Raw genomic sequence first — 72,089 nt, forward strand, 5'->3', positions numbered from 1 at the left:
TTTATAATATTCAATATCTTCTACATAGTGTATTAAACGTATACTAGAGTTTGAATACTTATAATTCTTTCTTAGTGGATTTTCAAATTATATGTTTTACAAATCTTCGAGATTTTGGTTGTACCACTAAATAATAAATTCAGTCTTGCATTTGGTATTTAGGTGATAATTCAATTGCCAAAGTCACCATTATTCTTATACCTTCTATGGTATTTTAAGGATATAAACACTTCACTGCTAGCTTTACAATATACACTTTCTGAGTGTTTGTATGACACCTTCATGGTGTTTATTATGATTCTTCAATGCTTTCTCTCGGGTTCATATTCACTTCAGGGATCAATGGTGTTTATTCAAGAATAGACTGGTAAATCCTTCATGGATTAATTCCTTCAAGAATATTCTTATTCTTATTGAATAACAATTCTCTTCTATGAGAAATATTATCTACTACATGAGAGATTATTATGTAATATACACAATAAGACACCGCTATTCACTACAAAGTCGTTCGATTACGCTTTTCCTTCTAGGACATGCTCTTCTTGAGACTTCAATATTCATACATGAATATATTCTACTTAGACCTCTTAATACTTGGTATGAGATTTAATTTCCATATGTTGCGATTTCTATTCTTCACGAACTATATGGATTTTCATAATCCACTTACTAACTGCATATTCATTCATTTCATTTGCTAGAGACATAGCAGAACATTTATTTTTTCTTAGTAGGAGATTCAACCTCAATTGCTTTCTTCATTGGCCTGATATAATCGCTACAAGCGACTTTGCCATGGACTTTGTTTTCCAGATCTGGGTTCTCGTAAGAGAAACATTTACAATTATAGAGGTAGCATTGTCCACAACTATTATTATCTCCTAATATTCTCACACCGTGAGATTTTTCTATCACTTTGTCATTTCCCAAACAAAAGATAATTTATTATTCTGCGTACCCAACACTATGATGCACGCGCTTAGTGTATTAGATTTAATCTTCATGATGATCCTCTTCATGAGGTGTTTAACCTTCTTTATGAGGTGTTCTCTTCATAAGAATGGAGGATTTTTATTTTATTTCTATTCGACAAGTATACACTAAACTAGAATCCACATGCGTCTCCGTAGATTTTAGCTTGATAGTATACAACATTTAGTTTACTACTAGTAAACACAACTTCTGGTTTATAACTTCAAGTTACTCCTCTCATTTTCAAAAATATCTGGCATATGTTCTACTTCATGCTTCACAAGAGCATTAGTCAAACTATTGTTTGATTTAGTGCGTGATACTATTCATACTTTAAGCTTTAAGGAATATTTAATATTTGGCATTCAAAATAGGCTTTCTCTCCCCCTAATGACAATATTAGATCTTTAATAGCATACTTCAAAAAATATCCCCTATCATGGGCTTAAAATAATTCAAATTAATTCATGTATCTTCAACTACAAGTGGAGGCCCATTCATGTATGCTATGATGATGAAATCTTATGGGCAATATTCACGCACATATTTAAATACGAGGGTTATTATACAATATATGCAGTGAGCTAGAATTCATAAAGTGCACTTAAGAATGTTCAGCATTCCTACAAACTCAGGGATGTTCTCCCCCTGATTTACACATATTATAGTTTAGAAAACTATTTTATTGTCTAGCTTCTTTATTGTTTAGCCAAAAAAAATTGATCCAATTACTCATACATAATTCAAAAAATGGATCACATAGTTCACATGTATAAAATACGCAACATTCAAAATTAAATGAAATTTCTTCTAGAAATTTTTAATTGCCATTAATACAAAATTTCCCAAATGTCTTTTCTTCAAAAAATCCTAAATCATCTAAGTGTGTTATCCACCATCTTAATTCCACAATTATTCATCCCATCAATTGGATCACTTCTCCATTTAGCTAATTTTAGATTAACTAACTCCCCCTAATCTTAGGCTACTTGGTCGTAGACCAATATATTGCTTATGCATACAACGCATTGAAAGCAAAATATTCCTTAGTTCAACGAGAACTAGCGTGCTAGCTAGCCAATTTAATTATGAGAGAAAATGGTAGTAGCTAGAAGCTACGAATATAGCTTCTATGCCAATATTCATGCAGGAGTGGAGATTGTTGCAGCTCGACGAGAGTGCACAACATAGTGATACACATTCATGTGTAATGTGGAATGTTGATATTCAATCCAATGTAATAGATAAGAACAAAATACAAAGGTACAAGCTTACTTACAATTAGTGCAATGTAGAGAGTTAACTCGGCCGGAAGAGATGCGGCTAGGACTTTAAGTCATAATACATGCACTTAATAAAGATAGATTTAGAAAGGCCTTGCCTTTTAAATATATATTACCCATATTTTCTTATGCATTTACCCGAAATTTCTCCCCCTTTTCATGCCATAATTACTTCAAGAAGTAATAATAAGCTTCATGCATCTATGAATAATCATTTCAAATGTTCCATAGAATTCAATCATATTTCTAGTCTTCAATGGTTCTGGCATGAAATTCACATATCTAGTATACTATTCAGTATACAACAATAGATTCAGGGTAGGACATAAACTTCTAGTTTTTGGGCTATAGTATTAAATACTTGGTTTATGGATTATACTATTTCTGGGCTAAATTGATCCTTCTAAGATCACTTTATATGAAAGTATAGTCCAATTGTTCATGTGCTTCTAGAAATTTCAATTTCTCTTCTACCTACATGGTAATAGTGCACAAAGAACGATAACCTTCATGGTTAACTGAGGCTTCTTTATGGATTAAATTTTTTAGATAGGCAAAAATATGCAATTGTTTATATGTGAAGCATATAAATCTATAATTCATTTCATGCAAGATTAACACATATTAATGAAAGTAAGAATTGCAACTAAAAATATAAATGCTTCAAAGTAGACTTCAAGCTAATAAAGTAACCATTAACTCTTCTATGAGTTTATATAATCCACTTAATTCAACGGGAACTAAAACTTAAAGCACCATTACCACTACTATCAATACTTCATGATATGATTTCAAAGACAACAAATCTATAAGCACATGATTTAAGTTCTTCTTCAAGAAAACCCTTAAATATGCTAAATAGTATACATTCTCGCATGTCTTAACTTCTATACATGACAGGAGGTAGCTTCATGCTTTATTCAATAGTTATGATATACAGTCAGAAGCCTTCAAGGGGTGTAACATATGCCAGCTACATATTCATAGTTAGTGCAACTAATAATAGACTGGTTTATATAGCTGTCTAAATATTCCAACTCAATTTCTATTTGAGTAATTTCTGATGGTAAATTCAAATACTTTATGTATTATATTGCTCTTTGATATTCTATACGCAACAGACATTTCTTCAAGAATATACATTGATAAAATCTTATTACCATCTTGTCTTATAGACATTCAATACAAAGCTTCGGGCCTATTGTTTATAGAGCAGCACTATATGCCAATGTATAGACATACAAGCTTGAAAATTTAACTTTAAGTGCAATGCAATATGATATTCTATAATCATAATTTGGGATTTTTCTCATGCAGTGAGTCCCACAATGCATTTGTTATTTCTCTCGGCCATATACTCAGTCTAGAGAGTAATCAAGAAATATATATCCAAATTCACTACACTTCAATGGTAGCAAAATATCCTACGTGGATTTAATAACGACCATAACAAATAATTCTACTATTCAGAGTAATTCCAGGATATTTCTCTTCCTTTAAGGCATGCATATTAACATAAATTGGACCATGTGCATATAAGTTTGCTACATGTAAACAAGTAGGAAGGTGCAAAAAGGCAGTGGACGGTTATTCAAAATAATCTTAGAAGCATCCTAGCATTTTTCAGGATTATGGTATATGCAAATTTTTAGAATTAAAACCAAGCATTCGTTCATCCAAAAATTCTTATGCTAGAAAAAAAACAAATATGATTCTCAAGGGTGATAAGTCTAAGGTCTACGGGATTTAGAGAGCTCGTATACCTTATACCATCTTTCTAGTGTAATCATCCAAGATTTTATTCTTACAATTACATGGCATACAATTCATAACATGGTTGCACTAGCATTTTTCAGAATTGAATTCAAAGCGTAGAAAATTTCAGAATTAATCTACTATTTGATTCAGAAAAATAAAGGTAGAAACAACACCCATTAAACTTCAAATTTAATGTGTACTAGAAAACATCGCGCGGCTTTGCCACGTGTAGCACCCGGTTTTAAAGAATAAAACCAGATACACACCATATGTGAGCCCAGGAAGTCAAATCTCACATATAGCTACAAATAAGGGTAACATCAAAAGACAATGTTTAAATACATAGCGTATTAGTATAGAGATTACAACCTCATAGTATAGACAGCGGAAAGACAACTTCGATCTTCAGGCGAAGACTCCAAATCCACAGAGACAACTAACTGGTTGATCACAAGCCTAATTCCTCCAAACTCTAGCAATCTGGTAAGCATTTGGGATTTCTATCCAAATATGTGAAAAATAAAGCAAGCGTAAGTACATGTCGTACTCAACAAATATAACATGGGGTTCATGAGGCTCAAAAGGCTGACACTGGTTTAACTGCAATTAGCTTTTAATTGTCACAATTTTAGCAATTGAGTAGCAACAAGTTTATCCATAAGCCCATAAACATATGATCAGGTAAACATGAATAATGAATAGCATAAATAGTAATAATTAGTGAGCATCATTATCATCGGTATCATCAGTGTTCATCATCATTAACCATTAGTGATCATCTATTCCGTAAGGGTTCCAAGGCCGCTCGTGACCGTGAGCGTGGCTGATATACCAGTTTTACACTCTACAGAGGATGTACACTTTCACTGTGAGTCATGATTTACCCTTTCGCCCGAGGTGATCAGCCTCTTGACCCACTACCAAGGAAGGTCGACAGAGTTCACTATGAAGCCTTTCAAAGGTTCGTCTAACAAGTTAGGGCCATTAGATTCACTCGGCAAACAGATATAGGAACCCCCTGTCGAATGGCACAATTCCATCACGGCTATACACATAAGAGTAGAGGTTGTCCTATACCCGATTCGGCAAGCCATTCTTACGCCAATAAAGGTAACCACTAACAAGCTAGAAAATGTCCTCATACTAAGCTAAAGCCAGAGCCATGTAGCCCTCACAGCTGTACTGTAAGTCCCGAATGATCACTTACAGATAAGTCCTTAGGGAGAGGAATCTAGAGCACCATAAATATAGCCCAATGCTCTAGCCCCCTTGTTCCATGTTGCTAAAAAGCATCTTTTAATGTTTATTGCATATTACATTAGTCAATTTACAAGATCATGGTTGTAGTTGAGCACTAGCAAAGCTACCCAATGCAATAACCCAAAGGCATCAAGGTACAAGTGCAAATTACTAGGAAATCCTTAGTAGCAGTCAAGGTAGACACATACAGTATGAATTAAATGATTAACGGTGAATAGGAAACAAGGAAGATCCCATGCTATACTTGCCTTAAAAACCGATCCTTCGGTAAGCTTTAATCTTCAACGTTCTTCTTCTTTTTCTTCTTAATCACCACGTATATCTCACCAACTGGACGAAATCATAAAGCACCACACAAGCATCCATGCAATCATACACGAAACAAGTAATAGATCTAAATTAGAACAATACACCAAACATCAAATTAAGATGAAAAGTTTGTAAAACGAATCTACGTCTCATTACGAACACATAGACGCGAGAAGCACTCTAATCGGAGCTACGGTTGAAAAGATACAACTACCGAGAAATCTACTCATGAAATAAAAATATAAACCCATTAGCTTCATGCGTTTTAATTATATAAAAACATATATAAGATATTTCATTGAGATTATAATTTAAGTCAAATTTAGATTTGATTTATAAAACTAAAGTGAAACAAATCATGTTCTATTTATAAAATCCAGTTGCATAATTGTTATTTAAGATATGATTCAAACCATGAAATTCCAGTATTAGTGACATGATAAACACTATTACTAACGCGTAGATCTTGACGCTATGAATCTAATGCAACTTGAATGGACTAAAACGGATCTAAGACGCAGAAGATATGATTTAAACATGCACCCATTAAACTTCAGATTTAATGTGTATATATGCACGCTCTTATACATACAGGTATAAGAAATACAATAAATATGCATAAACAAAGGGTCTAGGGTTTATTATTCAGAAAACTGCTGTAAAAACTGAAAAATCGGAACAGGCGACTTCTGCTTGCTGCAAAGGCCGTAGAAACTGAAAATTCGGTTTGCATGCTGTGAGCTTGCCAGCAAAACTCGTCCCAGGGTATTATTGGTACTGCAGGGATAGAAACATGGATCTCATCGTGCAAGTTGATAAGATCATAGATGCTGAGGACGCCATGCAGGCCGTAGACGGGGCCGAGCAGACGACGAGTGGTTTTCAAGGTCGAATAGTGCCACTATGTAGAAAAAGATTTTTAGGGGCGGCGGATAACTATCTGTAGGGGCGGTTTTGACAGCCGCTCCTGTAAAAAGGTGGCTAAAAATCACTGATTTGTAGGGGCGGTTTTCAGGCCGTCCCTACAAATCAATTTGTAGGGGTGGCTAGTGTTATCAGCCGCCCATACAAATCGATTTGTAGGGACGGCTGGATATTGAGCCGCCCCTACAAATCGATTTCCAGAAACTGAAACTATGAAAAAGGGGCAAAAAATAGCAAATTTTTTTTAACCGAGGAGGTCCTCACTGGCAGCCACACACCCTCACTCTATGGTTGCAGCATTTTTTTTACGATTTTTACACACTTTGCGTCGGCCGAGATTCGAACCGGCGACCTCTCTGTCGCGCGCTATCTCCTCTACCACTACACCTCACATTCACTTGTGTCTACAATCCATTTTGATTCCACATGTATTATACAAAACTGAGCATAAATTGATTGTTTGAGGCCATAACTAATTCAAATGAAAAAGTTGTCAACTACAAAGTTTTATAACTTTTTGTGATCTACAACTTTTATTTTGGTAGTTTCTCCATCCGAGGTCACTTATAAAATTTGAATTTCAAATAATAGAAATTCGAACGTAGTTTTCCATGACAAGATGGTTTCAAATGAGAAAGTTATCAAGTACAAAGTTTCATAACTTTTCAAGATCTACAACTTTCATTTTTACTGTTTGTCCATCCGAGGTCGTTTAAAAAATTCAAATTTCAAATTTTTGGAAATTCAAACGTAGTTTTTCTTGACAAGATGATTTCAAATCAAAAAGTTATCAACTACAAAGTTTCATAACTTATCGAGATCTACAACTTTTATTTTGGTTGTTTCTCCATCCGAGGTCGTTTACAAAATTTAAATTTCAAATTTTAGAAATTCAAACGTAATTTTCCTTGACAAGATGATTTCAAATTAAAAAGTTGTCAACTATAGAGTTTCATAACTTTCCGAGATCTACAACTTCTATTTTGATCATTTATTCATCCGACATAGTGGCAGTAACATTGTCACAAATGTTACATATCACTCTTATTGTTTATGAAACTATAAGAGAGATATGTAAATTTTGTGAACAGTATTATTACCACTTTATCGGATGAAAAAATGACCAAAATGAAACTTATAGATCTTGATAAGTTCTGCAACTTCTATGTTCATGATTTTTTCATTTGAAATCAATTAGTGTTCCAAAATAACGTTTGGCCTTCTCTATGTGCTCCTCTAAAAATTGTTCCTCCTTTGTCCCTCTCTTTTTTTCTATTTTTTTGGCCGTCGTTGTTTTTTTGGGAAATTTTGATTTTTTTTATTTTATTTTTTTGATATTTTTTCTATACTTAGGAGCACAAAAGAAGTAACCACAGAAAATATGAGCTGAAACAAGTGAAAGACGTGGCCTGTGGAATTTTTAGAAAACTTGCTCAAAATCGACAAAAACCTTGTGACCACGAAAAGAGGATCTTGTGACCACTTTTTGACCAATCTAAATTTTTCGAACCCCGACAAAACGGGGATGGACGGATCCGAAATTTTTTTCTAATCGATTTTGATATATGGAAAGTCGAAATCGGAGTTCATATGCGAAAACTAGACCAGTTTTAAGAATTGGCTCTGAATTAGAGGACAAAACGGGAACAATAATTTTAAACAGTGTTTTTCAAGTAGTAAATGATCTCAACTGAAAAAGTTGTCAACTACAAAGTTTCATAAATTTTCGAGATCTACAACTTTCATTTTGATTGTTTCTTCATCCGAGGTCGTTTACAAAATTTGAATTTTAGTGCTTACTTTTAAATATTCGACGTCCATTTGTAGAGGCGACTGGATATTGAGCCGCCCCTACAAATCAATTTATAGGGGCGGATCGGGCCATTTGTAGGGGCGGCTGATAACACCGACTGTCCCTACAAATTCATTTGTAAGGGCGACTCATTTGGCAACCATTTATAGGGGCGGCTCTATCACCAGCCGCCCCTAAAAAAAAATCATCCCGTTGCTAAAAAAAACGTTTTTTACGTAGTGTGCCTGAGCCAAGGTCGAGCGTTCTTCATGGCTGATTGTGCCGGCGTACAGGCCATGTATTAGCGTCCTCGTGGGGCACGGTGTCTTGGCCACTTCAAGTTGGCCGTATATGTATATGGCCCATGGGATCGACAGATCAGACGGCGTGCTGGCCGCAAGGCTACATACATCGAGATTGGCATATGACCCGCGTGGAGCAGCGATCAAGTGGCGTGGCGGCGGATGGCACCGGCACCATGCGTGCGGGCTGCTTTGGGAGGCAAGATGGTTTGCGGTGCGTCGGCCGGTGTCGTGCAGGTCTGCAGGCCGTGGACTTGACTACGGGGTCCTGCGCGTGCAAGCGCAATAGCTACTCGGGCTGGCCACGTGCAACGGTGCAAGTGCGACAGCTCGCCAATGACTCCATGAGACTGTACAAACGGTAAAGTGCAGCCAATGCGGTGGCCGACTAATTAATTAATAAAAGCTTCTCATTCTTGCATGACTTCAAACGTGAGCAATTTGAACGTGACCATGCGTGTACTCAGCCTTGGTGCTTTTCCTTCAAAACCGGCACCAGCCAGCCTGACACCTTCGATGTCCCTGCCTTTGCGCTCGGAGAGTAATCTAAGTTCAAGTTAAAAGTTGTACGTTGCTGGTGCTGCATGGCCGTGTGTATTTATCTCTTCTTTTGTAACCTAACATGTATGATGTATCGTGTGTGTGAGTCTGTACCGTGAAGCATTAGTCCACATAAAAACAAGAGAACATCGAATTTGATTTCCACAAGAGTGAAATAGTGCCCTTAAATCTGGTTCTAGATGACGCTCACAGGGTAGCACATGTGTTCTCTTGCCGTATAGGTTCATTCCCCATTAAGTACCTGCTCCATTATGACAATTTATCCAGAGAGGATATACAACCTCTTGTAGATAAGATTTTGAAAAGAATAGCAGGCTGGAGAGGTCAGCTTCTATCTTCAGCAGATAGAGTTATGTTGATTAAATCATGTTTAGCAAGTATCCCAGTTTACCTTTTGTCCTTTATAAAATTTCCTAAGTGGGCTATCAAGTTGATTAATACCCAAATGGTCAATTGCCTTTGGAATGACTCTGTAGAATGCCATAAATATCATCTGGCTAATTCGGAAAAAGTGGCTATGTGTAAGGAATATGGAGGGTTAGGTATCCCAAATTTGAGGGACCTTAATATTAGTCTTTTAGCTTCTTGGTTGAAAGGTATAAGACAGATAAAGAAAAGCTCTGGAAAGAGCTTATAGACTTCAAGTATGAGACTGAAAGGCCTAATATTTTTGTGTCTAATACCTCAGGTTCATCTAGTTTTTTCAAAAGCTTTATGTGGGCAGCCCAAGCTGCTAAGATGGGTTACAGATGGAAAATAAGTAATGGGAAAAAGTAAAGTTCTGGGAGGATAATTGGCTTGGGTCATCTAGCTTAGCTATACAATTTTGGCCCATTTATAGGATTGTCCATGAGAAAGGAAAGACAGTAGCTGATCTCTGGGATGGAGTGGAATTGAAATGTTCTTTTAGGAGAAATATGTCTGAACAGCTTTACCAGTCTTGGCTAGAAATCTTAGAACTTGCTGCTACCATCCAGTTTTCTAATGATGAGGATGAGATGGTTTGGCATTTTAGTTCATCTGGGTTATATTCCTCAGTCTCTGTACAAGGTTATCAATTTTAGAGGCATACAACCGGTACATGTGTCTGCTGTTTGGCACTTGAAAATACCACCCAGAGTTCATTTCTTCTTGTGGTTAGTAATTAATAACAGAGCCGTAACTAGAGATAACTTAGGCAAGAGGAGGAAAGTGGAAGATGGGAGCTGTCTTTTTTGCTCAGAAACAGAGACTATTAATCATGTTTTCTTTGAATGTGCTGTTGCTAAACAGTGTTGGAACATGCTTTCAGATATTCTAGGTTGTAGAGTCGGAGGAAAATATGGTAGATGTAGGGAAATTTTGGCTGTGTATTAAAAGACACTGTTTACTGAACATGATTACTTCTGCTACTATTTGGTCTATTTGTAAACTCAGAAATGATTTGTGTTTTCAGCGTCTTGGTTGGAAAACCATGGAAATACTGCTTTCCAGGATTGCTGGGCTTTTACAGAACTGGACAGTTCTGTGCCTGCACCCCCCTCCCCCCGGACAAGCGTGAAAGGATCAAGATGCCCAAGAGGGAGGTGAATTGGGCTAATTTTAAATTCTCTTGCAATAATCAAATCCTACGGATAGCCCAATTAACCCCTTGTGCCTAGAAAAGTGTTTCTATCAAACTAATGCACAAAGAACTCGCAACCTATGTTCCAAACTTACTCTAGCAAGCAATTCTATGGATGTAAAACAAATATTGAATTGCTCAAAGTAAATACTCAAAGTAAGTGCTCAAAGTAAATAGAGAGAGAAAGGAACGCGGCGATGTTTTGCCGAGGTATCGGAGAGTCGCCACTCCCCACTAGTCCTCGTTGGAGCACCCGCGCAAGGGTGTAGCTCCCCCTTGATCCGCGCAAGGATCAAGTGCTCTCTACGGGTTGATTCTTCGACACTCCGTCGCGGCGAATCACCCAAAGCCGCTCACAACTTGAGTTGGGTCACCCACAAGCTCCGCCGGGTGAACACCAAACTCTCAATTACCACCAAGCCGTCTAGGTGATGGCGATCACCAAGAGTAACAAGCACGAACTCTCATTTGACCACGCGAAGCCTAATGAGAAGATGGATGCACACTTTGCTACTCTTGATTTGCTAGTGAGGCTACTCTCTTGGATTCTCAAATCACAAACACCTCACTAGGACCTTGCTCTTCTTGGCACTCACAAACGTGTTTCTCAGCTGTTGGAATGAGCAAAAGTAACTCCACTCACGAGTGGAGCTTCTATTTATAAGGCAGCCTGAAAAACGAACCGTTATGAGCTTCTGCGGGGTGACCGGACGCTCCGATTGTTTTGACCAGACGCTCCGGTCAGTTCAACCCGCGCAACAGTTTTCACGTGATGACCGGACGCTGTCAGGGTCCGGTCAACAATGACCGGACACGTCCGGTCGCTCTTGGATGCTTACTGTACTCGACCGGACGCTGGATACTCAGGGTCCGGTCAGTATCGACCGGACGCGTCCGGTCGTACTTTCTTAAGTCTGGACCCTTACTGGAGTCGACCGGACGCTGGCCCTCAGCGTCCAGTCACATTGACCTTCCAGCGTCCGGTCACACCAGACTTGATCTCCTCGGTCAAATGAACTGACCGGACCCTGCGGCCAGCGTCCGGTCGCACCGGAGCCAGCGTCCGGTCAGTATTTGACCCTCCATTCACTTCCAACTTTCGAACATATGTGAATGAAGTTTGCTCCAAAGGATCTTGGGCATTCATAGGAGCTACCTAGAGCTATTTTTAACAAGTGTGCACCACACCTAACTTACTAGACTCAACTAGGTCAAGCTACCCATTCATACCCCCTTAATAGTACGGCCAAAGAAAAAACAAAGTCCTAAACTACTCTAAGTGTCTCTCCAACTTCAATTGACACTCAGAACTAGTTATCCTTAACCTTGTCGTCCATCCTTTGAAAACCGAAACGATTTCCATCGTAGGGGCATGACAACCTTGATTGCCCAATCGATCTCCATTACCATGACCTAACTTAATTGTCTCTACAAAACACACGTTAGTCATAGTAATCTTGTATTGACATTAATCATCGAAATCCAATTAGGGGCCTAGATGCTTTCAATCTCCCCCTTTTTGGTGATTGATGACAATACTACCTCGAGTATGTTATGGAGTGAGGTTTTTGACGGGCTTGGTTCATATAAGCTTTTGTCGATAAGAACAAAAGAGTTAGGCAAGCTTATATGACCCAAGCCAACACAATGTACTCAAAAGATATGAATTAAGCATGAGTACAAATCACAAAGCTCATTTGCTTCGAAGTTTAAACGCGGAAGCAAAAGCAAATGTGCATAACACAAGTGATATGACATATAGATAATGCAAAGTAGAAATCACACATGTCAAATATCACAATCACATAGATAGCACTTTCTCATATATATAATAGTATGTATGAAAGTAAACACACGAATACATAAGTAATAGTGTATCACACAAATAAAACTCCAAATGTATATATAATAAGCTAATACGAGATAACTAGCTCCCCCTAAAACTCGCTCCCCCTGAGTCTACATACTCAAACCCTCTCCCCCTTTGGCGTCAAACACCAAAACCTACGGGTCGGTCGGTGGGGCTGCAGCGGACGAGTCGGGCGCTGAAGTACGTGGAGCAAGATGGAACTGGGTGCCATCATCATCTGACCCTGAGCTCTGAACTGACTGACCCTCTGTAGCAGGAAGTGTCGCTGAAGCAGTCTGGGTCTGAGCTGGGGCTGGTGCTGCCTGTGAAGCTGCTAGTATGTCTGTCGTAGGATCTGACGAGGCGACAGACGAGGGGAGCCTCTGAGTAGTCATGATAGCTGGAGCTGCTGTAGATGGACCGGCGGTATGCATATGAGGTGGAGTAGGCATGCCGGTCAACTCGCTGAAGGATGCTCCAAGACTCCTGGAGACTAACGTCTCAGGCACGAATAGCGAGGAAGTCTGCTCTGGTGAGAAACCCGTGTGATAAGGAGTGAACTGCGGGGCTACCACAGGTGAGGCTAACCACTAGGACACCTGTACAAGAGGTGAAGTAAACTGAGCTGGAGGCAGTCCCTGACTCTGAAGCCCACTGGGCTGTACTGCTGGAGTCGTCGAAGTGGTAGCAGGCGGAGCAATCTGGGGCGAAGACTGTGGCAGTGGGGCCCCAATGGCTGTCACTACATGCTGCATGAATCCCATGAGCTGCTGCTGCTGCATAAGTAACTGCTGGTGCTGAAGGAGCTACTGCTGCCGCTGGAACTCGTCCTGACGAGCCTGAAACTGCGCGAAGTTGGCAGCTATCTCCTATGCCTGTCGTGTCTGGTCCTGCTGCATCCGCTCAAGAATAGCTATGAGAGCGGGGTCTGTCTGCGGAGCAGGTGGAGCAGAACTGGAGCTACCGGCCTCTGCATTGTGTCTGCGTGGAGGCATCTGAGGTATAGGCTGGTAGTCGTCGTCAGAGCTGTCACTATACTCGCTCACCTCCTGCTGTGCCTCTAGCTCCTCCTCCTCAGTGGCGGCAATCCCTCTGATAATCTCATCCTACTGAGCTGTGGACTCTGGCACATCGGGACGACGGCTAGGCTGTCTAGGTGCCTGAGGAGTGGTGTGTCTGATCCTCTGTGACAGGTTGTAAGCTGGGAACTCTGTGGTGGCACCTATATACTCATCCATCATGCCAGGGGGCTTATCAAGCACTACTCTGCGGATGAGGAACATGATCCAGTGAGCATAGGGAAGCTGCCTGCGACCCTTGAATCCCTCAGCTATTGTATCCTCCATCTCTGAAAGCAGGAGATCCCAGATATCAAATACTATCTGCTGCATGATGGCATTGAGAAGCCAGAGCTGTAAGCGAGTCAGGCCCTCCCTGTATCCCAACCTGGGAAGCAGTGTCCTCCTAATGATGGCCTCTAGCACTCTCGCTGTAGGAGTCAAGTCACTGGGGTTCCTGCTCGACCCCTCACCAAAGGGCTCCTTGAAGCAATGGCGCACTAAATCTGTAGGGGGCACCTGCCCTCCATGAGGACGCCTAGGAGGCCCCTGCTGTCCATAACAAACCTCATGCATCTTGACAGGCTGCTCCTGTAGCCTCAGTATCTCTCTGGCCCTGCCACTCGTCACTCTGTAGTCTTTGCCTCTGAAAGCAAAGTGAATAAATCTGTGATGTGGATCGATGTAGAGTGAAGCATAAAACTGACGGACCCAAGATGGTACATATATGCCCGTCCGTCCAATCAAATCTGTCAACCCTGGCAGATATGATAAGTAAGGCCGAATGTGCTCTCCGGTTGTGGCCACAATAGACTCTATGCGGCAGACTCTCTGCGATCTAAACACTGCCCCACTGTTGAGATAAGCATTGTAGAAATCCTCCTGCAGTGGCGTGTAGAAACCCTCAGCTGCTCTCTCATCCCTCCTCGGAGGAAACCAAACCTCAAACTCAACAAAACGCAGCTGCTGAACCTGCCTGGCTGTAGCGGCCCTCAAGTCAAGGTGTACCACTGGAGGCGGACCCTGTGGTCTGGGCGGAGGATGTGAACCTCTGCACTGTGTAGCTGGCCTCGGTGGAACTGCAGCACTGGTACGACTCGAGCGGCGTAGCTGAGGTGCCGGCTCGGTCTCCTCGGTCTGCTGACCCTCCTGAGTCTCCTGGGCTGGCTGAGGCTCTGCTGGTGGGGGCTGCTGCTGTGCTGACGGACCCACCTCAATGGCAACCCGTCGTCCTGCAAACGTGGCAGTCCTAGCTGGACTACCGTGACGACACTCAACCTCCTCAATCGCAGCTCTCAGTGCTGGTGAAACCGGCTGATCTGCAATGACAACTCCGCTGCGGGCACCACCTCTCTCGACACGCTCTGCGGCCTCTGCAACAGCTGCTGCTCTTGCTGTCTCTGCATCGGGATACTTCCGCTTCTTGGATGTCACCTGCTTGGTTGACTTGCCCTTAGATCCGACTGGCTGGCGAGGCGGGGGCCTCCGATCATCATCACCTGGGCCACCACCAACGTTCTTGGTGCGAGCCATCTGAACTGACAAGATGGTGAACTGCCGCTGATGAAGATCAACTATCAAACTGCCGCTTTCGAGGCTTGGCCTCGATCCTTACTCGTGAGCTTGGCTCCGAGTTGACTGCCAACTGCCAGAAGAACCACAACGGAACCGACTCGCTGCACGATAGAATAGATGGATATACAAATAAATACCATATGTCTAATAGATGCGAAACCCTAATGGAGAAAGCAATGTAGATGCGAACTTGAATCGAATGGCTTTCTACCTGACGATCAGCGATCCGAGAGAAGATAAGATGTTGCGCGGGGAACTCAGAACTGGCTAGGGTTAGGTCAAAAGCCCTGAATGCAATGGGGAATCAATGCATTGAAAATTTGATCTAGGTCACAATTGTATAGATCAAGATTGAAAAATAAATCTTGCCTTACCAATCAAGGAGGTGGTAGGGCTAGGGCACACGGCGTGAGATGACCAGCAGGCTCGGCAATGGCGCCGAAGATCTCAGCGGGCTCGGCTTGGGCGGCGAGAGGGTCGGGCGAGCGCGGTGGTGCGCGAGCTATGGCGGTGCGGGCTGTGCTGGCGTGGTGGCGCGCGGGAAAGCTCTGGCAGAGCTAGCTGGACGGCGGCGCGGCGAGCTTGGGCGCGAGGTGGCCGGCGCGGTGATGCAGTGGCGCGGCGAGGCAGTAGCACGTCGGTGCGCGGCTAGCGAGCAGTGGAGGCGCAGGAGGCGGCGGCGCTGGCTAGGGCAAAGGCGAGGTGAAGGGTGAAACAGGGTACGACTGCGGTTAAATAGTTCCCCACACGCGACGGATTTGGAAACGGAGAAAAGAGTCCTGAAGCCGCGCGAGATCCACTTACCGGACGCGTCCGGTGGTCCATGACCGGACGCAGGCAGGGTCCGGTCAGTACAACTTGGTCTTCCTTCGATCGACCGGACGCTGAACCCTTCCTGACCGGACGCACAGACGCAGCGTCCGGTCACTCCTTCACCAGCAGTTCACCTCCTGTGAACTGACCGGACGCTGGACAGCAGCGTCCGGTGCACCTTTTCCAGCAAATCTTCAAACTTCCTTCGCGCTGCCTGTTCCCAATCAAGTCCCAACTTGAATAAGATCCAAATAAACACCAATTGAGACTGATTTGAGTGACCTCTCTCAAACCCTCATATTTTTCAAAATATTTTGCCTTAGGCTATAATTCTTTTTAAGAAAGTAGGCAACAAGAGGGCAAATAGAACAAAACAACAAAACAACATTCATGCATATGCAATACTTGTAAGTAAATCTAGTTGCTTGTCAAGTTTGATCCAAGGTTAAGCTTCTTCACACGCTTTTCGGTGGTTATCTTAACCATGTTAGACAAGCCCTATATGCATTGCCACATTTTAAACATGTTGTATATTACAATGAATGCAAGGGACAACACAAGCTCAATTTTTAGTGAAGTTACTAAAATCAAGTACATTGAGCTCATTCCGCAATCTACAAAATGTAGCCTCATCTAGCGGTTTAGTGAAGATATCCGCTAATTGATCTTCGGATCTTACACCTTCTAGTGATATATCATTTTTAGCCACATGATCTCTTAGAAAGTGATGGCGGATATCTATATGCTTGGTGCGAGAGTGTTGAACCGGATTATTTGCAAGTTTTACCGCACTTTCATTGTCACACAAAAGAGGTACTTTCTCTAGAACTACTCCATAGTCTAGCAAAGTTTGTTTCATGTATAATATTTGTGCACAACAAGCACCCACGGCAATGTATTCTGCTTCGGCGGTGGACAAAGCCACACTATTTTGTTTCTTGGAGGACCAAGACACAAGTGATCTACCAAGCAAATGGCACCCTCCGGATGTGCTCTTTCTATCAACTTTGCATCCGGCGTAATCCGAATCGGAATAGCCAATTAATTCAAATAAGGCTCCTTTGGGATACCAAAGGCCAATGCTTGGTGTGTGCTTAAGAAACCTAAGGATTCTTTTTACGGCAATTAAATGTGTTTCCTTAGGACTAACTTGAAATCTAGCACACATACACACACTAAACATGATGTCGGGCCTAGATGCGATTAAATATAACAAGCTACCAATCATAGAACGGTAGAGAGTTTGATCAACCGGGTTACCTCCCTCATCTAGGTCGAGATGTCCATTTGTAGGCATTGGTGTCTTGATTGGCTTACATTCATCCATCTTGAATCTCTTGAGAAGATCTTTTGTGTATTTCTCTTGAGAGATGAAGATGCCTTCTTTCATTTGCTTGACTTGAAAGCCAAGAAAGAATGTAAGCTCACCAATCATTGACATCTCGAACTCCTTCGACATCAATTCACCAAATTCCTTGCATGAGTCTTCATTTGATGATCCGAAGATGATATCATCAACATATACTTGACAAATGAAGATATGCCCATCAAGCTTCTTGGTGAATAGTGTGGTGTCGACCTTCCCAATGGTGAAGCCCTTCTCAATGAGGAAGTCCCGAAGGTGCTCATACCAAGCTCTTGGGGCTTGCTTTAGCCCATATAGTGCCTTGGACAACCTATAAACATGATTAGGATATCTAGGGTCTTCAAACCCGGGAGGTTGATCAACATAGACTAGTTCATTAATAAAGCCATTTAAAAATGCACTTTTCACATCCATTTGATATAGTTTCATTTCATGATGTGATGCATATGCAAGAAGGATACGGATGGCTTCTAATCTTGCAACCGGTGCAAAGGTCTCTCCAAAATCCAAACCTTCAACTTGAGAGAACCCATTTGCAACTAGTCTTGCCTTGTTCCTCACAACAACACCTTGATCATCTTGCTTGTTGCGGAACACCCACTTCGTTCCAATGACTCTTGCACCTTTTGGTCGCTCTTCAAGAGTCCAAACTTCATTGCGAGTGAAGTTGTTCAACTCTTCATGCATGGCATTGATCCAATCTGGATCTTTAAGAGCTTCTTCTACCTTGGTAGGCTCATAGCAAGAGACAAAAGAGTGATGAGCAATAAATGAAGTAAGTTTTTGAGATCGAGTCATCACACCCTTTGTTGGACTCCCTATGATGAGATCTTGTGGATGATCTTGTAGGAGAGGTGTATTTCTTCTATTGACCACTTGAGGAGGAGGTTGTGGAGCATCAACATCTTGTGCTTGTACCACCATTTGCTCATGGGAGATATGAGTATCTTCATTTTCTACTCTCCCATCTTTTTCACCATCTTGTGGTACATTTGATGAAGAAGGTTGGTTAATGACTTGTACATCATCTTCATCATCTTTTGGCTTGATGTCTCCCACCGGAATATCCTTCGTAGCCTCCCTCAATGGTTCATCACCTACATCATCAAGATTCTCATGTGCTCCTTGGGAGCCGTTAGATTCATCAAATTCCACATCATATGTTTCTTTAACCAAGCCGGTGGCATGATTAAATACTCTATATGCTTTGGACTTCAATGAGTAACCAACAAGAAAACCTATATCACAACGTCTTTGAAACTTTCCTAGGTGTTGCCGCTTCTTGTAGATGTAGCACTTGCAACCAAACACCCTAAAGAAGGAGATGTCCGGCTTCTTCCCATTGAGCAACTCATACGGTGTCTTGACAAGGAACTTTTGAAGAAATAGGTGGTTGGATGCATAACATGCGGTGTTGATTGCTTCCGCCCATAGAGCTTCGGGGGTGTTGTACTCATCTAGCATTGTCCTTGCAAGAGTGATCAAAGTCCGGTTCTTCCTCTCAACTACACCATTTTGTTGAGGAGTATAGGTTGCGGAGACTTCATGTTTGATTCCAACTTCATCACAATATGATTCAATATTTGTGTTGTCAAACTCTTTGCCATTGTCACTTCTTATCTTCTTGAGCTTCACTTCAAATTCATTTTGAGCTCTCTTGGCAAGCTTCTTGAAACAAGATGCAACTTCGGATTTGTCATGAAGGAAGAACACCCATGTATACCTTGAATAGTCATCCACAATCACAAGACAATAGAGATTTCCTCCCAAACTCTTGTATGTTGTTGGTCCAAATAAATCCATATGTAGGAGTTCTAGCACTCTTGTGGTTGACATGAAAGCTTTGGTTGGATGAGTGTTTGCAACTTGCTTGCCGGCTTGACATGCACTACAAAGCTTGTCCTTCTCAAACTTCACATCCTTCAACCCTCTCACCAAATCATTCTTCATAAGCTTCTTGAGTGAGCTCATCCCAACATGAGCAAGTCTTCTATGCCATAGCCACCCAAGTGTTGTTTTGGTGAATAGGCAAGTCTTCAAGTTTGCATCTTCGGAGGTGAAGTCAACTAGATATAGGTTGTTGTATCTAAATCCATTGAATATCACTTGATTGTCATCTACCTTGGATACAACAACCTCCTTCTCGGTGAATAAGCATTGGAAGCCAAGATCACACAATTGCCCAACGGATAGCAAGTTGAAGCTCAATGAAGCAACATAGAGCACATTGGAGATGGAATGATCATTTGATATTGCCACTTTGCCCAATCCTTTAACCTTGCCCTTTGAATTATCTCCAAATGTTATTTTCTCTTGTCCATCTACCTCTTCATCTAGTGAGGTGAACATACGAGGATCACCGATCATATGTTGAGTGCAACCACTATCAATAACCCAATGACTTCCACCGGTCTTGTAGTTCACCTACACACATGAGATTCAAACTTTAGGAATCCAAACTTGTTGAGGGCCCTTCACCTTCTCAACAAGTGACTTAGCCACCCAAATCTTCTTAGGCCTACTCTTGTTGGGGGGTCCTAAGAACATGACTTTCATCTTTCCACTAGAATCTTGTCTAAGCATGTAGTGAGCATTGAAAGCAAAGGGTCTAGCATGCTTGAGCAAGGGTTGTGGTGGTGGAGTTTGACACTCATGAGCAAAGTGGCCTTCTTGTCCACACTCAAAACATCTCTTTGGCTTTAGCTTTGGCTTTAATTGTTGGTGTTGAGCTTGAGCCTTCTTCTTCTCTACACTTGCCATATATCCAATGCCACTTCTATCCATCTTCATGACGGTATTCATGAGTAGCTCACTTTGGAGATGCTTGCCTCTAGCAAACTTGCTCAATCCCACCTTGAGATGCTCTTTCTCCATCTTGAGCTTCTTGTTCTCTTCCTTGAGAATATCATTGTTCTTCTCTTCCTTGAGTTTCTTGTTTTCTTCTTTGAGCTTCTCATTCTCAAGGATCAACTCTTTGTCATGATCAAGAGTTTCTAGCACAATGGTGTTGTGACTTTTCATCTCTTCAAGATCTTTCATGAGCTTCTCATGGTCACTCTTGAGCTTGACATACTCATCATAGTCATTGCACTCAACCACTTGCTTGCCTTTGCTACTGGATCCATGCTCAATGCTCTCATCAATTAAATCATCACATGAGGTAGCTATATCAATCTTAACAACATGGTTAGTAGCAACATGTGGCTCATTTGGTAAGAACTCTTGTGCAATAACAAGTGTATCATAATTGATCTTTAGAGTTGTATATTCATCTTTTAGCTTGTTATGACTAGTGATAAGCTCATTGTGCACCCACTCAAGTTTATCATGTTTATCTTTAAGCTCTTTCTTAGAAGATTTGAGCTCCTTGAGTTTGAATGATATAGAATCATTTGTTTCTTTGAGCTCATCATTAGCCTTTTCTAATGTATCACACTTAGCTACAAGTGAATCATTTTTAGCATCAAGTTTTTCATTTGTATCTCTACTCTTTCTAATGATCTTAGTGTATTTTCTTAATATTTTGACAAGATCATCATATGTAGGTGAGTCATCATCGCTATCGCTATCATCATCACTACTATCATCACTCTTAGTTACCTTGCGTTCACCCTTGGCCATAAGGCATTGGTGTGTAGAGGATGATGGCGATGGTGGCAGTGAGGATGCACGATCAATAGCAATGGCGGCCACCTTCTCATTGTCACTCTCATCATCGGATGATCCACTTAATGAATCAATGTCCGTGAGCCAATCACCGACAATGTAGGCCTTGCCACTCTTCTTCTTCTTGTAGAAGTCCCTCTTTTTGCCATCTCTCTTCTTGTATGGCTTATTCTTTTTCTTTTCATCTTCATCACTTGAATCATCTTTCTTGCCCTTGTTCTTGAACTTGTCTTTCTTGGGCTTTGTGCATTGATGAGCTAGGTGGCCAAGTTCGCCACAATTGTAGCAATCCATCTCGGAGATTGGCTTTCTTCTTGAGCTAGTGAAGAACTTCTTCTTCTTGCCGTCAAACTTGATGCCACTCTTGTTTAGCCTTTTTAGCATCTTGGTGGTCTTCTTCACCATGAGAGCAAGGCTTTCTTCATCACTTTCATCACTTGAGCTCTCATACTCAAGTCTTGCTTTGCCCTTATCTTGGCTAGCTTTGAATGCTAAGTCCTTCTCTTTCTTCTTTGTAGAAGATGAGCCATCTTGTGGTGTGATGTGCATGTACATCTCATGAGCATTGATCTTTCCCAAGATTTGTGTCGGTGTAGCGGCGGAAAGATCACCTTGATGTAGCACGGTCACAATGTGCCCATATTTGTCAATGTGGAGGACACTCAAGATTTTTCTCACAACGTCGAATGGTGACATTTGAGTAAGTCCAAGCCCATTGACTTCCTCTACAAGAACATTTAAACGAGAATACATCTCATTAGCACTTTCTTTGGGAAACATCTCAAAAGGATTTAGCTTTTTAATTACAAGATGATAGCGTTCCTCACGCTCACTCTTGGTTCCCTCATGGAGCGCACAAACGTCCGACCATAGTGCATGGGCGTCTTTGTGGTTCCTTACACGATTGAACACATCTTTGCAAAGGCCTCTAAAGATGGTGTTGCGAGCCTTTGCATTCCATTTTTCATAATTTACTTCATCGCCTTGAAGTTGTGTGGCATTCTTAGGTGCTGGGAACCCTTGAGAGGCGGCTCTAAGAATTCCAACGTCTAGAGCTTCTAAGTACGCCTCCATGCGGATTTTCCAATATGGAAAATCATCTCCCTCAAAGATAGGAGGAGGTCCATCCCCGTGAGACATCTTGCTCTAAGCGATTAAGCTTAAAAACGTGAGCACGAGGCTCTGATACCAATTGAAAGGATCAATATGCCCAAGAGGGGGGGTGAATTGGGCTAATTTTAAATTATCTTGCAATAATCAAATCCTACGGATAGCCCAATTAACCCCTTGTGCCTAGAAAAGTGTTTCTATCAAACTAATGCACAAAGAACTCGCAACCTGTGTTCCAAACTTACTCTAGCAAGCAATTCTATGGATGTAAAACAAATATTGAATTGCTCAAAGTAAATACTCAAAGTAAGTGCTCAAAGTAAATAGAGAGAGAAAGGAACGCGGCGATGTTTTGCCGAGGTATCGGAGAGTCGCCACTCCCCACTAGTCCTCGTTGGAGCACCCGCGTAAGGGTGTAGCTCCCCCTTGATCCGCGCAAGGATCAAGTGCTCTCTACGGGTTGATTCTTCGACACTCCGTCGCGGCGAATCACCCAAAGCCGCTCACAACTTGAGTTGGGTCACTCACAAGCTCCGCCGGGTGAACACCAAACTCCCAATCACCACCAAGCCGTCTAGGTGATGGCGATCACCAAGAGTAACAAGCACGAACTCTCACTTGACCACGTGAAGCCTAATGAGAAGATGGATGCACACTTTGCTACTCTTGATTTGCTAGTGAGGCTACTCTCTTGGATTATCAAATCACAAACACTTCACTAGGACCTTGCTCTTCTTAGCACTCACAAACGTGTTTCTCAGCTGTTGGAATGAGCAAAAGTAACTCCACTCACGAGTGGAGCTTCTATTTATAAGGCAGCCTAAAAAACGAACCGTTATGAGCTTCTGCGGGGTGACCGGATGCTCCGATCGTTTTGACCGGACGCTCCGGTCAGTTCAACCCGCGCAACAGTTTTCACGTGATGACCGGACGCTGTCAGGGTCCGGTCAACCATGACCGGACGCGTCCGATTGCTCTTGGATGCTTACTGTACTCGACCGGACGCTGGATACTCGGGTCCGATCAGTATCGTCCGGACGCGTCCGGTCGCACTTTCTCAAGTCTGGACCCTTACTGGAGTCGACCGGACGCTGGCCCTCAGTGTCCGGTCACATTGACCTTCCAGCGTCCGGTCACACCAGACTTGATCTCCTCGGTCAAATGAACTGACCGGACCATGCGGCCAGCATCCGGTCGCACCGGAGCCAGCGTCCGGTCAGTATTTGACCCTCCATTCACTTCCAACTTTCGAACATATGTGAATGAAGTTTGCTCCAAAGGATCTTGGGCATTCATAGGAGCTACCTAGAGCTAGTTTTAACAAGTGTGCACCACACCTAACTTACTAGACTCAACTAGGTCAAGCTACCCATTCATACCCCCTTAATAGTACGGCCAAAGGAAAAACAAAGTCCTAAACTACTCTAAGTGTCTCTCCAACTTCAATTGACACTCAGAACTAGTTATCCTTAACCTTGTCGTCCATCCTTTGAAAACCAAAACGATTTCCATCGTAGGGGCATGACAACCTCGATTGCCCAATCGATATCCATTACCATGACCTAACTTAATTGCCTCTGCAAAACACACTTTAGTCATAGTAATCTTGTATTGACATTAATCACCAAAATCCAATTAGGGGCCTAGATGCTTTCAAAGCGGATGGAGTTGGAGGATATTATCAGCAAGATCAAGACCGCTTCTGGGGAAATTCTCTGGCTACCGTATACCCCACAAAGCATTCCCTGAAGTTTCATAGAAGTGAAGCTGAAGACAGTGGTGATGTGAGTTTCCTTCCAGATCCGGTGCTTGTTACAAGCCTGATGCCATGGTGGAGGACGCTGAACACTTCTTTTGCTCAAGACTAGTTGAAGGGGAGGACAAGGAGAAGTTTGTTAGCTGCCTTTCAGTTTTCGCTTATGGGAAGTGTTTTGTTATAAGGTTGTAAGATCGTCTTTGAGTCCAGGTGGACATTCTGGTGCTGGAGTTTGACTCTGAACTATAAACGCATATTGGGTCTTTTGATTTTAATTGAAAGTGAAAGGATCAAGATGCCCAAGAGGGGGGTGAATTGGGCTAATTACAAATTTCTTTGCAATAATCCAATCATATGGTTAGCCCATTTAACCCCTTGTGCCTAGAAAGTGATTCTATTGATCTAACGCACAAAAGTTTAGCACCCTAAGTTCCAATCCTACTCTAGCATGGCAATTCTAGGAACATAAAAGACAAGTAATGAATTGCTCAAAGTAAATGCTTAAAGTAAAAAGAGGAGAGGAATGCGGTGATGTTTTACCGAGGTATCGGAGAGTCGCCACTCCCCACTAGTCCTCGTTGGAGCACCCGCGCAAGGGTGTAGCTCCCCCTTGATCCGCGCAAGGATCAAGTGCTCTCTACGGGTTGATTCTTTGACACTCCGTCGCGGTGAATCACCCACAACCGCTCACAACTTGAGTTGAGTCACCCGCAAGCTCCGCCGGATAATCACCAAACTCCCAATCACCACCAAGCCGTCTAGGTGATGGCGATCACCAAGAGTAACAAGCACGAACTCTCACTTGACCACGACAAGCCTAATGAGAAGGGTGGACGCACACTTTGCTACTCTTGCTTCACTAATGAGGGCTCTCTTTGGGATTCTCAAATCTCAATCACCTCACTAGGACCTTGCTCTTCTTGACACTCTCAAACGTGTTTCTCCCCACACACGAATGGAGATGGTATTTATAACATGGGCTGAAAAACGAACCGTTATGTGCCTCTGCGGGGTGACCGGACGCTCCGGTCATGTTGACCGGACGCGCCGGTCAGTTCACCCCGAAACCCAGTGTTTATAGTGTGACCGGACGCTGGCCAGCGTTCGGTCAGCACTGACTGGACGCGTCCAGTCGCAATTTACCCTCACTGGAACCTTACTGATGTCGACCGGATGCTGGCCTTTAGCGTCCGGTCACTTCTAGACGACTTCACCTTGATCAAATGAACTGACCAGACTCTGAGCCAGCATCCGATCACACCAAAGCCAGCGTCCGGTCAGTATTTGACTCTCCATTCACTTCCAACTCTCGATCATATGTGAATGAAGTATGCTCCATTGGATCTAAGGACTATTTTGGAGCTACCTAGCGCTAGTTTTAGCAAGTGTGCACCACACCTAACCCACTAGACTCACGTAGGTCAAGCTACCCGTCCGTACCAAACTCTTTGCAAGAATCTTCATTTGATGATCCAAAGATAATATCATCAACATACACTTGACAAATGAAGATATGCCCATCAAGCTTCTTGGTGAATAGTGTGGTGTCGACCTTCCCAATGGTGAAGCCCTTCTCAATGAGGAAGTCCCAAAGGCGCTCATACCAAGCTCTTGGGGCTTGCTTAAGCCCATATAAAGCCTTGGACAACCTATAAACATAATTAGGATATCTAGGGTCTTCAAACCCAGGAGGTTGATCAACATAGACTAGTTCATTAATAAAGCCATTTAAAAATGCACTTTTCATATCCAATTGATAAAGTTTCATTTCATGATATGATGCATATGCAAGGAGGATACGGATGGCTTCTAATCTTGCAACCAGTGCAAAGGTCTCTCCAAAATCCAAACCTTCAACTTGAGAGAACCCCTTTGCCACTAGTCTTGCCTTGTTCCTCACAACAACACCTTGATCATCTTGCTTGTTTCGCAACACCCACTTTGTTCCAATGACTTTTGCACCTTTAGGCCGCTCTTCAAGAGTCCAAACTTCATTGCGGGTGAAGTTGTTTAACTCTTCATGCATTGCATTTATCCAATCCGGATTTTGAAGAGTTTTTTCTACCTTAGTAGGCTCAAAGCAAGAAACAAAAGAGTGATGAGCAATAAATGAAGCAAGTTTTTGTGAGCGAGTCATTACACCCTTTGAAGGACTCCCTATGATGAGATCTTGTGGATGATCTTGTAGTAGAGGTGTATTTCTTCTATTGACCACTTGAGGAGGAGGTTGTGGAGCATTAACATCTTGTGCTTGTACCACCATTTGATGATGAGAGACATGAGTGTCTTCATTTTCCACTCTCTCATCTTTATCACCATCTTGTGGCACACTTGATGAAGAAGGTGGTTCAATCACTTGTACATCATCTTCATCATCTTTAGGCTTGATGTCTCCAACCGGAATGTTCTTCATAGCCTCCCACAATGGTTCATCACCTACATCATCAAGATTCTCATGTGCTCCTTGGGAGCCGTTAGATTCATCAAATTCCACATCATATGTTTCTTCAACCAAGCCGGTGGCATGATTAAATACTCTATATGCTTTGGACTTTGATGAGTAACCAACAAGAAAACCAATATCACAACGTCTTTAAAACTTCCCTAGGTGTTGGCGCTTCTTGTAGATGTAGCATTTGCAACCAAACACCCTAAAGAAGGAGACGTCCGGCTTCTTCCCATTGAGCAACTCATAAGGTGTCTTGCCAAGGAACTTTTGAAGGAATAGGCGGTTTGATGCATAGCATACGGTGTTGATAGCTTCCGCCCATAGAGCTTCGGGGGTGTTGTACTCATCAAGCTTTGTTCTTGCAAGAGTGATCAATGTCTGGTTCTTCCTCTCAACTACACCATTTTGTTGAGGAGTATATGTTGCAGAGACCTCATGCTTGATCCCAACTTCATCACAATAGGCTTCTATGTTTGTGTTGTCAAATTCCTTCCCATTGTCACTTCTTATCTTCTTAAGCTTCACTTCAAATTCATTTTGTGCTCTCTTGGCAAACTTCTTAAAGCAAGATGCAACTTCGGATTTGTCATGAAGGAAGAATACCCATGTATACCTTGAATAGTCATCAACAATCACAAGACAATAAAGATTTCCTCCCAAACTCTTGTATGTTGTTGGTCCAAATAAATCCATATGAAGGAGTTCTAGCACTCTTGCAGTTGACATGAAAGCTTTTGTTGGATGCGTATTTGCAACTTGCTTGCCGGCTTGACATGCACTACAAAGCTTGTCCTTCTCAAACTTCACATCCTTCAACCCTCTCACCAAAGCATTCTTCATTAGCTTCTTGAGTGAGCTCATCCCAACATGAGCAAGTCTTCTATGCCATAGCCACCCAAGTGTTGTTTTGGTGAATAGGCATGTCTTCAAGTTTGCATCTTCGGAGGTGAAGTCCACTACATATAGGTTGTTGTATCTAAATCCTTTGAATATCACATGATCATCATCCTTCTTGGATACAACAACCTCCTTCTCGGTAAACAAGCATTGGAAGCCAAGATCACACAATTGTCCAATGGATAGTAAGTTGAAATTCAATGAAGCAATATATAGCACATTGGAGATGGAATGATCATTTGATATAGCCACTTTGCCCAATCCTTTGACCTTGCCCTTTGAGTTATCTCCAAATGTGATTCTTTCTTGTCCATCTACTTCTTCATCTAGTGAGGTGAACATACGAGGATAACCGGTCATATGTTGTGTGCAACCACTATCAATGACCCAATGACTTCCACCGGCCTTGTAGTTCACCTACACACAAGAGATCAAGCTTTAGGAACCCAAACTTGTTGAGGGCCCTTCACCTTCTCAACAAGTGACTTTGCAACCCAAATTTTCTTAGGCCTATTCTTGTTGGGAGGACCTAAGAACATGACTTTCATCTTTCCACTAGAATCCTTTCTAAGCATGTAGTGAGCATTGAAAGCAAAAGGTCTAGCATGCTTGGGCAAGGGTTGTGGTGGTGGAGTTTGGCACTCATGAGCAAAGTGGCCTTCTTGTCCATACTCAAAACATCTCTTTGGCTTTGGCTTAGACTTATGTTGTTGTTGAGCTTGAGCCTTCTTCTCTTGGTTTGCCAAGTACCCAATGCCACTTCTATCCATCTTCATGACGGTGTTCATTAGTAGCTCACTTTGAAGATGCTTGCCTCTAGTGAACTTGCTCGATCCAATCCTAAGATGCTCTTTCTCCAACTTGAGCTTCTTGTTTTCTTCCTTGAGAGCATCATTGTTTTTCTCTTCCTTGAGCTTCTTGTTCTCATCTTTGAGCTTCTCATTCTCAAGGATCAAACCATCATCATGAACAATAGTTTTTAGCACAATAGGCTTGGTGGTTTTGAGTTCTTCAAGACCTTTCTTGAGTTTTTCATTGTCATTCTTGAGCTTGACAAATTCATCATAATCATCGGCTTCAACCACTTGCTTGCCCTTGCTACTAGAACTTTGCTCAATGCTCTCAATAATCAAGTCATCACATGATGTAGCTATATCAATCTTAACAACATCGTTAGTAGCATCATGTGGCTCATTGGATAAGAATTCTTGAGCAATAACAAGATTATCATGATTAACCTTAAGAGTAGTATATTCTTCTCTTAGCTTGTTGTGGCTAGTGATGAGCTCATTATGTGTCCTCTCAAGTTTATCATGTTTTTCTTTAAGCTCTTTCTTAGAAGATTTGAGCTCCTTGAGTTTGGATGATATAGCATCATTTGCTTCTTTAAGCTCAACACTAGCCTTTTCCGCTATATCACATTTGGCTAAAAGAGAATCATTTTTAGCTTCTAGCTTTTCATTTTTAGCTCTAGTTTTTATAATGATCATAGTGTATTGTTTTAGCAATCTAGCAAGATCATCATAAGAAGGTGATTCATATTCATCATTATCACTATCGCTATCATCATCACTAGCATGCTCATCATCACTACTATCATCATTGTTAGATACCTTGCGGTCACCCTTGGCCATAAGACATAGGTGTGTAGAGGATGATGGCGGTGGTGGCGATGAAGATGATGAAGAGTTGATAACAATTGCGGCCACCTTCTCGTTGTCACTATCATCATCGGATGAGGCACTAGATGAATCAATGTCCGTGAGCCAATCACCGACAATGTATGCCTTTCCACTCTTCTTCTTCTTGTGGAAGTCCTTCTTCTTGCCATCTCTCTTCGTGTATGGCTTGTTCTTCTTCTTCTCTTCTTCTTCTTCATTGTTTGAGTCATCTTTCTTGCCCTTGTATTTGTTCTTCAACTTGTCTTTCTTGGGCTTAGTGCATTGGTGTGCTAGATGACCAAGTTCTCCACAATTGAAGCAATCCATCTCGGAGATTGGCTTCCTTCTAGAGCTAGTGAAGAACTTCTTCTTCTTACCATCAAACTTGATGCCACTCTTGTTGAGCTTCTTTAGCATCTTGGCAGTCTTTTTCACCATGAGAGCAAGACTTTCATCATCAACTTCATCATCACTTGAGCTCTCATACTCAAGTCTTGCTTTACCCTTCTCTTGGCTAGCTTTGAATGCTAAGTCCTTATCTTTCTTCTTGATAGAGGTTGAGCCATCTTGTGGCGTGATGTGCATGTACATCTCATGAGCATTGATCTTTCCCAAGATTTGTGTCGGTGTAGCGGTGGAAAGATCACCTTGATGAAGCACGGTCACAATATGCCCATATTTATCAATGGGGAGGATACTCAAAATCTTTCTTACAACATCGGATGGTTGCATTTGAGTGAGTCCTAGCCCATTGACTTCCTCTACAAGAACATTCAAACGTGAATACATCTCATTAGCACATTCTTTAGGAAGCATTTCAAAAGAGTTGAGCTTTTTCATGACAAGATGATAGCGTTCCTCACGCTCACTCTTAGTTTCCTCATGGAGCGCACAAACGTCCGACCATAGTGCATGGGCGTCTTTGTGGTTCCTCACCCGATTGAATACATCTTTGCAAATGCCTCTAAAGATGGTGTTTTGAGCCTTTGCATTCCACTTCTCGTAGTTCACCTCATCGCCTTGTAGGTGAGTAGCATCCTGAGGTTTTGGGAAGCCATGTGAGGCGGCTCTAAGAATACCAACATCTAAAGCTTCTAGATACGTCTCCATGCGAATTTTCCAATAAGGAAAATCATCTCTCTCAAAGATAAGAGGAGGTCCATCCCTGTGAGACATCTTGCTCTAGGCGGTTAAGCCTAAATACGTGAGCACGAGGCTCTGATACCAAATGAAAGGATCAAGATGCCCAAGAGGGGGTGAATTGGGCTAATTACAAATTTCTTTGCAATAATCAAATCCTATGGTTAGCCCAATTAACCTCTTGTGCCTAGAAAGTGATTTTATTGATCTAATGCATAAAAGTTTAGCACCCTAAGTTCCAATCCTACTCTAGCATGGCAATTCTAGGAATGTAAAAGACAAGTAATGAATTGCTCAAAGTAAATGCTTAAAGTAAAGAGAGGAGAAGGAACACGACAATGTTTTGCCGAGGTATCGGAGAGTCACCACTCCGCACTAGTCCTTGTTGGAGCAGCCGCACAAGGGTGTAGCTCCCCTTGATCCGCGCAAGGATTAAGTGCTCTCTACGGGTTGATTCTTTGACACTCCGTCACGGTGAATCACCCACAACCGCTCACAACTTGAGTTGGGTCACCCACAAGCTCCGCCAGATGATCACCAAACTCCCAATCACCACCAAGCCGTCTAGGTGATGGCGATCACCAAGAGTAACAAGCATGAACTGTCACTTGACCACGACAAGTCTAATGAGAAGGGTGGATGCACACTTTGCTACTCGTGCTTCACTAATGAGGGCTCTCTTTGGGATTCTCAAATCTCAATCACCTCACTAGGACCTTGCTCTTCTTGGCACTCTCAAACGTGTTTCTCAGCTGTTGGAATGAACAAAAGTACCCCCACACACGAATGAAGGTGGTATTTATAACATGGGCTGAAAAACGAACCGTTATGTGCCTCTGCGGGGTGACCGGACGCTCTGATCATGTTGACCGGACGCGTCGGTCAGTTCACCCCCGAAACCCAGTGTTTATAGTGTGACCGGACGCTGGCCAGCGTCCGGTCAGCACTGACTGGACTTGTCCGGTCGCAATTTATCCTCACTGGAACCTTACTGATGTCGACCGGATGCTGGCCTTCAGCGTTCGGTCACTTCACTTCTCAGCGTCCGGTCACTTCTAGACAACTTCACCTTGATCAAATGAACTGACCGGACTCTGAGCCAGTGTCCGGTCACACCAAAGCCAGCATTCGGTCAGTATTTGACCCTCCATTCACTTCCAACTCTCGATCATATGTGAATGAAGTTTGCTCCATTGGATCTAAGGACTATTTTGGAGCTACCTAGCACTAGTTTTAGCAAGTGTGCACCACACCTAACCCACTAGACTCACCTAGGTCAAGCTACCCATCCGAACCCCCTTAATAGTACGGCCAAAGGAAAAACAAAGTCCTAAACTACTCTAAGTGTCACTCCAACTTCAATCGACACTTAGAACTAGTCCATCCTTAACCTTGTCGTCCATCCTTTGAAAACCGAAACGATTTCCATCATAGGGGCATGACCATCATGATAGCCCAATCGATCTCCATTACCGTGACCTAACTTAATTGCCTCTGCAAAACACACGTTAGTCACAATAATCACGTATTATCATTAATCACCGAAACCCAACTAGGGGCCTAGATACTTTCAGAAAGGCTAGGGCAATGGCCCTTGAACTACTCCGGCGAGCCGCCAGAAAGCGTGGCCGGGACAAGAGGGCTGCTGGGGTGAGCGAGCTACCGAGGCACAACCCGGCCGTGCAGTCGCCAGGGCATGGCCGGGGCGCGCAGGCCGCCAGGGCACGGTTGGGGCAAGGGGCGCGCTGGCCGCCGAGGCACAGCCAAGCCACGCGGCTGCCAGGGCACGGCCGGGGCACGCAGGCCGCCGGAGCACGGCTGAGGGGAGGGGCGCGCTAGCCGTCGGGGCACCGCCGGGCGAGCGAGTCGCCGAGGCACGGTCGGGCCACGTGGGTTGTAGGGGCACGGCTAGGGCGAGCGAGCCGCCACGGGCACGACCGCCGACGCGCGTGGTCGTCCATGGCGCGCGGCTGCTGGGGAACGAGGTCGCCGGAGTAGTTGCAGACTCGCATTTGTCTATGGGAGCGGACGCGGTCCCGTCGTTCCTTGCATTCGTCTCTGGCAAACGGGGGAAGAAGATAGGGATTGGATTGGAATAAGAAGGGCATTTAGGTCTTTTCATTGGTTTGGTCCATGACACGAAGCTATTTTGCCAAATGGGGGTACTAAAACGGCTTCAACTCCATCGGAAGAGCCGTTCATGGAGCCGAAGCAAAAAAAAAAGCAGCTTCACTGATGAAGTGGAGCCGTGCCAAATGAGACCTTATAGTGGACCGGTAGACGACACTGATTTGGAATTTACTATAGTGGTTTCGACCCTATTTTTGATATCTTGGCTACTCGTATAGAGTTTAAACTAATTTACATAATGTACCAATTCATTGGAGCTAGATATATAGAGAAACGGTCAAGTTAATTTGTAGCTCAGCACGCCGGACGGGATCGAAAGCACACCAAAATGGTCCTCGTCAAGTTCAACGCCCCTTTGCCAAACGAAGTCAACAAGACTACACGATTCGTTTGCCAACGAAGCCAAACAAGACTGCACCATTCGTTGCACTGCTTCTCTGTACTCTGTAGTCTGTACAAGCTACCTGGCTACCTATATATGTGTTGTTGCTCCATCTCTAATCACACAAACACTTCATTACTCTCAAGAGCAGCTAGCTACATACAGTTTACGGCTACATATATAGACCTAATGCTCTAAATTGTCAAAGGCTTTCTCAAAATCAATTTTTAGGATGACTATTTCCTTTTTTTATCAGTGACACAAGTGTAGAAATTGAAATGACCAGGCCACACAGTCCTGAATGGTTCTTCCCCTGACGAAACCATATTGGTTAGAATGAACTAGATGGAGAATTACAGTTTGCAATCTTGCTGAAAGGATCTTTGTGATGCACTTGGGTGAGTAATTTAGTAGAGAAATAAGCCTGTAATCATCAACATTTTTAGGGTTATCCTTCTTTGGGATCAAAGCTATAAAAGAAGAATTGATTCTTCTCAAGTCAATGTTTTGACTGCAAAAATCTTTGAACAATCTTATAAAGTCCTCTTTAACAGTGCTCCAACATTTTTTAATGAAAAGGCCATTGAAGCCATCAGGACCTGGGGCATGATTATTTGGTAGGTTCCTAATCACACCTTCAATCTCTTCTTGACTGAAGTCTGCATCCAAACCTTCCAGATTATGTTCTGAAAGTATATTACTAAGATTATAAACCATACCAGTAAATTCAGATACACCTAATCTGTGTTTGAAAGCTATGCACAGAAGATTGGCTTTCTGCTCATGATCTGTTACAATAGTGCCATCTGTATTAGAGAGGGAGACAATGAAATTTCTTTTGTGAGATATTGTTGCCATAGTGTGAAAGAAATGAGTATTCTCATCCCCAAGTTGGACCCATCTCACACTATTTCTTTGCTTCCAGCAAGCTCTTTTGGACTCCAACAGAGTGGTTAGTTGGGTTTTGACTAAGATTCTAAAGGCAGATTCAAGTCTAGATAGAGACCTTTGATCATCTAGGCCATCCAATAGAAGCAAGACCCAATCGTAATTATAGATGTGTTTACTCAAATTTGACAGTTTCTTACTCCAAGTATTAAGGCTTGCTCTAACCTGTTTTAACCTTGCTGACAGATTTTTAGCTGCATTGGCAAAGAAGGGGGAGCTGTTCCAATGAAGATTCACTGCTTTTAGGAAGCCTGGATGATCAACCCTGAAATTGTCAAACCTAAACATTTTAGATTTGGGAATACTACTTCCAATGTAAAGCACATAGGGTATATGATCAGATATAGGCCTTGGAAGAGGTTGTACAAATGTTGCAGGGAAGGAGAGTGTCTAAGTAGAAGAGGTGAATACCTAGTCTAATTTCACCAGAAGAGGATCAGTTTGCATATTACTCCATGTATAAATTCTACCACTGAATGGTATATTAACAAGAACTAAATCAGAAATGAGCTCATTGAACATGTTCATTTCAGTGATGTCACCACCAGGCTTATTTACATTTCCTGGGTTCCTAATAAGTTTAAAATCACCTCCAAGAACCCGGTCCTCAAATTTAGAATAGTCCAGGTTCATAAGCCATGTAACAAATCCCTGTTTCTTCAAAGAGTTGGCAGGACCATAAATGTTTGTAACAAAAAAAAGTTTTGCTGTCAAGCCTGCAAAACAATCTAACTGTGACTGCATAAGAATTAGCTTGTACAACACTGCCATCAAAGAGATTGCTATTCCAGACAATGAGGAGACCGCCTGAAGCACCAACAAAGGGGGAGAAGGCAAATTTATCCAAGTTTTTATGACAGAATTTTTTGATGTAGAAACTGTTAAGCTCTCTCTTTTGATTTCTTGTAAACAGAGAACATGGCAAGCACTTTCATTGATTTTGTCTCTCATTGCATCCCATTTCTCTTGACAATTGATTCTCCTAATGTTCAAAAAAGAATCTTACTAAATCTATTATTATTATTATTATTATTATTACCGTCCATTAAAACCATGCAGGGGAATTTTCATATGTTTGAGCAGCAAAGTGTCAAATAAGTGGGGACAATTAGGATTCAGATGAGAAATGCAAACATTTAGGCAGCTAGCATTCTGAACATTGAGATCAACATCTAAATAATGATAGTAAATAGAAACATGACTAGCATCACCATTATGAGAACATAACATAGAAACATAGTCTGAATAAGAGCTCCAACAGGGGCTGTGAGACACCAAGCATAGCGATATAATTTCTTATTTAGCCAGTACACACACTGGACTGAGGAGCTAGAGCAACTAACAAAAGTAGTATGCAGCATCCCTAGGACTAGCTAGTGCACTGATAGCCACAGCAGAGAGATTATTCATCTAAATCATCTTTCTCCAAGAGTGCAGCGAAACAGTCTCAGACTGAATCTGGAGGAAGCCTTCACCAATGCTTTCATGGATCTCTCTTGGGAGATGAGGAGCAACATTCTTGTCAGGAGATGGGATCATGGCAAGGGGCACTGGTTCACCAACATCTGCAACAGTCTCCTTGAACTTTTGGGGGAGGGGGGCTATGGGGGTTGGGGGTGCAGAGACCCCACTGTAACAAAAGCCTCTTCATCCTAAAGTTCAGTCACATTCTCCTTTAGAACAAAACATGGAACTGTCCAAAGATCTTCCTTTCTGAGGGAGGTCGGTGTCCACTTTTATAGAGTCAGGGATCTTAGCATCATCATTAAGATAGACTTTAGCTACAACCTTAGCAAGGTTCTCTGTATCATGCCAATGCACTAAAATGCCAAAACCTGAAACTGCCTTAGCAATAACAACTGCATTCTTCAGGTCCTCAGGAAAACCAACTAGTAACACCCAGGCAACACGATCCAAATCAAGGAGCGTGCATTTTTAGCTTCATCGTGTTTGATGATTGACATGGCATAGTTTCCAAATCTGAACACGAGACCAAGGAACCTCTCCCTCTCAAGTGAACTACTAAATCTGACATAAGCATCTCCTAAAGCACATGGATGGATTTCAATAGTGCGAACCTGATGGACATCGTGGAAGAAGGTACGAAGTGTAGTCTTGAGATGCTCAAAATCCTCCTTGTGGACCGGCGGTTGAAGATTGATGATCGCCAGGTCTTCATTGTAGAGGGTGTAGCACCCGGTCACGCACACTTCATGGCGAAGCGGTGGACAGAGCACCGGATCCTCAAGCGTGAAGCCAGCGAGCACGTGCGGAAGCGGATCAACCACCTAGTTGGCCATGGGAGCGCTGGGGTTTTCTGCAGGGAGTGGCGTGGCGGTGGACTGTGGGGGGGAGGAGTCGAGATTGGGGGGGTTCAACAGTGTATATATGCTCCTTACGCGCCCCTTCGTCTTCCTAATGGGAAACCGGCCGATAACGCCGCTGATTACGCTGCTTAGAAAGGCAAACGGAGGATACGTGTCCGTAATTGAAGCAATGATTGCAGCGGACCGGTTGCGTGCAATCTCTCTTAGAATGGCATGGACCTAGACAATTCAAGCAGGTTGGCGCTATAGTTATTGGGCTCTAGATTGGGCCGAACGAAAATCCAGGGAAGAGCCCGTTGAGTTTGAATTCAAAACTTTGGCCTCCCTGGGCATCAATGTTGCCTGAGATTTCGTCGGCTTCACAGTCGTGAGTTGATTTTTGATTTTTTATACTACAAAGGGAAGAGGGGAAGGAGTCAGAGAACGACTAAATTCAATGTCTAGAAAAAATAGCAATATATACTTATGCCATCATAAGAGGCAATCATAAGAGGCAAAGTTTAAATATATACCCCATTTGGCATAGCGCCACCACCGGCTCCTGGTGCTTTTTGAGACATTTTGTACCAAACGAGGTAAAATGGAACAGCTCCACCCAAAGAATCTCTCAAATCCTACCCTTACAGAATTTTGGGCTGAGATGAGCCAAAAATAGTGGCTTCACCTGGCTCCAACCCACGCCTATGGGCCCCATTAAGTATTGATGTCAGATTTCCCCCACCGTGCGTGAGGAAGGGCATGGGCACAACTCCCCGTCGGCCGTCAAGGCAAGGCGCGCGGCGGCCACCGTGGCGCGAATGGGGCACAACCATATGGAAGCGCCAGGGTACGTGGCCGCTGCAATGGGCACGTGGGTCGTCCGGAGGGCGCGTGGCCGCCAGGGAGAGGCACGCGAGCTGCCGAAATTGGGCGCATGGGCCACTGGGAGGGACGAGCGAGGTTGTTTAAGATACCGGAAGAAACTAGACGAGGGAGGTGTCTAGAGAAAGAAGAAAGAAGAAAAAAAAGTAAGGAAAATAGTGAGGAATGAAGAGGAGTAAGGGTATTGTAGACATTTTAGCATTTGCAACTACTATAATAAGGTGCTATTTTCTCAAACAGTTCATTAAAATAGCCCTAGCTCCACCTGGGGAGCTGTTCGTGGAGCTAGAGAAGAAAAATAGCTTCGCTAGTGAAGTGAAGCCATGCTAAGTGGTACCACATTTAACTGGTGGGTGACACTGATTTGGAATTCACTGTAGTGGTTTAGACCTTGTTTTCAGTATCTTTTACCAGTTAAACCGGCAGAAGGCCACATGACAAAGATGTGGCAACCGAAGGATTAATATGGACCTACTGTGCTAAATTTAAATAAGAGAGATTTTACAATGGTTAAAAAAATACTAACCATCTATTGGGAGACATCAATCGGTGTATAAAAACATGACATACCAACATGTGGCTAATCGTATAGAGTTTAAACTAATTTACATAATGTACAATTCATTGGAGCTTAGATCGTAGAGAAACGGTCACAGTTTTGTAGCTCATCACGCCGGACGGGATGGAAAGCACGCCAAAATGGTCCTCACCAAGTTCAAGGCCCCTTTGCCAACGAAGTCAAACAAGACTGCACCATTCGTTGCACCGCTTCTTTGTAGTCTGTAGTCTCTACAAGCAGCCTGCCTGCCTATATATGTGCTGTTGCTCCATCCCTAATCACACAAACATTTCATCACTCTCAAGAGCAGCTAGCTAGCTATATACAGTTTACGGCTACATATAGACTATAGTCTCTTTCTTGGCCCTACTCACAGCTCAATTTATAAACCATGGCGTCCCAGGCCATCCAGAGCCACCGCGCGGGTGCAGATGTCATCACCGGAGACGCCGCGTGCAGAAAGAAGTCCATTGAGCTGCTGGAGGAGCTTGGCCTCCCCAAGGGCCTGCTTCTAATGGAGGACATCCAGGAGTTCGGGTACAACCGCGAGACAGGGTTCATGTGGCTGGTGCAGGGGAAGAAGAAGGTCGAGCACACATTCAAGAAGATCAAGCAGACGGTGTCCTATGCCTCCGAGGTGACGGCGTTCGTCGAGAAGGGCAAGCTAATGAAGATCATGGGCGTGAAGACCAAGGAGCTGATGCTCTGGCTCAGCGTCGTCGAGGTCTATGTTCCCGAGGCCTCGCCGGACAAGGTCACCTTCAAAACCGGCACCGGCCTCTCTGACACCTTTGATGCTGCTGCCTTTGCGCTCGGACAGTAATCTAGTTCAAGTTAAAAGTACTACGTTGCTGGTGCTGCACGGCCGTGTGTATTTATCTCTTGTTTTGTAACCAAACATGTATGATGTATCGTGTGTGTGAGTTTGTACTGTACTGTGGAGTATTTCGCATTTTTTTGATTCCGTATACAATTCAGTGAATTCTCGTGTTCCCACGGAACCCCTGACCAAACGCTCGCCTATCGAGCAGCATGGCCGCGCCACCGTCACCACGCAGACCACGCTGGCCGCCGGAACTCATGGACGTGGAAGAGATCCTCCTCCACCTCCCGACGGACAAACCCGCGTGCCTGCGCCTCGTCCGTGCCGCCCTTGTAAGCGCTGGTGCCGCCTTGTCATTGATCCTGGCTTCCGGCTCCGATTTCACCAGTTCCACAACACGCCCCCATGCTCGGGTTCATCATCTACAGCCATGCACCTTCCACTGCCACCCGCTTCTTGCCTACCTCCTCATTCCACTTTCGCCCTTATGACGCCAGCTGGCGAAGCTAGTCTCCCCTCTGAAAAATTCTTCCTAGACCACAATCGACCCTGGCTAGGCCACACCCGCCCAGCAGCCAGCCACGGCTGGCCACAGGCAGCCAGTAGTCGGCCAGGGCACGACAGCCTCGGCCAACCACAGCTAGGCATGGCCAACCCAGGACGGCCAGCAGCCAGCTGTGGTTGGCTGGATGCGTCAGCGAAGATCAGCTTCCAATACGTAGTCTGGTATATGGAAGAGATCGCCCAGGAAACCTCGCACGAGGAGGATACGAGGACGCGGCACTGTGAGTATTTTTCCACGCTGGGGGCTGGGTTTACCAAGTGCCAAAGGATTTGAAGGTGGGGTTGAGAGTTGTTGGAGATGTTTTTTTTTTTCAATCTTGCTAAAAGTACTAGATTGTGACAGTGTTTTAGGAACTCTTGGAGATGCTCTAAGCGCGCAACATGCCCAACATTCTGTTGCTATATAGACATATTATTTTGTATTGTTAAATACTTTAAGTATTTACTCGCAAAAAAATACTCATAAGTATTAATTTTAGTATTGTCCCGGTTGAGAATGGAAGTGTTAATGTTATAGTATTTTTCCTTAGAGAATGGAGCTCCTATGTCGATGTTGTAACATTATATTGCTCTTTGATGTTTTAGTTGATTTCCGATTTTCTTATAGACTCAGAGGACGGCTAAAATAAGTATTGAGAAAAAAAAAAATAGCAAAATTTACTTATGCCACTAAGTTAATCGGCGATTTTTAAATACAGTTGTTATAAAAGGAGAAATTTAAATATATTATAGTGAACCGGTACACTGATTGGGAATTTAGAGTAGTGGACCCTGTTTTCAGTTAAACTGAGACAAGGCTAAATTTAAATAAAAATTTTACCTCAAAAAACAATTAAATAAAAAATTATAATTGTGGAAAAAAATACTAACAATTTATTGAGAGAAATCGAACGGTGTAAAAAAATGAGGTACCAACTTAGCTACTCGTGTAGAGTTTAAACTAATTTACAAGTAGCTGATACGTAGAGAAACGGTCAAGTTCGTAGTTCAGCACGCCGGACCTGAAAGCACACCACAATGGTCCCCGTCTATGTTCAACGTGCTTTGCCAACCAAGTCAAACAAGACTGCATGTACGTTGTCTTGCAGTGCTTCTCATCGGTCTGTAGGCTGTCTGCCTATATATGTGCTGTTGCTCCATCTCCCATCACACGAACACATCATCACTCTCAAGAGCAACCAGCTACAGTTACAACGACAGTCTCTTTTCTTGGCTCTACTCACAGCTCCATTTGTAAACCATGGCGTCCCAGGCCATTGAGAGCCACCGCGCCAGTGCAGAGGTTGTCACCGGGGACGCCGCGTGCAGGAAGAAGTCCGTTGAGCTGCTGGAGGAGCTCGGCCTCCCCAAGGGCCTGCTTCCAATGGAGGACATCCAGGAGTTTGGGTACGACCGTGACACGGGGTTCTTGTGGCTGGTGCAGGGGAAGAAGAAGGTAGAGCACACCTTCAAGAAGATCAAGCAGACGGTGTCATATGCCTCCGAGGTGACGGCGATCGCCGAGAAGGGCAAGCTGAGGAAGATCACCGGCGTGAAGACCAAGGAGCTGATGCTCTGGCTCAGCGTCGTCGAGGTGTATGTTCCCGAGGCCACCCCGGAGAAGGTGACCTTCAAGACCGGTACCGGCCTCTCTGACACCTTTGATGCCACTGCCTTTGCGTTCGGAGAGTAATCAAGCAATGTAATCAGCAAATTGCGTTGGATAGCTCGTGAAACATATATATGCCGATCGAGCCATGTCATCTCAGTTCAAGTTCAAGTACGTTTATATTTTCGAATATATTTATATTTTTTTATGTAAACCAATGTTTTAAATAACTGGCAAAGCCATTTAGCTATCTATGTCCCAAAATGGACTATAGCCGGCTATAGCAGGCTATAGCGGCAGCTAAGGGCTAACTTGTATATAAAAAATCTCAGTTAAATCCTTCTCGAACAGCTATAGCCGGAGATCTGTCAGACTCATATTCCCATCGTCTCGTCCCTTTCTATAAAATAGCACATTAGCACTGACGGAACCCGGTTGACCAAACCCTCACCTTTGCACCGATCTGACACGCGGCCAGCGTCGAGCAGCATGGCCGCGCCACCGCCACAAAGCCAGCCGCCGGTACTGATGGATGAGCTCGTGGAAGAGATCCTGCTCCGCCTTCTGTCGGACAATCCGGCGCGGCTCGTCATGGATCCCGGCTTCTGTCGTCTCGTCATGGATCCCAGCTTCTGGCGCCGATTCCGCCAGTTCCACCGCACGCCCCCATGCTCGGGCTCATCGTCCGCTGCCATTCACCTGCCACCACCACCCGCTTCTTGCCCACCTCTTCCTTCTACCCGTATGATGCCCGGCATGGCCGCATCCTGTTCTACTACAAACCCGCCCGGAGTAACCCTGCAAGGAACGAGCTCAACGTTTGGACTCCAGCCACCGGTGTGGTGCACAAGCCGCCCAAGCTGTGGCTCCCTTGCTCTCTCTGTGCCTATTGGAACGCCGCGTTGCTCTGCGGAACGCCGGGCTGCAACCACATGGAGTGCCCATCAGATGGCCCCTTCACAGTGGTTTTGGTAGGCGGAAATATATTCAGCAGGTTCTCTAATGCTTGCGTCTACTCGTCAGAGGCCGATGAGTGGAGCCAGACAGCCTCTATATGTTGAGGATCCTAGGTATGTTGAGCTACATTGCACTTACAGTGCCCTTGTTGGGAATGCGCTCTACTTCCGCCCAAGGTGGAACAATGGAATCCTGGAGTACGATTTGGCCAAGAAAGAACTATCGCTTATTGGGCTACCGCCGATATGCAAAGTGTCTACCGTTCTTGTGCTCATGTCAGTGGAGAATGATAGGTTGGGATTCGCCATGGTGCATGATGATTTCTCTCTTTGCATATGGTTGAGGGAGTCTGCTCCGACTGCAAGTGGTGGATGGACATGGACGCGGCATAGAGTTGTTGACCTCAAGAGTTTTCTCCCTGTTTCTGCCCTCTCATCCTCACCTTACATCGTTGCTGCCGCAGATGTTGCCGGTGTTTTTGTCATTAGGGCTGGTCGTGATGATGGCGTCTTGGCTATTGATCTCAAGTCTGGTCATGTAAGGAAGGTATCTGATGCTGATGGCCACATTGTAAATTTATTCCCTATATTAGTTTCTGCACTTCAGGTAATTTCCTCACGTGTCCCAGGCAATCTTGAATTCTGTACTGTTTTAATTTCTATAGGTTTGCCAGTATTTCACTTATTAGTAGCATGCATGGATATGGACAATGGTATATTTGTACAAAAATTTTCATTTTTTAGAGTAAACTATTGCAATATAACATAAAGTTGTGATAAATTTCCTTTTGTTATGGATCATTCGATTGGTAAAATTGGTTAGATCTATCAAGAAACATGTTCGCCTATTAGGACCTGTTATGAAGGATGAGCTGGGAGACTAAAATTGCCAGCACCTAAATGAACATTGCTAATCTCTATGATCTGTCAATTCAGTATAATAACAATATAAGAATTTAGGATGATATATTATGCTAAGTAAACGGAGATGTTTTTTCTGAATTTTTTTTCGAGATGGGAGATGTTTTCTGAATTATGAGTCAGTCTTCTTCCAATAAAAAAATGTTGTTGGCTGGTTGTTAAATGATAGGAGATGCATACAATAAGTCAGTATATATTTGCCTGCTTTTTTTCTAAAGCAATTTGCTGGTCTGTGTGTTTGGTTTTACTAGTTCCTCGAGTGCAGATTATTGGTTTGACAACCAATGTATTCATATTTAGAAAATTTGTGTATTTCTCACTAGTAGAGAAACGACCTTTGATCCACTTCGAAATTTGGCTGTAGTCCCGGTACTTTTCGCGCTCAGGACTAGAGAAACCTTTAGTCCCGGTTGGTAGCTCCAACCGGGACTAAAGGTCCCCTCCAGCAAAAGCCTGGCGCAGTAGCCATTGGGCAGGGACATTTAGTCCCGGTTGGAGCTACCAACCGGGACTAAAGGTTCACTTTTACTCCCGGTTTGTACCTCCAACCGGGAGTAAAAGTCTACTCCCGGCTGGAGGCTCCGTCCGGGACTAGAAAGAGACATTTAGTCCCGGTTTCTGTCTACAACCGGGATTAAAGGTCCCCTCCTATATACCCCTTGTTCCTCTCTGAGCCCGAGCCACTTCGAGCTCAGTGTTCTTGCTTCATCACCGGCCTCTCTTCTTCCTCATCACCGGTGATCACAAGATTTCTTCCATTCCTCCATCGATTCTTCGGTTCTAAAGGTTACCAACTTTATACTCTCATGTTTCATCAGTAGCTTATTTCATTTGTGGACTAGATATATGTGGTTTTTTATGGTAGATTTTTTTTATTTGTAAGCCATTTAAGCTCAAAATTATTTTAAAGTTTGCATATTTGGATGAAGGAAGGTTAAAGTAGTTATTCAAAACTAGTATTGAGCTTTCATTTCTAGCATGCATAGCACACTTCATGCTTTAGAGATATAGAGAATTTTAGAGTTTTTTTAATTTTATTTGTTTATAAAATGAGAAATTTATATTATATTAAAAATGAGTATAGAGAGTAGATGGCAACTGCTTCCGGGTCCTTAGCCTCTCATCGGGTTACAAAGCGACTAAGGCCGGACCTCCCTCTCATTGCATGCGGTAAGTGTGAGGAGAAGATTGTGATGGAGTACCGGGTGAGGAAGGAGTGTCCCAACAAGGGCCGTATCTTCTACAAGTGTTCGGATCGCAATGTGAGTTATTTTGTCGCATTTGATGATTATGGTTAATTTATACTTATTTTCATGATGATTGTGATTAAAGTTCTAATTTTTTGTTTTAATTTCAGTGGGATGGCACTGGATGTTCCGGCTGGTACTGAGAGGAAGAGTATGTTGAACACGTGCAAAACTCTCTTGCATAGGCGGTTACGGCAGCTGATGAGGCAGTGATCCTGCGGAAGAAGCCCATAGATGTTGAACAAACGTATGATCTGTCTGTTTTAGTTGGGATTGGTCGCAAAATCTTTATGCTGCTGAAGTGTATTTTAGCTTTAGTTTTTTAGTGATAGTTGGGATTGTCTACATTGTAGCGAGACTTTCATAAATTAATACCTTGTGTGGTGGCATGCATGTCGTATAATTAACTAATTATGTTCTAGGTTTTAATATGGTATGTATATCATGTAATGCAGATGAGACGGCATTGGATGTACAATGCTGATCGCCGCTCCCAAGAGTTCATTGAGGGTGTGCATTCTTTCTTGCGTGTGGTCGAGGCAAACAAACGCGATGGTTTCATGTGCTGCCCATGTGCCATATGTAAGAATTTGAAGGAATATGATAGCTCAAGGAGTCTTCATTCACACTTGTTGAAGTCAGGTTTCATGCCAAACTATATTTATTGGACGAAGCACGGAGAAACCGGGGTTGTAATGGAAGAAGGTGAAGAAGAACAATGGGACGATGATGACATTATTGCTGAATATGGGGCCTTCAATGATACTGCAATGGGGGAAGCTGAAGAAGAGGTAGGGGAAGAAGATGAGCCCGCTGATGATCTTGGTCAGGCCATTCGTGACGCACAAAGAGAATGTAAAAGTGAAAAGGAGAAGATCAAGTTCGAGCGCATGCTAGAGGATCATAAGAAATTGCTATACCCAACTTGTGATGCAGGGCAGAAAAAGTTGGGTACCACACTGGAATTGCTGCAATGGAAGGCAAAGAATGGTGTATCTGACAAGGGATTTGAGGAGTTACTGAAAATCCAAAAGAAGATGCTTCCGAAGGATAACAAATTGCCCGCCACTACGTACGAAGCAAAACAAGTAGTCTGCCCTTTGGGATTAGAAATCCAGAAGATACATGCATATCCTAATGACTGCATCCTCTACCGTGGCGAGGAGTACGAGAAGTTAGATGCATGCCCGATATGTCATGCATCGCGGTATAAGATCAGGCGAGATGACCCTGGTGATGTTGAGGGCGAATGTCCCACGAAGAAAATCCCTGCCAAGATTATATGGTATGCTCATATAATACCACGCTTGAAACGTCTGTTCAGAAACAAAGACCATGCAGAGTTGTTGCGATGGCACAAAGAAGACCGTAAGGTAGACAATATGTTGAGACACCCTGCTGATGGGTCCCAGTGGAGAGCAATCGATAGAGAATTCCTAGAGTTTGCAAATGACGTAAGAAACTTAAGGTTTGCTTTAAGTACGGATGGTATGAATCCTTTCGGGGAGCAGAGCAGTAGTCATAGCACTTGGCCTGTTACTCTATGTATCTACAACCTTCCTCACTGGTTATGCATGAAGCGTAAGTTTATTATGATGCCAGTGCTCATCCAAGGCCCAAGGCAACCTGACAACGACATTGATGTGTACCTGAGGCCACTAGTTGAAGAATTTCTACTTTTGTGGAATAGACCAGGTGTAGATGTGTGGGATGAGCACAAACAGGAGCACTTTGACCTGCGAGCATTGTTGTTTGTAACAATCAATGATTGTCCTACTCTAAGTAATCTTTCAGGACAATCAAACAAGGGATATAATGCGTGCACGCACTGTTTCGATGACATTAAAGGTATATTCTTGAAAAAATATCAAAAGGTCATGTACCTTGGCCATCGTCGATTTCTTCCTGCGAATCACCCCCTAAGAAAGAAAGGCAAGCATTTTAAAGATAAGGCAGACCACCAGACCAAGCCAGGCAACCGAACTGGTGAGGATGTACTCAATATGGTCAAGGATGTGAAAGTAGTATTTAGAAAGGCACATGGCAGCGAACTTGTTCTGAACGACGCCGACGGTCATGCACCCATGTGGAAGAAGAAGTCCATATTTTGGGAGCTACCCTATTGGCAAGTCCTAGAGGTCCGTAGCGCGATCGACGTGATGCACCTGACGAAGAATCTTTGTGTGAACTTGCTAGGCTTCATGGGTGTGTATGGGAAGCCTAAGGACACACTTGAAGCACGATAGGACCTACGGTGTTTAAAAGAACAAGACAACCTACATCCAGAGAAGACAAATGATGGACACCATTACTTAAGTCCTGCCAGCTACACTCTTAGCAAAGAAGAGAAGGAAAGCATGTTTGAATGCCTAGTAAGCATCAAGGTACCATCTGGATTCTCCTCAAATATAAAGGGTATAATAAATGTGCCAGAGAAGAAATTCCTAAACTTAAAGTCCCATGACTGCCACGTGCTCATGACACAATTGCTTCCCGTTGCATTAAGAGGAATTCTACCTCCAAATGTACGTCTAGACACCGTGAAGCTATGTGCATTCCTAAATGCAATTTCTCAGAAGGCAATCGATCCAATAGATCTAGCTAAACTACAGAATGATGTGGTTCAATGTCTTGTCAGCTTTGAGTTGGTGTTCCCTCCTTCCTTCTTTAATAGCATGACACACCTCCTAGTTCACCTGGTCAAGGAGATTAGCATTCTCGGTCCTGTGTTCCTGCACAACATGTTCCCCTTTGAGAGGTTCATAGGATTCCTAAAGAAATATGTTCGCAACCGTGCTCGACCAGAAGGAAGCATCGCCAAGGGCTATGGAACAGAGGAGGTCATTGAGTTTTGTGTTGACTTTATTCCCGACCTTGACCCAATTGGTGTTCCTGAATCGCGACACGAGGGGAGACTAAGTGGAAAGGGGACACTAGGGAAGAAACCATATATTGGTATGCAGAACAATTATTTTAATAAAGCACACTACACAGTTCTGCAAAACTCCTCTTTGGTGGATCCATATATCGAGACACATAAAGAGTTGCTCCGATCCGAGTTTCAAGGGAAGTCTGAAGCTTGGATTACGCGTCAGTACATGGAAACTTTCAGCAACTAGTTGCGAAAAGAATGTTAGGGTGATGAGAGTATTGATGAGCAACTTTATTTGTTGGCTAGGCAGCCATCGTGGCATATCCTCACATACAAAGTGTATGAGATAAATGGGAATACATTTTACACAGTAGCCCAAGATAAAAGGAGCACCAACCAAAACAGTGGTGTCCGCATAGATGCCACCGACCCTAATAAAAATAAGCAAACATATTATGGCCGCATAGAGGAGATATGGGAACTAAACTATGCACCTACTTTTAAGGTACCTTAGTTCAAGTGCTAATGGGTAAAGGCGACTGGAGGCGGGGTAGCAGTCGACAACCAGTATGGAATGACAACCGTGGACATCAACAATATTGGGTACAAAGACGAACCGTTCGTCCTTGCCAAGGATGTGAATCAGGTGTTCTATGTCAAGGACATGGCTACAAAACCGAAGAGAGGGAAAAACAACAACGACCTAATCAATGAGCCAAAGCGCCACATAGTTCTTTCAGGGAGAAGAAACATCGTCGGAATTGAAGACAAGTCAGACATATCAGAAGATTATGAAAAGGATGACCGAATTCCACCCTTCACAGTGAACAAAGACCCAAGCATCCAGCTAAATGATGAGGACACTCTATGGTTACGGCGTGATCATAACCAAGGGATATATGTTAAGAAGAAGTTCACTACTGTGCCCGCTTGATATATATATAGTGATGTATTAGACCTATTATGTAATAATTGTGACTTCAGATTTTTTTTTGTCGTGTTTTCATATTTTCTACGGTTTAAATGAATTTTCTGCTTGACGGTGGATTTCCCGTGGAGAATGTGTGATGAAAAACCAAATGATGAACATTAATAAGATGTGAAAACTAATTTCCTGTCGAAAAATAATAGTTTTAATGATTTTAATTAAGTAGTATATTTTTGCATGGTGTAAATTGTAATTATTATTTACACTATGTCAAATATTTATACAGTAAAACAAAAGAGTTTAGTTTACAAATTTTTGTTGCGTATAATAATGCAAAACCAAGTCCAAGAATTTTTTTTATAATTTTTTTGGATAATATTTTATTTATTAGGCAATTAATAACTCTCTGCATATTTATATAAAAGAAATATATAAAAAAAGGAAAAAACTTATGGTAATTAGAGAAAGCCAACTGCAGCTCCCCCTTTACTCCCGGGTGGATCAACCACCCGAGACTAAATGTGGAGCTTTAGTCCCGGGTGTATCCACTAGCCGAGACAGATCCCCCTTTACTCCCGGGTGGATCAACCACCCGGGACTAAAGGTAGAGCTACAGTTTTCGTGGCCTGCCCAAATGCCCTTTACTCCCGGGTCATGGGTACACCTGGGATAAAGCTTAGACCTTTAGTCCCGGTTCTAATAATAGCTTCTAGTTCTCTTTATAAACCACGCCCTAGTTCTCTTCCTTTATAAACCACGCCCTAGTTCTCTTCCTCTCTGTCTCCGCCACGTCGTCGCCTCATCTTCTCCACCAGATCGATCCAGTAGTGCCATCGCTCCCAGGTGACCACCCTAGCCTCGCCTTGTCAGCGCGCCTCTTCTCCGGCTAGCCAGCGCGCTTCTTCTCCGGCCAGCCAGCGCGCCTCGCTCATCCTCGCTGGAGCGCGCACCGTCCTCATCCTTGGCCCCCACCTCGCTTGTGCTCACCGGAGCGCGCCGAGCCTTCCCCGCGCTACCTTACCGGAGCTCGCCCGAGCCTTCCCCGCGCACACTGCCTCACCAGAGGGTGGCTGAGCCTTCCCCGCGCTGCCTCACCGGAGCTCGCCCGAGCCTTCCCCGTGCGCGCTGCCTCACCGGAGCGCGGCCGAGCCTTGTATGTGCTTCCTTCATTCGGACGTGATGCATACCGAACCAAGGAAAGATTTTATGTTGTAATTAGTTTCTCTTGTATGTGCCTGTCAGTAGCATTGTATGTTTGAGTTTCTGTAACACTTGAAAACGCGACGTGCGGGACGGCGAAGAACTCGTGCTACCAACTCCACGCGGCTGCGGTGCCCAGCGGTGCGGCTCATTTCCATCGGGAGCACCAGGCAGGCGTCAGTCGTCGTTCAGCTCTGTCGGTCATGGTTTTGCGGTTGCGTTGCTGTCTTGTGCACTTCGTTCATAGAATCGGAGCCCAAACAGCCGGACTGACAGTTTTCGTTGCGTTGCTGCGGTCCGAGGTGCAATGCAATGCAATGACAATTGACAATGCGTTGCTAGGTCAAAATATGGTCATTTCTATGGACTCCGTGACTAAATATTTTATTTTAACTTTTTATGAAATGAAAAACTTAGAAAATAGTTAGAAAATTGTAGAAAATCCATACTAGTTGAACTTGCGGACCGTGTTCAGCTCAGCGAGCATGTTCTCTGCCGAGCGGCAACGAATGTCAAGGAGGATCTTTGATTCTACGAGGGAGAGCGGCAACGGTCGTGGAAGACCGTGTTTCCTTCCTCGTAGAATCGGAGCTCTTCCTTGGCCAAGTACGGTGCCGTCCGGTGAAAAAATGCTCGTCGAGATGATCACGTAAGCAAGGTCAACTAGTATGGATGGTTATTTATTGAAACATGTTTTTGAGCTATAATTTGATGGATATTTGATAACTTTAGACCTACAAATGTCACAAATGTTACTATCCTCGGCAACCTAAACGCCCGCGAGCTCGCCGATATCGAGCAGGTCATTTAGAATTATTTTTTCCATGAAATGAAATACTTAGAAATCATGCCTTTTATTTTTTAGAATTAATTTTTCCATGAAATAAAAAACTTAGAAAATAGTTAGAAAATTGTAGAAAATCCGTATTAGTTGAATTTGCGGACCGTGTTCATCTCGGCGAGCATGTTCTCTGCCGAGCGGTAACGGACGTCAAGGAGGAGCTTTGATTCTACGAGGGAGAGCGGCAACGGTCGTGGAAGACCGTGTTCGCTTCCTCATAGAATCGGAGCTCTTCCTTGGCCAAGTACGGTGCCGTCCGGTGGAGAAATGCTCGTCGAGATGATCACGTAAGCAAGGTCAACTAGTACGAATGGTTATTTATTGAAACATGTTTTTGAGCTATAATTTGATGGATATTTGATAACTTTAGACCTACAAATGTTACTATCCTCGGCAACCTAAACGCCCGCGAGCTCGCCGATATCGAGCAGGTCACTTAGAATTATTTTTTCCATGAAATGAAATACTTAGAAATCATGCCTTTTATTTTTTAGAATTAATTTTTCCATGAAATGAAAAACTTAGAAAATTATTAGAAAATTGTAGAAAATCCGTATTAGTTGAATTTGCGGACTGTGTTCATCTCGGCGAGCATGTTCTCTGCCGAGCGGTAACGGACGTTAAGGAGCTTTGATTCTACGAGGGAGAGCGGCAACAGTCGTGGAAGACCGTGTTTCCTTCCTCGTAGAATCGGAGCTCTTCCTTGGCCAAGTACGGTGCCGTCCGGTGGAGAAATGCTCGCCGAGATGATCACGTAAGCAAGGTCAACTAGTATGGATGGTTATTTATTGAAACATGTTTTATTTTTTATAGATATATCTAGTGGAGTAAAAGCTAGATGGCTGCCCCAAGAGACAACATGGATGAAGAAATGATGAATATTATCAACACCGGCACTCAATTTGCCGATGGTGACCAGCAGGATGTAGATGACGGGAGTCAATACCTGGCTCTTGAAGATAACCAAGAAAATATTGTGCAAGAAAATACTGGCGAGGTATATATATTTATATATATATTTGAATATTGTATATATATATATTTGAATACCTATCATCTATTATGTGTACACATGATATTTATTTATTCTTTTTTATACGTAGCCCTCTGGATCGATGACCACAACGGTGAAAAGCAAAAATATTCAAGGCCCGAAAAAACCATTGAAGGAGCGCTACATAATATCATAATTCAATATCGAGACAAGCGAACCACTTGGTCCACATGGAAGGAAATTCGTGCAACACTATGGGTACCTTGCAAGGGACAGACTTCCGATCAGTGCCCGTGAATGGAAGGAAAAGATCAACGAGCCTCATGTTGGTTTTGTCTCTGATCTTGATAAGAATTTAATTTGGGATGATATCCTTCAACATTTCACGTTGCAAGCGGATGATTATGATGATATCAACGATGATGAATTGAAGGAGCTAGTTCAAAAGTGGGCTATCAAGAAGATGGCCACGCAATTCCAGACTTAGAAGAAATCGCTATACACGAAATACGTCAAGAAGAACCTAACGCCCAATTTCAATACTAGGAGCCCGCTCGCGAAGTTGAGGCCCTACTAGAATGATTTTGTACGGTACAAGACATCGGAAGAGGGTGAGGAATGGGTGAGAAGGAACCAAGAGAATGCCCGACAGAAGGTATACCACCATGGCATGAGATCTGGTGGCTACGCGACTGCCATTTCCAAGTGGGAAAAAATGGAAGCGAACATTCTTGCCAAGGGTATCACACCAGAATCACTCAATTGGCCCAAACGCGCGAAGAATTGGTTTTTCGCTCATGGGGGAAGACTAGACCTAGAGACCGGGAAGCCGGTTCATGGCCCAAAACTCGAAAGAGCAACACAAAGATTATCTTATGCTCTACAAGCTAAAGCTATTGGTGCGTTCAGGCCCAATAGAGAGAAGGATGAACTGACGTATGCCATCGGAACTGCTGTACACATTGGCCGAACAAGAGGTTTAGGACAGAACATTTCTTGGGAGCATGGTTTCCCTAACGACAAAGATACCTATAGAAGCCGGCAGAGAAGGAAGGATGAGAAAGCAGCGCGGATCAGCAGGTTGGAGGAATATGTTCGTGAGTCACGGGAGGCGTTGCTTCAAGCACAAGAGCGCGAAAAAACATGCAAGCTAGAATGCAGGACGAAATCATAAAGCAAGTGTAAATAGTAATGAGTGCCCAAAGGCAGGCATCAGATCTAGGAATCAACATTAATATTAGCCCCCCTGATCAGTTGAAAAGCAGTTGCGCTTCCACGGAGTTGTCAAATCAAGATGACGCATTGCTACGTTTCCCTGTGGATGACATCACTGCACCGTTTACATCATGTGAGCTACAAAAAGAGAATGCCACAATTATGGTGGCTCTCGGTGTTTTTTCTCCTCTAGATCCTACCAAAACACCAAGAATCCATGAGGCAATAATACCACCTGGATATGTTAGCGTCTCAGTGGATAAAGTTAATAAAGGTTTTAGTGATCTGGCTCTTGACATTCCAGGAGGTGATGGGGAGAAGACTCTAGGAGAAACAGAGAAGACATTCATACTATGGCGCAAGCGCTACATCATTATTCCTGTGGTCTCTAGTCCACCGCCGCTTCCTCAATTGCTAGACAATAGGTGTGGACAAAAGTGAACAAAAAAATTTTCACTAATTTTCTATTGACATGCATGATTAAAAATAACAATTTCTTATACCCAATTATTCTTTTTTGTACTCACACAACAGGGTCTCCGCCAACCTAAGTCCAATTATCCAATCTCCAGATCATCATAGTGCTCCGAGAAATCAGGTGGCAACGCCGCCACTGCCGTCACCTCCAAGGAGGTCTCCAACGCCTCCAAGGAGGTCTCCAACGGCTTCCCCGCCTCCCTTGATGACTAAGAAGAAGCCAGCTCCTAAGAGGTCCGCCCTGCAAACGAAGCCATTGGCCCACCAGCCGGCAAAGAAGAAAGCCTCATCTAATCCAGTTATTCCCCAAAAACTGTATTACGAGAAAAGTGAAAAGGAATTAAATGCTGTAGTACAAAAAGATGTGGACAGTTTCTTAGAAAAAGTGAAAAGCAACGAGAAGCGAGGGAGAACCCGAAGAAACCGTACTTCTACCTACCTCCAGATCTTCTAAGAAAGAAGGTGGACTAGAAAAAGCAAGACCCTGCCAAAATCGGACTACGACCGCTCTCTCACCAAGTCATTTGAGGCGGCGTAGAAAAAGACTAGACCAGGGAAAGGTGTTGCACAACTCGGACAACAATCGCAACAATCAGTCCCTCCTCTTGTCGTTCGTAATGAATATGGTTCGAACTTAGACTTAGACGTCGATTTTGAGGAGCTAGCTCGGTTTTACGAGGAAACTAGTTTGGACCTTGTCCAAGTGCTCGTTGAAGGATCATCTGCTCCAAAAATGAATCCTTGAAAGAAATTTGAACATGGAAAGAGTCTATACAACCATGAGGCCTTAGGTGAACTATGTACATAAATGTACCTACTAAACAAGTGGTACATGGCGGCGTGTGAACGGGGAAATGCCTTTGTTCCTGTCAGAGTTAGAAACCAACATTACTTCTGTGGCGATGACATTATATATGTCGAGTTTGTAGAATTACACAAACTATGCCACCTAGACTCTCTCGACAAAAGCCTCATTAGCTGCTATTGTCTGTAAGTGTGATTCTTTTCTACTATTAAAGTGTCACATTAATTATATATCCTCACACTATATTTTTATATATGCAGATATGAGATGATAGAACTCAGAAAGAGAAAGGATAATGATATTGGTTTCATTGATGCAAATGTCGTATTCAAACACCCTAACCCCCCGCCTCAATGGAAAGCTGAACTCGAGAAAAATCTCATGAGGTTCTTAGTGAACCAACAAAATAAGAACATATTCTTCCCCTACAACTTCAAGTGAGTGTTAAATAATTAATGTCGATCATATGGACATTTGTTCAATTATTTGCTTACTAGCTAAGCTATCTCCCATATATATGTATATATATATATATATATATATATATATATATATATATATATATATATATATATATATATATATATATATATATATATATATATATATATATATATATATATATATATACTCTAGTTAATGTTGATCATATTTGTGTATAAAAACATATGCAACAATCACTGGATATTGATGGTCATCGATATGGCCAATAGTCGGTTGAGCATCTTAGACTCATTAAGAAAAGAGCAAACAGAGTACCAAGACATGATAGATATTATCTAAGGGTAATTTGGTCTCTCTAGCAACTATATATACCCCGATCTCTTAACTGCAACAATTATTAAAGGCCAAATTAATTTTTTATTTTATTGGGCGCAGTGTTTGGAAAAAAATTCATTGAGGAACACCACATGAAACATTGCAAAGCGCCACTAGATGTAATCGCACACAAAGTAAGTACTAGCTACATTTATATATATAATTCAATTAACACCATGCATGCTTTCAATTCACCGGATCTTTTTTCTCGTAAAAGTGGGTTCTGAGGCAAGAACAGGGGAACAACTACTGCGGATACTATGTTTGCGAGTTCATCATGGCGTACGCAAAAAGAACTCCTGAAGAGATCCTCAAAGTACGTTATATAAATATATTCATATATTCACAATTTCTTTTGTTGCTCATATATATAAGTAATCACGTGACCAACACACACATATATATATATATATATATATATATATATATATATATATATATATTAATACTTTTCCTTTAACTTTTATTGAAGACTCTATGGTTGAAGGAAAAAGTCATACGACGTGACCAACTAAAAGCAATTCAAGAGACCATAGCAGGATTTCTTAATGACCAGGTCCTCAACCCCACCGACGAGTTTTACAATAACGTCAACGAAACATGGAAGCCAAACCAGATGGAGTGAATTTGTTATCCCAAGGATATGATAGAATATATATATATATATATATATATATATATATATATATATATATATATATATATATATATATATATATATACATATACATATTATATGTACATAAAATAACGTACAATATATGTATATGCATGTAATATATACGTTAGTTTCATACTTTAGTTTGTACAAAATATTCAAACATTATAAACGTGTAGAATACGTATATTACTAGCAGCGTAGGATGCGTATTCGAAAATCAAAACGAATCATCAATTGAAAATAGAAACAAAAAAAAGAAAACATTTAGTCCCGGTTGGTCCCCACGTGGCCAGGCCGGGAGGCCTCTTTAGTCCCGGTTGGTCTTACCAACCGAGACTAAAGGTGCACTTTTAGTCCCGGGCGAGAAGCCGGGACTAAAGGAGGAGCCCTTTAGTCCCGGATTCGTGCTCCCGGTTAAAAAACCGAGACTGAAGGGGTTTCCCAACCGAGAGTAAGGCCCTCCTGGCGGTTGGTTGTGGCTGTCTGGATGCATCAGCGAAGATCAGCTTCCAAGACGTAGTCTGGTATATGAAAGAGATCGCCCAGGAAACCTCGCACGAGGAGGATACGCGGACGCAGCACTGTGCGTATTTTTCCACGCTGGGGGCTGGGTTTCCCAAGTGCCAAAGGATTTGAAGGTGAGGTTGAGAGTTGTTAGAGAATTTTTTTTTTTCAATCTTACTAAAAGTACTAGATTGGGACAGTGTTTTAGGAACTCTTGGGATGCTCTAAGCACGCAGCATGCCCAACATTTTGTTGCTATATAGACATATTATTTTGTATTGTTAAATACTTTAAGTATTTACTCGCAAAAAAAATACTCATAAGTATTAATTTTAGTATTGTCCCGGTTGAGAATGGAAGTGTTAATGTTTTCGTATTTTTCCTTAGAGAATGGAGCTCCTATGTCGATGTTGTAACATTATATTGCTCTTTGATGTTTTAGTTGATTTCCGATTTTCTTATAGACTCAGAGGACGGCTAAAATAAGTATCGAGAAAAAATTAGCAAAATTTACTTATGCCACAAAGTTAATTGGCTATTTTTAAATACAGTCATTATAAAAGGAGAAATTTAAATATATTATAGTGAACCGGTACACTGATTGGGGATTTAGAGCAGTGGACCCTGTTTTCAGTTAAACTGAGACAAGGCTAAATTTAAATAAAAAATTTACCTCAAAAAACAATTAAATAAAAAATTATAATGGTGGAAAAAAATACTAACAATTTATTGAGAGAAATCGAACGGTGTAAAAAAAATGAGGTACCAACTTAGCTACTCGTGTAGAGTTTAAACTAATTTACAAGCAGCTAGATACGTAGAGAAACGGTAAGTTCATAGTTCAGCACGCCGGACCTGAAAGCACACCACAATGGTCCTCGTCTAAGTTCAACGTGCTTTGCCAACCAAGTCAAACAAGACTGCATGTACGTTGTCTTGCAGTGCTTCTCATCGGTCTGTAGGCTGTCTGCCTATATATGTGCTGTAGCTCCATCTCCCATCACACAAACACATCATCACTCTCAAGAGCAACCAGCTACAGTTTTACAACGACAGTCTCTTTTCTAGGCGCTACTCACAGCTCCATTTGTAAACCATGGCGTCCCAGGCCATTGAGAGCCACCGCACCAGTGCAGAGGTTGTCACCGGGGACGCCGCGTGCAGGAAGAAGTCCGTTGAGCTGCTGGAGGAGCTCGGCCTCCCCAAGGGCCTGCTTCCAATGGAGGACATCCAGGAGTTTGGGTACGACCGTGACACGGGGTTCTTGTGGCTGGTGCAGGGGAAGAAGAAGGTAGAGCACACCTTCAAGAAGATCAAGCAGACGGTGTCATATGCCTCCGAGGTGACGGCGATCGCCGAGAAGGGCAAGCTGAGGAAGATCACCGGCGTGAAGACCAAGGAGCTGATGCTCTGGCTCAGCGTCGTCGAGGTGTATGTTCCCGAGGCCACCCCGGAGAAGGTGACCTTCAAGACCGGTACCGGCCTCTCGGACACCTTTGATGCCACTGCCTTTGCGTTCGGAGAGTAATCAAGCAATGTAATCAGCAAATTGCGTTGGTTAGCTCGTGAAACATTTATATGCCGATCGAGCCATGTCATCTCAGTTCAAGTTCAAGTACGTTTATATTTTCGAATATATTTATGTTTTCTTGTGTATGTAAAGTTCAGGTTCAAGTACGGAAACATGTATGATGGATGCATCGTGCGTCAAGACTTTTCGAATATATTTTCGATTGTTTTCGAATTCGATTCGATGTAGAATTCAGTGAACTTTGTCGGCCAGACTCGTATTCCAATCGCATTGCCAATAAAGCCTTTTGGGATTTGAATTTCGGCATAAACCTTGGATCCGGTCACGTTCAGTGAGATCTGTCAGACTCATATTCTCATCATCTCGTCCCTTTCTATAAAATAGCACATTAGCACCGACGGAACCCTGCTGACCAAACCCTCGCCTTTGCACCGATCTGATCCGCGGCCAGCGTGGAGCAGCATGGCCGCGCCACCGCCACAAAGCCAGCCGCCGGCACTGATGGATGAGCTCCTGCAAGAGAACCTGCTCCGCCTTCCGTCGGACAATCCGGCGCAGCTCGTCCGTGCCGCCCTGGTCTGCAAGCGCTGGTGTCGTCTCGTCACGGATCCCGGCTTCCGGCGCCGATTCCGCCTGTTCCACCGCGCGCCCCCCATGCTCGGGCTCATCGTTCGCCGCCGTTCACCTGCCACCACCAGCCGCTTCTTGCCCACCTCTTCCTTCTACCCATATGATGCCGGCTGCCGCACCCGGTCTCCCCTGAACGCCCGGCATGGCCGCATCCTGTTCTACTACAAACCCACCCGGAGTAACCCTACAAGGAACGAGCTCAACGTTTGGACTCCGGCCACCGGTGTGGTTAGGGATGAAAACGGTCGGAAACGGTCGGAAAACCTCTCAACCGTTTTCTACTTCTTCATTTGAATACGAAAACGAAAACGAAAGTGGTAAAGCCGGACACGAAAACGAACACGAACTTACGGAATATCAAAAATTTTGAAAACGAACTAATTCGAGCGAAATTACGTCGAACACGGTCGGTATACGAAAAATCAATACGGAATATTGATCCGTAGGACCAAGTGCATAACAATTAACAAGTACATAATAATTAACAAGTCCTATAACTTTCTTAAAAAGTATCTCCATTCGACACGATGTAAGGAAGATATGATTTTTTTTAAGGCAACAAGCGCTGGTACGCGATTAATATATCGCTGACTTTGTTTAATTTTTTTGAACATCTTCAAGACATCAAATGAAAAAACTAAGAACTAAAAAGTTGTAGATCTCGTCGAGAGCTACAATTTTCATATAAAAATCATCTTCATCCGAGATTGTATGAAAAAGATATGATTTTTCTAAGGTTGGACTTGTAGTGGGCCAAATTTGGTTCAAACCGAATTTTGAAACCGAATTTTGAATTCGGGATATTCCGAATTAAAAGTAGAAAAGTAGAAAACGGTCGAAAAAATGTCTAAACCGTTTTCATTCCGATTTCGAATTTGATGTTCCGAATTTCGAACCGAATTCGAATTTATCCGAAAATACGAATTCGATCAGATTAAATGTAGAAAACGATACGGTATATTTTCGTACCGTTTTCATCCTTAGGTGTGGTGCACAAGCTGCCCAAGCTGTGGCTCCCTTGCTCTCTCTGTGCCTATTGGAACGCCGCGTTGCTCTGCGGAACGCCGGGCTGCAACCACATGGAGTGCCCATCAGATGGCCCCTTCACAGTGGTTTTGGTGGGCAGAAATATATTCAGCAGGTTCTCATGCTTACGTCTACTCGTCAGAGGCCGATGAGTGGAGCCAGCCAGCCTCTATTGAGGATCCTAGGTATGTTGAGCTACATTGCACTTACAGTGCCCTTGTTGGGAATGCGCTCTACTTCCGCCTAAGGTGGAACAATGGAATCCTGGAGCTGCCGGAAGGCCAGGACGTCGGCGTACATCGTGGCGCTCGCCTGCGCCTGCGTCGCGTACCTCGTCGTGCACCTGCTGCTGCACTTCTGGGTCCGGAGCAGCCGCTGCCCGTCCACCCGCCGGGAGGTCTCCGAGCTGCTCAACCTGCACCGCCTCTGCCTCTGTTGCTGTGGCCGGAGTGACGACGGCGCTGCCGCCGCGCAAGATGCTCCCAGAGGGACACGCGCACGCGTGTGATTATCAAGGTTGTTAGTCGCGATGTTTGTATGCATGGTGGGCGAGTGAAATATGTCCATGACAAGAAGTCTGGTCGATGAGGAGTCAATCCGATCTTTGATGCTTTGACTGTCAAGAGTCAAATATACTCCGGCTGTATATAGGAGTTATATATAGAAACTGAAAACTCCGACTGATGCATATGTATGAGAATACACATACATTTATTTTTTTTACCATGGATAAATGAAAATAATAAAAAAATGTCAGGTTTGGCCAGGCCAGTCATGTCCAATCAAAAAGTCCGGTGTGCAAGTAAACTCATAAAAACAGGTTGAATTAGAGGCTTTTTTATGTAAACCACTAGGAAACAAAGCTAACACAATGCAAGTGGGAATTGAAATCAGGTTTTCTGAATTCCGTTGTTTGGATGCATGGAATTGAGATATGTAATAACAATTCCAATACCTTGGTATTAGACTTAACTAAAACTAGGCTCTCCCAACAGAGAGCCTCACCCCTCTGTATTGGGTGAAATTGGGAGTCCCCTTGAAAGCCCTTTTTTAGTTTTCGCTAATTGATGAAATCTATTGGACTAACCCTATGCTCTAAGTGTAAAATTGAGATAGGTTGGTCCAAGTCCAAGAGATGGAGCTAGATGGCACTCAAGTGATGGAGGTGGCCAAAAGATGATGATCTTGTGCTCTAACTTGGAAAAAAGAAGAAAGAGAAAAACAAAATAGGCTCAAGGCAAAGGTATAAACCATAGGGCCATTTTGTTTTGCCGGTCAAGACACTATAGATAGTGTGACCTGGTATAGGATAGATAGCCGTACTATGAAGAGAGGAAAATCATGGTAAAAGCGGTTATCAAGTACCACTAAGTGAAATGATTCATGCATATACATTAGGACCTAGTGAGTGCTAACTTGAACCTTGAAAATGCTTTGGTAAAACACTAACACACGTGCACAAGTGTTGGGACACTTTGGTGTTGGCATATGGAAGCAAGGGTGGAAGAATAGAGCAAAGGGAGAAGGTGTAGGGGCGTCGGACCCTAGTTAGCAGGGCGTCGGCCCATGCGCCGCCGGTCCAACGGCTTACCGTACACTCACAAAGAAAATGGCGCGAGCGTCAGACTCGGCTCGGCAAGGGTGTCGGCCCTTCGGCCGCCGGTCCGACGGATGACCTGAAAAATGCGAGCAGACACAGAGAGCAACCAAACGCGTCGTACCAACACTGTGCACGTCCGACGCCAGGCGTCGGACCGGTTCCGATGAGATTTTCACGGTTCTAGACCTCTCCGTGTAAATTTTACACCCCGTTGGACTGACACTGTTCACATCCGAGTCTGAGTCTGACGGTGGGTCCGGCGGTCATGATGATGTAAAAAAGGTGAAAATGGCTCAAAAGATGAGGAGGGAGAGAGCCGTTGCGCGCGGCAATGGTCAAATTTGAAGGAAAGGACACGCGGCGCACGGGCATTCATCACTGTAGGGCATCGAACCCAGGTGTCTTGGTCTGATGGTCTCGAAAGCGTGAGCCTAACGGCCGGTTTTGGGGCCAACGACTAGTGGAGCCTTGGGGGCTCTATTTAAGGCCTTTGGCCGGCCTTTGCTCACTCTCTTGGACATTTTTACATGTGATACATCCCTCTTGAGCTGAGCAACCCTTTCCCACTCATCTCCTTGCTTGATTGTGCATCTAAAGTGAGATTGAGTGGTTCGAAGTGCATTTGCTTGAGTGATTGCATCAAGTGGAACTTGTGGATCATTTTTGTTGAGGTTCTTTTGTTACTCTTGGTGGTTGCCGTCACCTAGACGGCTTGGAGCAGCGGAGGAGTGTTGGCACGAGTTGGTGATTGTTGGTGGCCACATCCGGGATTCTTGTGAGGGGTTCTTGTGCCTATTCCTCGGCGGAGCGCCAAAGGCAACTCTAGTAAATTGCTCGTGACTTGTGTACCCTCATTTGTGTTCGTTCTTACGGCGTTAAAGCGTTGGGCTAGGCATGGTGCCTATTAGCGTGTGAACCACCAATGAGTGCGTCATCACAACATGGATTAAGTTGACAACAAGCAACCGAACCACAGGATAAAAATTGTGTTTCATTGTCTATTCGATTTCTCATTGGATTTCACTATTGGACACTCGCCAGGTTCGGTATCGCATTCCTACCACCTGTATTTACATTTCTAGCTTTCATCTTGTGATAGTAGTTGCTTGCCTTGCTTAGCTTGTGTAGCTAGTAGAGTAGAGTAGTGATTAGTTGGAGCTAGTTTTATCTAGTTATTCTTGCTAGCTAGCTCACTAGTTAGTTTAGTAGCAACTTAGCTCTCTTGTGTGATTTAGAGATCATAGCAAACTAGAAATTGTTAGGTGGCTTGCCTTTTTAAGTAGAGCTAGAGCAAAACGCATCATCACCATTTAGTTGACTAACACCTTGCTCTAGTGTTTTGTAGAAAATTTTATTAGGCTATTCACCCCCTCTAGCCATTTAGGACCTTTCACCCCTGACCCCGGCACCTCCCTCGCCGGCCTTCCCTCGACGCCGCCCCCGATCAGCGCGTCACATGTGTAACAGAACCGACCAAATCATAAGAACGTAAATACAAAAACAATCACCGAAGCGATCAAATTCCTGTACTTAAGCTCCCATAATCCCGGTAGTCCGGAAATCACAAAGGATTTCAACCAACTCTCGACATACAAACCAAGATCGTAATGATTCAACACAACACATCATCCGTTACAACATTTCACAAGTAGCATTCGGATTACATCCATCAGAGTTGAAATAGAATATTACAAACCAAGTTTGAGTGTGCGAAAGCAACATAGTTTAGTACAAAACATCAGGATTTTCAAATACATTGCCAAGTCTGAGTCATGTCCCACAAAAGCATTATCAGGTACGAGAACTAGTAGAGACCGCGCCCAATGGTCTAGTCTTCATCCCCAGCTGGGAGAAGGCAGTACTTGCAGCAACCAAAGTAGAACTGGTCATCTGCAACAGGTGGGAGATAAACCCTGAGTACGAGAAGGTACTCAGCTAGACTTACCCGACAAAATCAGAAATAAAGACACCAAGGATCATGCAAGGTTTTACAGGTGGGCTAGCTTGACACAGTTGCATAAAAGAGCTTAAGATTATAGTAACCAATTTAAACTTAGCATCAAGCTTATCATATTACCTGTCCACTAGATTAGCACCTGTACTAGAGCACTCACTTATTAGGAGCAAAAAATATTAACCATAGCAAGTATAATAAGGCTGTCATCATCATATCATCATTTCCGAACCATTAAGTTATTAAGTGTATCTACATTGGAGATAAGCCCGTCAAGTTCTCACTAACCGGGAGAGACGGTGATTCGAATCGAATTGCAACTCAGCTGAGGGGGTATTCCTAACCCTCACCCTGGCATACTTTGCAAGAGTAGCCTTGGGTCACCTTTGGGACATCTCAGGAACCAAATTCGCGGGTTCGATCAGCGCCAGCACTCTCAGGGATTACCCTTCTGCCAGGACGACCAGGACTTTTAAATCACCTGCCCTTGGACTCACGCCTACGGCTCCCTTCCGAGGCGCACTTTATACTTATCGACTCCCGGCCTGAGGTGAGCTACTCGGCTTCGCGGTCGGTCATCGGGCCGGCCAACTAAGAGAGAGGCATGCGTTCAACATGAACAGGAAAGGCTCCAAGATCCAGTCCTTAATCGACACAGATGGAGTCACTGCAAACCGGCAAGCCTCCGTCTGGTCTTCATTTCAAATTAAGACTGGTTCTTTTCCACGATAGCAAATATAGCCAACCGTGCCACATGTATCTTCCTATATCTCGCAGGTGACAGGAAATCACCTGACTTCTACCGTGTTTAAGCAGGGCTAAGCACTACACGAGCCTGAGCTATATAGGATTCAGGGTAACAATATCTGGACAAGGATTGGGTAACCAATGCAGCAAGTGTTTGCATCCAACACCTAAACTTAATGCAACAATATTTATATAATGTAACATTAATACTTTAGCTGAATTTCGGAAATTAGGAGGCTTAATATGCTCCGGGGCTTGCCTTTCACAAAGTTGCAAGGACGGTGGTCCGGGCACTCAACGGCGACCTCGTCTGGCACTTCTCCTGAAGGCTGCTCCTCCTGAATCTCCGGTGTCGGCTGCTGCTGCTCGCTCGGTTCCTCGAATTCCAGCAGGGTTACTCCTTCCGGTACACCTATTGCATGCCGATGCAAAAGATAAATATCATGGATGCATAAGGAATGACATGATGCTCATGATGAATGAATCACAGTGAGTGTTTACGAAAGTATCACTGGACACTCGTTTACCGAGTAATTAGCTCTATTCAAATCACTTTAAGCATGTATCTATTTAACTTAAAGACAAGATCAACTTACCTAACTTGCATAACCTAAGATAAAGATGCTCATCTTCGGTTAAGGGTCTAACACCTAGGAACATTACCACAACTTAGAATAGTAAAGACATACTTAAAATAACAGTTAAAGCTTCATATGCAACAAGTAGTAACTTAATTCTATCATAACCAGAGTTCTATAACTCCAATTGACTTGCAAGAGGACATTCTGTAAAGCTTATGAAATTCTCTACAATTCATTTGTAAACATCAAGGCATGATTCTTATGTTAACTAAATCAATTTCCAGCAAACCTAGAATCTGTCCCGAATTGACAGGGTTACTAACTTAATTATTTAATGATGATGCAAAAGCATACTTTGATCAAACCAAGTTTACCAACTTGTTTTTCATACCTAAGAAACATCAGAAAGTGTAGTGCCAACTTCTAAATAAATTATTTAATATCCTTTTCCAATTTATTTAGTTAATTAGGTGATTTAAGCAATATATAGTAAAACTATTTATAAAAATCTACAAAAATTACAGTAGCTATCTCATGCTGCACATAGACTACCATAAAAATTTCAAAGACATTGGGCAAGTAGAACTTGCTGTATCCAAAATAACAGATGACATGTCTAATTTGAGCATAATTAGGAAACCTTATTAAAAAGTGTCAAGCAACAGATTTCCCATTTTTCCTAGCATCATTCTTGCATAAGAATAGTACTCACCAAATTTTACCTTTACTGGATCTATAGAAAAATTATGAAAATTCACACAAGATCCATCCATTAATAAAAGGAAATTCTATAACTCAAAAACTACACATGCACTAGCTCTGAAATTTTAACCAGAGCTTCTAATAAGCAATAATAGATTACCCACAAAATTTCATAATTTTTGGACCACAGAAACTCAAGATAAAATTCAAACAAGTTTGCATGCATCTAAAAACACACTTCAAAGTCCTATTTAATTCATCCAATTTTTCTAAAACATGTGCTCATATAATATTTTTATTAAATACTAGACAATACTAGGAACTCAACAAAATTGGAACCATAGCATTTGGATCTACCAACTAGGAAATACATATTTTTGAATAATGCACACAAATCTGTGAAAACAAAAATAAACAAAACAAATCAAGAATTTCTTTCACTGCTGTTGGGCCGGCCCGAGGAACGGCGGCCTGCGAGCAACGCTGGCGTGGCCCAAGACAACAGCGCAAGCGGCCCAGGCTGGGCTCCCGCCTGAGCCTCGGCGGCTGACAGTCGGGTCCCCAGTGTCAGCCGCAGCAGGGCAGAGGGTTGGCTCGGCCGACGTTTTCTCACCGGCAGCGAGATCTCCGGCGAGAAGGTCGACACCTACGCGTTCCCTGTGTCAAGCCGCGTCTAATGGTACCCCTTATGAGACCTAGGGTTGAGCGGAGCAAGGTCGCCGTCGACCATGGCGGCACGGCGGAGGGGCTCGGCGGTGCGCCGGCCATCTCCGGTCGGTAGCAACTCGGCTAGGCTCAAAACGAGCATCACGATGTCCTAGGGAATGAAAAGAACAAGAGCGGAGGTGCCGAGGTACTCCAGATGGGGCTGGCCACGGAGCACCCAACTCCGGCAAGGTTGCGGCGGCGCGGGAATGTCGAATGCGACCTCACCCGAGGTCGATTGACGGCATGGATAAGATGAGAAGCTAGAGGAGGTCTCGTCGGTGCTATGGAAGAGACGGAGGGAGCTGAGGCGCGGAGGTGAGCCCGTGGAAGCTCGTCGGAGCTCACAGTGGTAATGGCGCTCCTCCGCGGAGGAAGAGGAAATGTGGCCTCTACCTGGACTCTCCGGCTCAATGATGAGGTGGACGAGGTCGAGGAGATGCTGGTGAATCCGTGGGCGAGATGGAACGAGGCGAGGCGCGATGGCGAGCGAGCGGGGCGAAGGCGGAGCAATGGCGGAGCGGTGGCTTCACAACGGCTCAGACACGCGCGCGGGTTGAGCGAATGGAGCAGGGCCGAAGCCGGGGTGAGCGCGGCGCTGGCTTGAAGTGGAGGACAGCGTGCAGCGGCTTCAGATCAGCCACGGCGCGTGGCAGCGCGATCAGCCGGCTGACGACGCGCGGCGCACACGCGTCCGGCGTTTTCTGAAAACGGTCGGTCACTGTAGCGCGCATTCAGTCGACTTGGATCGCCTGACAGCGTGAATTCAACGCCATACTACGGCTAATCCAGTGATGCTTTGCAGAAATGGTGTACATGAAAAATGTAGAGGTACCATCCAGCTACATTTTCCTTTCAAGGACCATTTCCTAATTCGCCATGGATCAGCAGTTATATGAAGCCCAAGTTGGCCAGATCCAACTGAAAATGCAGTTTAAGACTTAGACAAATTTTTCAGTGAAATCAGCATGTAATTTTTGACTTGTGGGCCATGTTTGAGCATGTTCCACACATTTTCATGAGTTGGTCATAAAACAACTTTTGTTCCTTGATAAATTAGCTACAACTTTGGTAAAGAGTGCACAGCCATGCAAAGTCTCTAAGTTGGTCTTTTGAATCAGTCAAACAGTGAGACTCCTAGGGTCAATTCTAGTCAAACCTTCACTCAAGAGCAATTTTGTCATTTTGACCTACATGAACAATGTCCAAACAATTACTCTAAGTGTAGTTAAGGTGCATTAGACCATGATCAACCACTTTACACACTGTTATACCATTTCAATTGATCACATGTGATGAAACAATCAAAACAAGCAATTTACCGAATGTTGCAATGAAATGTTTCAATGATAATGGCATGATGACATGGATAATGCACATGTTTATGAAATGACATGCAAATTAGTAGAAGCCAAACACCTAGGGTGTTACAACATGACCTCACCTATGCCGTCTCCTAGCCGGGATGACTCCTCTTCGCTTGCACCGTCTCAACCCTTGAAGTCCCCCAATGCCCCTGATCCGCAACCCTAGACACCAATGACTCCGTTCACGCGTCATGACGCCTCCATCTTCCCTAACTATGGTCGACCACCTCTTTCTTCCCCAGCTCTGACAGGCTCCAGCCTACAACCTCCTTCCTCCGACCACCTCCTCTTCTCTAGCTCTGATAGACTCCGACCGACCACCTCCTTCTACCGTAGCTTTGGCAAGCTCCTTCTTTCCCAACTCTAGAGGTGCAGTTGCTATCGTTGACCGGAAGAGCCCGGAGAAGATGCATCAATTCTATGTACATCCAAATAATATATTTGGTAGTGTAAGATATTTCAAATATAAGGCTGCTTTGGTATTGGTATTCAATGCAATTCCAGCACATTCAATATCTACATCTAAACGGACCCTTAGTATATTTGAATGGTATATTGAACTGACAGTACAACGCCCAATTTAGTTTTAATATCTATATTGTCAGTAGAGAGGTGAATATGTAGGATTTGATCTTTTTTATTATTACTTTTAGATAATAAAAAGTTCTGGTTTAATCTTGACTTTTTTTATTAACGTTTAGGTTATGGGAAAAGTTATGGCTTTGTAGGTCCGTTTATCTTATTTATTAATGAATCACGGGAAAACACATACGCTCATAAATACGTACTCATGTCAGCCAAGACGTGATATTATCTTATTTAAAAGGCACATATTACATCATAATATAGGAGCGCAAATGCACAAATGCATCATATTATCTTATGATATTATCTTATTTAAAAGGCACATATTACATCATAATATAGAAGCGCAAATGCACAAATGCATCATATTATCTTATTTACCTGATTTAACGTGGTGGTGCATTCAATTTAATCAAATATTTATATCAGAAATCTGTTTGATAACAACCAAGAAAAATAGGAATATAGAAATTAGTTCAAACTACAAATTAGTCATTTAAAATTTACGCAACTAAATTATCAAACAAACCCTTAAACGAAAGAGTCATCGGGCATATTCTAACACTTGGCCAGTTGGCCAGCACAAGTTAGCAAAAAAGGAAAAAAAATGCGCTAAAAAGAAAAAGGCAAAAATGGAGATATTTTTACTACCACGACATGTAGAACAACTTTAGCATATAGTTTTGTAGCTTGTGCTAACACTGTTCGTGCGAGAAGGTTATACTTGATACAAAACAGTACAACGTAGCAAACTAGCAATCTATATGGGTCCCATTGTACTAGAAAAAAGAAATTAAAAGCACTTTTCTCTATCCTATCCACCACTCACCAATTTTTTCTTCTCCTCAGTACCGTGCCAGAGGGACGGAAAAACAAGGCTGCAGAGAGATTATTTTCTTTATTGGCACCCGGTGTGCTAGAATAGGACACCGGTGCAAGAGTTTAAGCTTTTCTCCATGTGTTGAGAGCATCTCCACCAGTTTCTCAATAATATATCCTCAATATATATGTATTGGGTAGTCAAATATTGTTTTTAAATATTGAAGAAGTTGTTGTAGCAGTATTCCAATATATTTCCCCCAATACTCATATACAAGTTGGGGCATGTAAGAGAAAAGATGGCTGAAAAGTAATAGTTAGGGTAGTCCTTGTGTTATTAGGGGAGATACAACTTCCCCTTTATTTGAGGGAGATGATGAAAATCTTGTTGAGCAAGAAAAAACATAGTTATCCCTAAGTACTCCCTCCGTCCCAGAAAGAAAGTCATTATGGGATACGTGTCGGTCAAACTTTCTCAACTTTGACTACGTTTGTAGAAAATACGTGCAACATTTCTATCTCCAAATAAGTTTATTATGAAAGTATATTCAACGATCCATCTAATCATAATAATTTTGTATTATAAATATTAATATTCTTTTATATATTATTCGTCAAAGTTAAAAAATGTTGACTTCTCGCAAGAATGACTTCTATATTTGGGAACTACTGAAGCTGAAGACACCTCCTTGGTTTGCACATTGCAAGCGCCCTTACTTCTCTCCTTTGACTTGAGCAAGCATGAACCCTCCATAAGTAAAGCTCTTGCCTGCAGCTGCAGCTGTTCTGGTAGCGATTAATTACTACGGAGCAGGCCCAATTCTTGAGTTCCTGCCTTCCAGTACTACTGCAGGTGACTGTCTATGCAGGACTCTAGGGGTTCCCTATTGGGTCGACTTCTGCCGCGGGCCCATGGCTGGCCCACGGTTTGCTTGAAGGACATGAAGCAAGCTGGTGTGGACTTCAAGCCATCAAGGACCGACCTAGATGGTTTACAAGGAAAGCTAGATTCTGTAATAGAATAAGGACTCTCCAAATTGCAACCGACTAAGACTAGAACAACCGCCCTGCCCTCTGCCCTATATAAAGAGAGGCAGGAGGTACCCCTTATACACACAATCATACAAAGCAATCCAATGCAAAGGCTCACGCCGACTAGACGTAAAGGCTTTTACTCGATTCCGAGGGCCCGAACTAGTATAAAATCGCCGTCTCATGCGTTACCGTCTAGTTGCTGAGTTCGTCGAAGCCCACCGAACATCGTCCCAGGTACCCCATGACGAGTTGCCGGTCATCAAACACCGACAGCTAGCACGTCAAGTAGGGCTTTCGGCGAATTCATGCTCGAGAGCTCGGCGGACCTCAACAACATGATTTTCCCGGCGAGGTCAACCTTCATCTTCGGCTCCTGGATCTGCATTGCTGACGACCGCGGCCTGCTCCAAAGTCGTCTCATGGAGGTCCAGGCGCCTCATGATACTCCGGTTGCTTCCGCAGCGGTGCTGGATCAACTCGCCAAGAAGTTCTCTCAACTCTCGATTTCTGATCCAACTCAGATCTCGAGAGTCGCCGCGGTTCATGACTCCAACTCGGACACACCAGCCTTGCCCAACTCAGAGTCCCATCCAGGTTCCATAACTGAAGACCCGAGTTGTTTTCCACTCGGACTGCGTAATTTGGCTTCCATCTACCAAGAGTCGATTCAAGATCTAATTCAATCAGCGCAAGAGATCCCTCAGACGGGAGCTCAGAAGGGACTTGTGCTATCTGTCACTCCTCAAGGCTACGTCGTACACTGGCCGGGTACTCGACCCAACACTTCTTCTACAGATCCATCTCGCCTAGTCAGCATGGTGGAGCTTCTGCCTTATCAAGATGGCAGTACTCTTCCAGCTGACGACGATCACAGTTCTACGGAGATCTTGGATAGTGCGACAACTGCAGAATCTGAAACTCACTTGGCCCCAAGACACTCCATAGAAGTCTTCATGGCCGGTCACCCACCATACATCCGTATGCCCCAAGCACCAGACATTGAAGATGGAGAGGAGACTCTGTCCAACATCTCCCCGGACACTCCGGCGCCCAACGGAGAGACGGGCGAATAGAGAAAGGCTAGGGAAAGGAAGAACAAGGCTCGACACAACCGCACCCAACACCGCAAGGAAGAGTGGGAGCGATATCAGTCGGCTTGCCGAGACATTGAACAACGACGCTTGGCTGTAGAGACAGCATACGAACAGCGCCTACGATATGAAGAAAGAGAACAACAACGTCGAGAGCGTGATGCCTTCAGGTCCGCAACCTTGACGCTGAGTTCATGGAAATAGCTGGCCATAGGGTCTTCACTACGCCCTACGCCAATGTCTACGCCCTGGCAAATGACATGGCGGCCATAGAAAACCCTACCGAAGACCAACAATGACTCAAAGTCATTCTGGAATCCACAGTCCTCCAGATGCAAGCGGCAAAGGAGGCTTCCCAAGTTAACCCTTCTCGAGGGCCAGATCAGCGAGCTCGAGCCCACTCTCGTCTGGGCCCGCAGGGTAACCAAGGAGGAGGTCAGCAGGTACCAGCCCACTCCCGTCTAGGGCCACAAGGTAACCAGAATAGGAATTAGGGTGCCGCACAATCAGCCTACCGCCATCAAGGGTACCAGTACAGCAACAGGGAGGGTGGAGGCGAGTCCGAGCACAGGGGACTACAAGGATTTTACTCTAAAGCCACGCCTAAGAATGGTTACAATATGGGCGTTTTGGTTGCAATATGTAACAAATACTTCGAAGTTGGTTTCGTTGTGAGTCGTGGCATTTATATATGTTGCAATAGGTTATTGCGACTCAATTTTGACGTGTTGCGATACTGACTTTCGCAACGAGCACAAAAAGCAAATGCCACGCACAATATGGTCACAATAGGAGATATTGCAACCAACAGCATCGTTGCATTAGTAATTGTTGCCACGACACACGTAGCAATATACTATATTGCCACCAAACATTCTGTTGCAAAAATGAGCCAAATATTGCAACGCCATTGCTTCGTGGGAACGTAACTAATTGCCACGCATTATGTTCCATTGCAATAAAATCTTCTGCCACGAAAATCATTTGGTGGCTACATCTATAATTGCGACACACAATGTTTCATTGCAATAACTTATGTTGCCACAAAAATTGTTCGTTGCACATGAGTGGTATTGCAACGACGCATTGATTGTGGTAACTAAGTCTTATGGCATCACTCAACCTACGTGACAATATTATTTATCAGTCATTGCATTTCTATTTATTGCGATGAGAAGATTTTTGGTCACGCAAGTTGCATTTTGATATTTTGTTAATATATTATTCATGCAAAATAATTATAACAATATTATAAATTTCATCATCATATATATGAAATAAATCTTTCATTAATTTCGACGAATCATTCAACCAAAAAGTACAATCATCATAATGTTAAAGTAAACATGAGCGCACTAGAATAAAACTATCCTCAGACTACAGAGTAACTACGTTTGCCCTAATAAAAGAACTATATCTTCATTCACTTATCCATATCTTTGATGAACCATCAGCACCAGCATGGAGGCATAATCCCTTGTTCTTCTAGCTACCCAAGCTTCCCTGCATTTTATAAACAGGCACAGGATGATTTAATCTATGGTCCAAACATTGGTCCTGACTTGCATGGATAAAGCAGGTTCAATTTCTCTGATGAAATTTAAACAGATCATTTAAAAGTTTGGTCTCTAGCCATTATTTGAAATTATCACAACAGGATGGGAGGAATATAACACACACTAAACTATGTAGATGAAATACATAGGTAAATGACATTCTTGTATACTTGATAGTTCTTTAAGATCGTTACTGTATAGACATAGACACATAGTGGAACGGTCCTGGGGTGTGACCATCCTCTTATTACGCAAATTCTAACTTTTCACATTGGTTATACATATTTCTGTCTTTGCGCTGAATCAAAGAAAGACGTCTGCAGCTGAGCATGTGGAGAATATATAAGGGCAGACCCAGTGCCGGAGGCTCCCACATGAGTGGGGTCTGGGAAAGGGAAAAACCGAGGCAAGCCTTCCCCTCGCAAAATCTGCGAAGAGGTTGCTTCGAACCCGCGACCTGGTGACTCAGTGAGACAGCTCTCACCACTGCACCAGGCTTGCCCTTCATGTGGAGAATATATGGATATAAAATATGTATGTACTACTCAAATGCTGCTGAAACATAACATTTCTAGTGCTAAACAGAAACTTACTGTTGAACGGAAGCTAGAGATATGTACCTGCAGCTTGTCACATATGATTGCAATCAGCGTTAGCAACTTGTCTTGATTCTAGTCTATAGACTACATAAACCATGACCAATTCACAAGCTGGTTACTGAAGTTGAGCTGCACGAAAACCATTACATGATTCAGTTGGCTGTGGAGTTTTAGCAGAAAATGGATCAATACTGAAATGAAAGAAGTGTGTGCTCTAAATAAAGAGCAGGAGAAAGCACTAAGATTAAGGCTGCAGCTTGCTGGTGCTTACAACATGGTCAATTTGACAAGAGAATGCACTGTGTAGGTATGTCAATCATCACCATCATTGATTTATGCAAAGGTGAATTTGGAGAGCCATTTACCAACATGGTCACCGCTGTATCCTCGTCACTGCAAACTAGCTGCAAGACATAGGTCAGACTCTGCTCTGCACTATAAAAGGAAAATTAGGACATGTCTAATATGTAAATCTACAGTCCATGTCAAGATATGTAAATCTACAGGCCATGTATGAATATGTAAATCTACATGCCATGTCTGAATCACAGGCCATGTTTCTGTAAAATAGAAGGAAACAGGATTTGGTTTCTTGGTTCGTCCTTACAGATGCTGACATTGTAATCTGAATCATGATGTAAAATGCACGCTGCAGCACATTTCAGTGTTTAATTACTACCATGTACCAACTCCTAATTTTAGTGCTGTCAACAGCAACTAAACTCTACTAAAATTGAGAATAATATGCACACATACTACTATATATTTTGAAGTTTCTTGGTTACTCAGGTCTAGACTCAGAAGTCTGAATACAACACACATTGAACTACAA

At 43.3% G+C, this 72,089-nt stretch overlaps 4 protein-coding genes across 4 annotated transcripts; all 4 read left to right on the forward strand.

Moving 5' to 3' along the window:
- Positions 1 to 37,705: 37,705 nt before the first annotated feature.
- Positions 37,706 to 38,137, forward strand: LOC136523088 (uncharacterized). Its single transcript, XM_066516864.1, has one exon. It carries the CDS (start codon positions 37,706 to 37,708, stop codon positions 38,135 to 38,137), a length of 432 nt encoding a protein of 143 aa, XP_066372961.1.
- Positions 38,138 to 39,941: 1,804 nt separating this feature from the next.
- LOC136523124 (uncharacterized protein At5g01610-like) lies at positions 39,942 to 40,373 on the forward strand. Its single transcript, XM_066516905.1, has one exon. It carries the CDS (start codon positions 39,942 to 39,944, stop codon positions 40,371 to 40,373), a length of 432 nt encoding a protein of 143 aa, XP_066373002.1.
- A 15,395-nt stretch (positions 40,374 to 55,768) lies between these two features.
- LOC136523055 (uncharacterized protein At5g01610-like) lies at positions 55,769 to 56,257 on the forward strand. The gene has a single exon (XM_066516836.1). The coding sequence runs from the start codon at positions 55,826 to 55,828 to the stop codon at positions 56,255 to 56,257; it is 432 nt and encodes a 143-aa protein (XP_066372933.1). The 5' UTR covers positions 55,769 to 55,825.
- Positions 56,258 to 56,722: 465 nt separating this feature from the next.
- LOC136523832 (uncharacterized) lies at positions 56,723 to 57,184 on the forward strand. The gene has a single exon (XM_066517377.1). The coding sequence runs from the start codon at positions 56,723 to 56,725 to the stop codon at positions 57,182 to 57,184; it is 462 nt and encodes a 153-aa protein (XP_066373474.1).
- The last annotated feature ends 14,905 nt before the right edge of the window (positions 57,185 to 72,089 follow it).

Source organism: Miscanthus floridulus, chromosome 18, assembly GCF_019320115.1.
Source record: "Miscanthus floridulus cultivar M001 chromosome 18, ASM1932011v1, whole genome shotgun sequence".
Lineage (NCBI taxonomy): Eukaryota > Viridiplantae > Streptophyta > Magnoliopsida > Poales > Poaceae > Miscanthus > Miscanthus floridulus.

Coding starts and splice junctions, on each gene's coding strand:
- LOC136523088 (XM_066516864.1), top strand. CDS start 37,706: ATGGCGTCCCAGGCCATCCAGAGCCACCGCGCGGGTGCAGATGTCATC.
- LOC136523124 (XM_066516905.1), top strand. CDS start 39,942: ATGGCGTCCCAGGCCATTGAGAGCCACCGCGCCAGTGCAGAGGTTGTC.
- LOC136523055 (XM_066516836.1), top strand. CDS start 55,826: ATGGCGTCCCAGGCCATTGAGAGCCACCGCACCAGTGCAGAGGTTGTC.
- LOC136523832 (XM_066517377.1), top strand. CDS start 56,723: ATGGCCGCGCCACCGCCACAAAGCCAGCCGCCGGCACTGATGGATGAG.